Source organism: Camellia sinensis, chromosome 9 (genome assembly GCF_055761805.1).
Source record: "Camellia sinensis isolate YWXY chromosome 9, ASM5576180v1, whole genome shotgun sequence".
NCBI classification, from domain to species: Eukaryota; Viridiplantae; Streptophyta; class Magnoliopsida; order Ericales; family Theaceae; genus Camellia; species Camellia sinensis.
In genome coordinates, this window is record NC_138969.1 from 156,719,028 (window position 1) to 156,777,947 (window position 58,920).

At 37.6% G+C, this 58,920-nt stretch overlaps 2 protein-coding genes across 6 annotated transcripts; both read left to right on the plus strand.

Annotated features, from left to right (window-relative positions):
* The first annotated feature begins 14,649 nt into the window (after nucleotides 1–14,649).
* Nucleotides 14,650–20,361, plus strand: LOC114323958 (protein DETOXIFICATION 43-like). Of its 5 annotated transcripts, none has more exons than XM_082887843.1 (7): nucleotides 14,671–14,921; nucleotides 17,578–17,823; nucleotides 17,988–18,059; nucleotides 18,181–18,225; nucleotides 19,398–19,493; nucleotides 19,598–19,719; nucleotides 19,935–20,361. In XM_082887843.1, the coding sequence occupies exons 2-7, from the start codon at nucleotides 17,719–17,721 to the stop codon at nucleotides 19,939–19,941; spliced, it is 447 nt and encodes a 148-aa protein (XP_082743969.1). In that variant the 5' UTR covers nucleotides 14,671–14,921; nucleotides 17,578–17,718; the 3' UTR covers nucleotides 19,942–20,361. The 5 variants fall into 5 exon arrangements, with proteins under 5 accessions (XP_082743971.1, XP_082743973.1, XP_082743969.1 ...); XM_082887846.1 differs by having other exon boundaries at nucleotides 17,578–17,690; XM_082887845.1 differs by lacking the exon at nucleotides 18,181–18,225 and having other exon boundaries at nucleotides 14,650–14,921.
* A 4,704-nt stretch (nucleotides 20,362–25,065) lies between these two features.
* LOC114313564 (uncharacterized) lies at nucleotides 25,066–27,900 on the plus strand. Its single transcript, XM_028259935.2, has one exon. It carries the CDS (start codon nucleotides 25,066–25,068, stop codon nucleotides 27,898–27,900), a length of 2,835 nt encoding a protein of 944 aa, XP_028115736.2.
* Nucleotides 27,901–58,920: the final 31,020 nt, after the last annotated feature.

Consider the following 58,920-nt stretch of genomic DNA (forward strand, 5'->3'; position numbering starts at 1 on the left):
GCAGAGGGTTCTCGGCTGGATTGCCCGGCGGATTGAGTGGCAAGGGCGACCACGGCGCCACTGGATTGACCGGCGGCTGGCGACCGAGTTACTACGCTCGGCACCTCGGCGGATGTGGCGGTGAGCAGGTTCTTGATTCTGCTGCGCTTGGCCATTTCTTGTTCCTCGGTCAGGCGAATGAGGGGAATGTCAGGAAGGGAAGGATCTGGAGGCGGCGAAGGAGCGCGGAGGAAGTCAGTTACTCTACTCCGGCGCGGAGCAGAATACCTGTATGTCGGTGTGTAGCCAAGTAATTCGTTGCAATCTCGGCGAGGATACCTAAGCACGGTCCGAATTGCTTCGACGTTTGGGAATTGATAGTTGGCTTGCAAGGCTTGGATTGCTGCAAAAGAAACAGGAAAATCGGTTAGTTACAAAGTAAAGAGTTAAGCTAACCGAGCAAGTTTGAGTGGCTTACATGAAGAACCGAAGTCCTTGTTTATGAACCAACCCGGCACCTCGGCTGTTTCGTAATTTCCCGACACCCAGAAAAAATCGTCGTCGTGCAGATCTTTATCCGGGGTGCCAGTTATAATTTTTTCCTTGCCCGGTCTAATCTTCAAGTAATATGCTAGGCCGTCGCCGGTGTGGCCCATTGTGTATTGCCTTAATATCTCGGCAAGACCTAAGTGGGTGCCTAGCTGATTGTTCAATTCGTGAACGCCGTTGATTATTCTATAGGTATTGGTTGACACTTGTGTGGGTGCCAGCCCAGTGCGGCGAAGGAACTCGGTTATAAGAGGGTTGAGTGGGAAACGGAGTCCCCCTTCGACAATTGAGAGCACGGTGAAGGGGCATTGGTCAAGTCTGCCCCAAGGTGTGGTCTCCTCTTCAGCCAGTTCGAGACGAACATCGGCCGGGATGCCGTAATCTTCTCTGAAAGCAGCTAGCGCGGCCGGAGTATCCACTAGGAAGCGGAATTTCCCCATTTGTGGCCGGCTTAGTTTATCCCGGCTGAGGGGTTTGGCACTGGTTATTGGACGCTGCTCGGTCCTGAGAGCCTCAGGAATGACAGTGGTCCCCTTGGACTCTGCAGGAAAAGGATGGCAAGTGTTAAGTGTGAGCGCGGTTGCGCAAAAGGAGCTGGATTTTAGCTCGATCATTTAGAGTGCCAAACCACCTCGGTTGTCTAATTCTATCTAAGGAGCCCGGTCGCCCAAGCAGACCAGATGTTAGCCCGGTTGAACGACCAAGTCCTTTTGTTATCTCGGTTTTTGCTGGGGTCGAGACAAACTTGTTATTTGCTCAGTTGGACTGGTTTTTTGGATCAAAAGAGGACCAGGAGCCCGGTTCACCCCAGTTTTTCAGTGTTCTTCATGAAGATGAAGAACACCAAGAACAATGGGAGGTTAGGTGCGGATTCTACGACCTATGCCCTAATAGCTACGTTTTTGTGCCCTAATGTGTGTATTATGAAAGAAAACAGCAACTTAAGAAGGAATGAAGATCTTACCTGTGAAGGGCTCGAGCTGTCCTTCCAAGCACGAAGAATGGCAGTCGAGATAGAAGAGATGGCTTGAGCTTTGGATCATCAGGTAGTAGAAAGGCAGTAGGAAGAAATGGCGTTAGGAGGGTCGTGTATATGTAAGAACGAAAGGCAGCCAAAATTCAAAACTCTGGCACGGACGGCGGGTTGGCTGCCCGATGACCAATGGCAGCCCGCCACGTGTCCCTATTTATGGCAATATCAGTACTGAAGCGACGGGTTAAAAAGTCGAAGAGCCAACCGAGCTACTTCCGAAGAAGAGGGCGTCATTCGTGGCGGATAACCGGGCAAGTTTGCGGCCAGTTTGTTAACCAGTCTGGTTGCCTTCTGGCTTCTTGGAGACCGGAGAAGTGTTATCTCGGTCGAAGAGAATAATCCCAGTCATGCTTTCGCAGACGGAATTAAGGGGCAATTGAGAGGGTGATTTATGATCAGGAGTTGGGCCGAAGTAACGGCCGAGCAGATTGAGAGCCCAACGGTGCATGGGGCCGAGATGATTGGCCATCCGCCAAGAAGTGGGCTGCCAGAACTTGGGCCAAGTGTGAGTCACCCCGGCCCAAGACGGAGCTCGGCTAGATAGCGCCTGGTTGGACCGAGCTGCCTGATTAGGGGATGGCTGAAGCCAGACAAGCTGAGTGACCGGCGCCCGGAAAGGCGTGGTCAACCGAGGAGACTGTTTGACCGGCAGAAAGGCCGACCAAAGGAGGTACCCGGGCTAGGCATTGCCGGGACGCCGCCTAGCCGGGTCCTCCATGTGTTTATCCGGTTAGGCGCTTGGGTATGAAGCATGGCATGGCCGTGGTAGAGCAGCTCGGCTACCGAGCTCCAGCTGTGAAGTCAGGCAGTTGAGATTAGGTGATGATCGGCAAGGTTTACGCTGACAGATGGGATAGCAGAGCCACGTGTCAAGAGATGACTGGGAGTGGATATGGGGCTCAAAAGGTATATAAGCATGTCTGCGCCCCCCATACGCGACACACGAACATCTCTGTAAGGAATTCTTACACTCAAACACTCTCTCCCTTCTCTCTATCCATCCTAAGGTGTGTGCTAACTTGACTGTCGGAGGGTTTTTCCGGCCACACACCGCCGGGTAGCTCACCGTTGCTTGCTCGCAGGTGATCGAACATCGACGGAGCACGGAAGAAAAGAGTACGGGCTTGCCGGAATATTTGCTCCCCGTACACTGGGCATGACCAAAATGGGGCTGAGACATGATTTCCTCATCGTGTCGGGTTCCATCAATGCTCAAAATTCTTCAAGAGTTGGGTCGTGGCATGGAAGAACGAAAAGCAAAGTGGAGTATGGCTTAACAAAAAAAGCGCGTTTATGCCAAAACCTCATAAATTTACCTTTTCTGTGTCGTCTAAAGTAGCTATCCAATCTGTGATCTTCTCGGCAAGAAATATCTTTATTTGTGAAAGAAACAGCAGCAAAAATGAGGTTCTGGTGAGGAAATCACGAAGAAATACCTTTTGTAGAAGATAAGGCTGTGAGTGGAGGGCAACTGTCAGCTGTCTGGTGAATTCATCACAAGTGGCCGGCAATCCACTTCTTCTAACCGGTAACCCACTTCTTCTGGCATGCCGTCCACTTGTGGGTCTGGTAATTTTGGCAGTCTGATTTTGCCTTGGTCTTTGTGTTTTGAGGTCTTGTTTTGAGTCTTTTGGTTTTAGCAAATGTAAATATTTGTGTTTGAGTTATTTTTGTTTTGTTTATCGAGTTGTATTTTGTATTTTGGTCATTGGTCGACTCATTACCCAATTAAGAACATCGTACCAATACAAGTTTTTAGTTTTGGTTGCAAATTCAAACTCCATTTTCATTCCATGCAAATGTAGTGCTCATGATGCAAAAATAATAACTTTTTTCATAAAATTGCAGGGTTTTCCCCCGATCATAGTTTTTACAAAAGAGAGTACAAGTTTTCAAAAGCAAAAGTAAAAGCCTATCTGAAGCTATACATGTGCTGAACTACCAAAAAATAAAAATAAAAAAAAAACTAAGCAAAGAGTACAAAAATTGGCACCAGTCATCTCAATCTCGAGAGGCCCTCTTCGTCATCTTTCTTGGAGAGGACTCAGGGGCACTATCTCCGTCAACACCACTATCAGAATCAGACTCTGAGCCAAAGCGGATCTTATTATCTCCGCTTCCTGCCTCAGAGCCAGTATCGGCGTCATCTCCGCTCCCTAACCCGAACCAGCATCATCGTCTCTGCCCTCAAACTCAGAGCGTTGGCTCATTATCTCCTCAACCTCCTCAAGGGTCACTGGCCTCGATATCATCGCTACTCAATATAGGCTCATACTCGCTGCTTTGGCTCTAAACACCCCTGTCTCTGCCTCGACCTCAAAGCTCATATCGTGTCTACCTTTCTTCCCTGTCGCCAGAGGAGGTGCCACTGGTGCTGGTGTCCTTGGTACAGATGGGATCTGGAAAACAATTATTGACATATCAGACACAGTGTATGTATACGGAATGAGTGCAAAAGGTACAGTATGAGCACAGTGTGTCAATGCAGTATGGGGTGGTATGAATGTTACGATATGCATATCAGGGTACCAGTGGAAATGTGATAGTATGGTGCACAACAGTGTGAGGTAGTAGTGAAATGTATATGGAAAATAAGAAAGAACACCTGGATACCGTGGAGATCAAGCAACATCTCTCTCCTCTGTACCATGCCAATCAAAGAAACAATCAGCTGGAGTAGGCTCTTTGTATACTCAGTCGGTGCCTACAAGTGCATTTGAATGATTAATATCTGGAAAGGAAGAGTTCAGTTACAAGCTGTAAAGTGTAGTTCATACCTAAGGTGCGCCACGGGCTCTGACATACCCATGCCCTACCTCGGGTAGCTCTATCAGAATCTGATAGGCTGATCCAGTCAGCCGCTAACATGTGAGCGCGGTGGGAATCACTGGCCAACCAGCAACCTGCACAATAGGAGGGGCTCTCCCAATATTGGTCTCGGCCTCTTGAGCAGCCTCACCCGCAAATAGAGCACCTGTTGCATCGCCTGTGGAAACACCCGTCAGAGGGGGCATGAGATAAGTCTGGATAAAAGCCTCATAATCACCCTCTGGTCTGAAGTAGTCGGCATCCAGCCCCACCCTAAATTGGATAATAGCCCGGCTGAGAGGTTATCGGTTGTCCGCATGGATGTTGGGGGTGGCATAGGAACGACTAGGATGGGTGAGCCTAGAGTCTGGCGTATGAAATGCTCACCCAAGAACCAGGCTCGGCAAACTGGGCCCTCCAGTAAAGTCCAAAATCGAGATGTGGCCCAAGCCCCAATATACTGGTCCCTTACTCCAGTTACATCGTCGCCTAACGCTACCATGTGATTTGTAAATAGAGAATGTATAGATTGTTAGTTGCTATCAGTTGTCAAAATATAAGATAGAACAGTTGTAAAGCAAAAATGACTATGAGTTACAAATTACCTCGTCGGCAATTACCGTGTTAAAATATCGGCGGTAGAAGGCGAAGGTCATGTCATCGCGGTTCTGGCGCCAGCACCGGCCGTCATACCATCCCAAGTAAGGCATGATGGGAGGGATCTCATCTACTGGCTCTGGAGCCAAAGCCGGGAAATAGGTATAAACCCATAACTGTAAGAAAAGGTCAGCGGTGTTATCCACAATGTGTGAACAAATATAAAATAGAAAGTGCAAAGTAGAAAGCACAACGTGTGAACAAATATAAAACATAAAGTGCAAAGCAGAAAGCACAATATGTCAACGGAAAGTGAAAAGCAGAAAGGTGTGGTGCATACCTCCCAAGCTCTCCAGTAGCCTCCGACCCGCTCTCCTCTCATGCGGGAAGTGGAGCTCATATAGCCATAAAGTGTGGCGAGGCCAACTCCAGACCAGTCGTAGAACTAAAATCGAGGCAAGGTCATGAGGGCGCTCAGTAAGTATAGACCTACTGTGTTCCACCTATTCGCAAACAAGGTGGCACTGAGTAGGAACATCAAGAAGCCCCTGACATACTGCTCTACCTCCTCCGGTGTCTCGGGCTCACTCTCGCGAAAGTGCTCAGGGAACCCACTGTACCTCACCATCGCTAGCCTGTATAGCAGTGGGCGTGCTCCAAGCAGGTAGATCCAAGTTGTCTTCCACTGGCCCATATCTATGTCGAAGGGGATCGGATCACCCTTTACTCCTAGGCCGGTGATCATGGAGAAATCATAGGGAGTCATCATCATCTCCCCAACAAAAGAGAGATGGAAAGAGTTGGTGGTGTCCCATCACCTCGCCACCAACGCTCCAAGTAGAGCCCGGCTCACCATGTGTCGTGATAGTCCAGTGTAGAATAAGCCGAAGCCAGCCTCATCAACTAGTCGCGAACCTCGGGAGGGAGCTTATAATACTAGTCTTTCGCTGTCACTGCCCCATATTCCATGTAAGAACGGGAGTCTCCCTGTGGCAAAGAAAGAGTGAATTAGATGAAAGACAGTGATAAAGAGCATTCAGATGAAAGGGAGTGTAAGAAATGCAGTCAAATGAAAGACAGGAATGCATGTAAAATAAAGTTAGTACCTCAGTAGCGCCGAACGAAAAGTGGGAGTCTAGCTCCCTCAGCAGAAGATCATCCGACACGCCACCAATGAAATCATCAAAGCGCCTAATGCCTCCAGGCGGTATCATGTGGGCACAGGGGTGATAAGTCAAGGGATCAAAGGGTCGTATCCTCAGTGGTAGTGGCTTAGGCTCGAGTCCTGAAGCGAACTCTGCCTCAAAATCAGCCGCAATGCCCTCCGTTGCCTCACCGGCCTCGGCAACCACCGACTCCTCTATGGGTGATGGTGGAGGTGGAACCTTAGGAGGAGCACCATCATGTGGAACATCATCCACCATCTGAAAAGTGGGTGAAAAATGAAGAAAAATGCAGAAAATAAGGAAAACTTGGAAAAAGTCAACCCTAGGAGAGAGAAAATGGGAGAAAAAGTCAAAACCCAGGAAAATCCGTGAAACCCAAGAGAAACTCAAGGAAAACATGCCCAAAGTGGTGAAAATGCAAAAAAATCAACAAAAACAAAATCCGATCGGTTCAAAGTATAGAGGATCAAAAAGGTTTTACGAAAAAAGTTTGCATGAGGTGTTGGAAAACGCATATAAAGCATAAATCTAAAGAGATGAAGTACCTAGAGAGAGAGGGAAGGATTTCGAACTTGGGCTTGTGAGGAAATGAAGTGTGATGGTGTGTATATAAAGACCCATGCCAAAATGTCATTTCTGCCCCTGTTTTTACATTAGTGGCAAGCAAGCCTCATTGGTGGCCGGCAGGTGGCCGACATTCCTTATTAGTGGCCTAGTGCTATTTTGTGCCTCTTTTGCACGAGCAATGCATAAGAGGTTCTCTTTTGGGTCTAGATTGGTTTTTGAGGAGCTCGAAACCGTGCTCCAATTGCACCATTTCCAAAGACTCGTTGTATTCCGGTGCACAAATGTGCCCCACTTGCCAATATGAATGAGGTGTATCCTTTTTGAGCATCTTCGAGGGGTAAGTCGGAGGTTGTCGCCAAACATCACTTTTATTCGTTCTGACAAATCATATATTTGTTCTCTTTTGTTAGAATGTGCGTTTTCATACACTTATGTTGCACGCGTGTCCTGCATCATTCATGATTCATGCATAGAATATGCTTTCAATTTTTGCATAGAATATGCTTTTGTTTCTTGCATAGAGCATGCTTTCAATTAGTATCATATGTCGGTTGTCTATCATGCATGGAACATACGTTGTCACTGTATTAATTTGTAATCTTGTTGACTTTGTGCATCTATCGCACTTGTTCATTTTGTGCATCTATCGCACTTGTTCACTTTGTTCATCTATTGCACCTATTCACCTCGTGCATCTATCACACACTTTCATTGTATATTTATTGTACAATCTCATACATTTTGCCTTTATCTCAGGATACATGAAACGCGACCCTAAGCAGTTTTTCTCTGTCTCAAGATTCGTGAAACGGGACCCTAAGCGGTTCTTATCTCAGGATGCGTGAAACGCGACCCTAAGCAGTTTTTCTCTTATCTCAGGATGCGTGAAACGTGACCTTGAGCAATTTTTCTCCTCTTCTCACAATTTCAGCATGATTAGAGTTTCTCAGGATGCGTGAAATGGGCCCTTGAGCGGTCTTTATCTCAAGATGCGTGAAACGCGATCCTGAGTGGTTTTTTTCCTCTTCTCACGATTTTAGCGTGATTAGAGCATCTCAAGACGCGTGAAACGCGGCCTTGAGCAATTTTTCTCTCCTCTTTTCATGGCTTCGTCATTGTTAAAGTGTGCATTTTTAGTTCTTTTTCCCGTGTGGAACCTATTTCAATTTAAGCTTGAAGCTCATTCATTCATATGTTGATATCTTGCTTATTGCATTGTATCTTGTTATTGCTTATCGCATCTATTATTACTTATTGCATCATCTCGCATGATCATGAGTTTTCCAAATAGCCATCTTCGCGAAGCGGGTGAGTCCAGCTTTCAAAGTATTTTTCATACATATCATTTGCATCTTGTCCCAAAACTACGCTGGATTGATTCCTTGCAAAGGGATACGTATGCAGCTTGCGAGTTCAACCAATTTTATTTATGTCTTGATTGTTTGCCCAAGTCTTACGACCTTGTCACAATGGGTCATCTTCGGGCTTTGACATTCACTCATGTCATGTTATGACTTCGAGCTCTATCAAAGATGGGTAATTGTAGACACCCATTTTTTACGGCCCTTAAGACTTGGGCGCCACTGATTGATCACTCAATGATGAATGTATACGCTTGTCGAATGCTTGACTTCCTCAGCAGGAAACTTCAGTTTTGAACCTTCAAACCTTATGCCTTGTTTTGGACCAAAATAGTGGTTTTTTAGGCCTATGCCTTTAGTGACCTGCCGTCCACTAGTGTGGCTTGCCGCCCAATAATGTGGCCAGCCAGCCACTAGTATAAAAAAACCAGATATTTTCTGCTAACTGTCCCCCTATGTGCATGCATCATTCCAGCTGAATAGATACAGATATTTTCAAGATAGGCACATGGTTTTCTATATATAGATGACCTCCCCAATTGGTTTTCAAGGTTGGAAAAATTGAGGAGTGAGAAAATATTTTTGGAAGAGTAAAATTCTCTTTCTCTATAATTCTCTCTCTCCCTTGCAACTTACGTAGCCCTTGCTCAAACACTCTAAACCAAACCTAGAGAGTTCCTTGCTGAGGTGATTTGGGCTTGAATTTTAGCTCTTGAGGCACTTGTGTGTGACGCCCCAAAATCGAGAACATCAGAGAATATATTAACAATTAAATAGAAGATTTATCTAAGATTACGAGTTAGAGAATGTCACCAAAGAGTCCTTTGGTCAATAACCAAGTAAGATCCTAGGAAAGATTGGAGGAGTCAAACTAGCCTCCCTTCAAAGTCCAATCTCCTTAGATAGCAAAGATACCCTTTTGACAGATCTTAACAAAATATTAACACAAGGTCTACATGAGTCGATGAAACATAAGGGATGGGTAATATAAAAGATATGTATAGATATATAATAATTACAAAAACAAGTCTTAAATACAACACGGGATCTATCACTTACAATCTCAAAACACGTTTACAAACCAGTTTCTAATCTTCCTACGGTAGTCGTACGCCTCCAAATGCTTCAGCTTTCCCTTTAACCTGCGTAATAGTCTTTAATACTTGGCATGAAACACCATGAGCTTTGAATGTCCAGTAAACGCATAGACACTCCGTCTCTTTTTCCCAATCCAATACACCATCATATTTACAGCAAGCAAGTAGCGAAGCATGATATTTAAGTCAATAACAACAATTTTAATAATAAAGGAAAGGAACATGCCATTCAAATAGATAACAAAGGTTATAAAGTTAGTGGTTAGTATTCTAGAAATCCCTTAAAGAGATTTCATCCTCCCAATCACAAGAATTGGACACCAGACTATTCGAAACTCCCCCTTTTACTGCTTTGTTGCAGAACTAACCTCGGATGCCTACCAACGGCTATGTACCACGTAGCGCCAATCGCAGGGCCTCAAAAGGGACAGCAAAAAGAAAAGCTTTTATCACCCTGAATCCAACCTTATCCTTCCAAAAAAAAAAATTTATCCTCCTGAGTGTCCCATCTGGACCCAACCTTATCTCACCAATCAAACCATCGCAAGAGTCCGAATACATCTGTTCCATTCTAGGGTTCACACGACAACCGCTTGCGCAAGACTTAACCTTCAATTAGGGAGCACACCCCATCAATCCATACATAACACATTATCATCTCTTCATTATTCAAGTGATCGAAAACCCAATACCACCCCAATTAAGTTTCCTGTTGAGTTAAATATTTTAAGTCTAGTTAGAACAAACTTTTGAAACAACATCTATTGCACAAGTATGAACAACCACATAGCATGAATGGAAGGAAACAAAATTACAGCACATGAGATTAACATATCAAAATATGCACAAGTAGTTATAGGCATATTCATGAAGTTAAGGGGGTAATATCACACAAGAATGTACATTTCCAAATTAGTACCAATTAAAGATCAAAATCAAAAGGGCTATTTCAGATTTTTCCCGAACTTGGCCTTCCTATGGTTCGTAGAAAATTTTACCTAGTTTTCAGAACATATTTTTGAAGTTTTATAGCCTGCTTAGATTTTTAGTTATTTAAGAAACACTCCAGCGCTGTCCAGATTCGTCGACCGTTACAAAAATCAGATTTTCTCACAAACCACTCACTGTTTTTCAACGAAACCAATTTTTCTTGAAATCTAACTCCTTAAGGAAGATTTTGAAATAAAATGGAGGTCCAAAATATTTTTATATAGTTTTCTATAATTTTCACAAGTTGGCTATAAAATAGATTTTTCTGGCACAGTTTTTGAAAATAGAAATTTGGTGAGAAAAGAGGTCAACTAGGGGAAATTTTTCACTTATTTTGTGATGAAAACATACTAAATAATGTATCAATAACTCACATTTTTAGAGAGATGGTATGCCTTTGGAAATAATGTAAGACATGGGAAGAAAAAGGTAGTTTTGCATCTATTAAGAGAAAACATGAGTAGAAGAAAGATCAAAGCCCAATTCATCAACTTTGAATACATGAACACCATTACAACACATCTAAAAATATTATATAAAACCTCCAATAAAATGTATCTGAAAAAAGGAAAATAAAAGAGAGAGTTGTATTGTGACTTACTTAAATGCTTATGGAATTAGTTTTGCAAGACTTGCTCTCTTTCTCTTCTTTCTCCCTCCCACAAGCTCACTTTCCACTCCTCTCCCTCTCTCTATGACATGTGGGTGTGTGGGTGTGGTGTTTGATGTTCAAATAGATGGAGGATGGTGGTGTATTTATAGGAAAAATGGAGTGAATTGTCTAAAATGTCCTTTGGTTGAAATGTAATGGAATTGAGTTGTATTTGGTTCAAATGAAATGGGATAGTGGATAATTAGGACCTTAATTATGTATTTAATTATGATCTAGTTAGGCTTAAGTCTAATTTAAACCATTCTAGTTACAAGTACATTAGATATATACATGTATATATATAGAATTGGTACCAAAGTCATAATTATTCCATGATTCAAGAGATTTGTCTCTAAAGTACAGTGATTGTAGCCTAGGAGGTATGATCGCTAGCCATGTGCCCAAGATTTGGGGAATTTTCCTATTTATTTTGTGTACAAATTCCATAGATATTATGTACAAAAAGATTTGATGAATAAAAGGTACAAATATATATATATATATATATATATAGTGGTACTCACTTTGGGTCAACTAGTGATTTAATAAGAATATGAGGGCCAAAATCTTAATTTATGAATTTGAACGTTTAATTAAGTGTAGTATTTAATTTATTTAAGGTCTAGAAATTTAATTCGGATAAAGTTTCTCTGTTTTGAATTAAACGGCGAATTGTACTGAGAACCAGAAATCTAGGGTTTCTTGTATGGAAAATATACTTAGAAAATTAATTTAATTATTATTAGGGTTTTAGAAATGGTTCTTGAATTCCAGGTTCAATCAGGGTTTTCGAGTTTTCAGTTGGCGCACATGCTCGATTCTATAACTCGAATTGAAGACAAAAAATGATTTGAGGGTCTTTATTGAAATAATTCAAAAGTCAAGGACTTAATAGGTTTTACAAAGGTTAGGGGCCTCACATTGAGAGTGTGAAATTGGTGGTTTGTAACTCAAGCTTTCATTCCTCTTCAAGAGGTATACCTTTTGGTGCTTTTTGTACCATCCTTTTACTACTTGTTTTCTATCATTTCTTGTTGTTTTTGAGCTATTTATTACTTGTGTTTTTGGGCTGAAACTTGTAGTCTAAGGCTATTAAAGGCAGAGGGGTTGATAACCGTTCTTTTAACTTTGCTTCTAAGGCCTTTGCCCTTGTGTTTCCCACCTTCTCATCACCTTTTTTTGAGCTTTTTACCACTGATTTTCAGAGGTTTTTTAGAGGCAAAAATCATGTTTTGAAGTCCCAAAAGTGGAGGGGTTGCCTCCCCTCCTTGTGCTTATGCGCTAGTTTTAATTCCTCAATATTTTAGCTAGTTGTTGTAGTTATTTTTATCTGTCCAGCAATTGTTTTTGGCTGTTTTAGGACTATTTTTATGTGTTAGCTTTATTCATGCTTTGTATAGTATGCTTGTAGTGTAGTGGTCCTCATAGCCTTGGTGTTTTAGGTATTAGACACCAACCTATTTAAGTTGATAGTATTTATTTCAAACTTTCCATACTTGTGATAACGTCTAATCATCTCTACAACCTCCCTCCTTTCTTGGCTTTTTCTTTGTTTTGAAAGTTGTTTCAAACTAATTGCTTGTTTAAGCTTGAAATAGAGGTAGTGTGCTTAATGGTTTAATCCCTTTGGGGGTTCGTTACCAATTGCATGACACTTCTCTCATGCCTAAAACAACACTTAGTTTGGTGCTTCTTTCTATTAATGGACTTAAAGCTCATTATTGGACTCAATTGGTTAATGAATTGAAAGGTAATTAAAAGAGGTGTTAACTTGGACTAAAATGGAATAAGATAATAAAAGGTGTTGTGTTTAATCGGACGTTAATTGAACAAATCGAGACTTGGCCTATTTCATACTTGTTAGTGATGAAATGGTCCAAGTTTCCAAGGTCAACCACTTTCCTTGATCAATCCATGATAGGAAGGATGTTTTGTTGGTCTTTTGTTATGTATTTATTGAAATTGTGTCCCTTGATTCATAAGTCATCATGCAATGAAATTGCGTCGATTGATGATTTGGGAATCAAGCCTACCCCCCTTTGACCTGTTTGTTGATAAGGAGAGGCAGTGTGAACAAACATCCCTTGAAAATACTCTGGTTTCTGCTCTGTTTGTCCTCTTTTGCTGTAAGGAAGAACCAAAATCAGTGGCTGGCAGGCCACTTTTACTGAATGGCAACCCACTATTAGTGGCCTACCGGCCACTACTTCGAGGTTGCCAGCCACTTTTTCAGGCAGGCAGTGTCCTTTTTTCAGCAGAGCAGAGCAGAGGCTGAGGTGAAAAATAGTGCAATTTTCTAACTATGCAACAGAGGCATTCCTGTAGCAAAACGGAGAGCATTGTCGGGTGGAAATCCGCGTTCATGCATGAGCCATCCCTCAATCCTCCGGATTTGTGAAATGATGTTGTAATAGTAGTAGTGTTGTGCTTAAAGTAGCAAGTTTGTAACTAATTAGTTAGAAATAGCTAATTAGTTCTGTATTGTAATTATTTCATTTAATTAGGTAGAATAGTTAGTTAAATTTGTGTTGTAATAATTAGTTAATTACCTAGTGTAATTAATTTACTCATTTGGTTTATAATAGTTAGTTACTTCGCCGCTTAGCTAGCTCATTCATTTGGACCCTCCTGCGTGAGGTCCAATATGTAATATTTGTGTATGTCTTTTAACCCCACATCTTTCTCCCTTTTATTTACTAATGGATAGTTTAGAACATCATGTCTCATTTAGCATATTCTATGATTTGCATCCACTTGTCTTGCATTCATCGGGGCTCGGTTCATCATTCTAAACAAAGCATTATCGTTTATTACTTCGTTAAATACGTGTTAAACCATATACTATCAAATTGATTCACATGTCATAATTAGTAACCGAGCCTACACTACAACAAAACTAACTATTCACGGCATCATGTTTACGACATGCATTAATGTCGTAGTTAGTACATTCTACAGCATTTTTTTTTTTGCAAGCCGTTAATGTTTTGTCAATAACAGTATATATACCATGTAAGTCGTTGATTCATATATTTATAGCATGCAAAAGTATGCCGTAAAAAATGTATGTTTTTACGACTTGCAAAAATATGCCGTAAAATATTTGCACTTAAGACGACATACATTTCATGTTATAAAATATTATAACTTTACACGACATGCATTAACATGTCGTAAAAACTTTTGCAAAAAAAAAAAAATTCAATTCAAAATTTTTTTATGGTATGCAAAAGCATGCCGTAAAAAATGTATATTTTCACGATATATAAAAATATGTCATAAAATATTTGTACTTAATACGACATACATTTCATGTCGTAAAATATTATAACTTTATACGGCATGCATTAGCATGTCGTGAAAACTTTTATTAAAAAAAATTTCAATCCAAATTTTTTTTTTGATTTAAAAAAACTAACAATTTCTAACTAGGCTTCTCACATTACATTTTCCTAATTGAGGACAACATAAAAAACGTTATTTTATAATTTAGTGTCTTTGTTAAGGGATAATTGCACCCAGTGGGATTTTGAGAAAAAAAATTACATATTCATGAAAAAGTTTATAATTTTAATAATTAATATTTATATGATTTCTCGTTAATTTGTAATTATTTTTTTTAAAATTACTTTGATTTGATATTTTTCCTTCTTTTAGTAATTTATTTATTTTTTATTTTTAAAATGTGCCTAATCTAAATACAATTAAAAAATATAATATATGTGAAATGTATTAAATCTTATATTTTTTTTTTGAATTTAGTGATTTTTTAAAAAAATTAAAAAATATTTTTCTTTTAAGTATACGTAAATTATTTGAAGTTAAAAAGTAAAAAAATATATATATATTTAAAATATTTAAAAACTTACTCATAACATTGTCCCGTTACTCTCTCACTCACTCTCTGGGTTCTCTCTCTCTCTCAACCCTCTCTAAACCCTAATCTCTCTCAACCGATCGAATCAACCTTCTTCAGCCCCATTTGATCTAATCTCAGAGCGATTGGTGATTCATCTCAGATCCAATCTCACAGCAATTGGCAATTTCGATTTTGAGATTTCGAAGCTCTACCGCCTACACCATTTGCACCGACGAGGGGAGCAAGCACCATCATCTACTAAGGTGAGCACTACCGTCTCTCTCTCTCTCTCTCACCCTCTCTCTCTCTCATTCTTCGATTTTGGCTATCAATTCCAAAATGTAAGGCGATTTTCATATTCTGTTTTTTGTTTTGATAGATTTTATTGCGGTTTTTCTGAAAATTTGTTACACTTATCAGTGATTTGTGGCGAAATCACAATTTCTTTGCTCTTTATTCTCTCACTGTTGCTTACTGTGTCTTTTCTTGATTTCAATTTGCATCAATCTCCCAATTTTAGGATTCATAGATATCTCTTTTAGTCCGTATGAGAAATTTATTTTATCTGATTCAATAATCATCAGTCTTCGAAGCTCTTTGTCTTGATATCTCACAATCGATGGCTTTATTAGAATGTATAAAGCATTTGATTTAGTTGGGATGGGTTGAATCTTATGCCGGCGATTTGATTGCATATCTTGTGATGGATTATTCATACATAATTTTTTTTTTTTCAAAAAAGCTTTGACTCAATTAGAGGCTTAGATGGATGAATTAAGTGTAGAGTTTGTTGCTGATGGAGACAGAAGCAGCTATGGCTGGTTCAAGTTGAAGGAATGGTTAATTGTGATAACAATGAAACTGTTTCTGAATTATGTCCCAGATTAGATGTTGATGGCTTTAGAAAATAAACGACTTTTAGGAAGTGAGACAATTACCTTTTTTAAGTGCTGATAGACACAACAGTTTATAATATATGAGAGCAACAAAGCTGTTTTAGAATATGACTTTTGGGAAGCATGACAGTTATGAGTCATTTAGCTAAGCTTTATTATTGCTAACCAATCAGGAAACCATGTCTTTTAGGGACTCGAGACCAGGTTCACTAATAAATTGCTTGTCATTGATATCAAACAACTATGACTTTTCTATAATAAATCAACTTATATGTATCTTTGATTGTCTCCCACAAATGTATGAACTTGTGGTTGAGTGGTTGTAATATTGTGTGTAAAACTGGAAGATTGGTGGTAGGTGGTCTAGTTATTAGGTGCATTTGTTGTACACCAAAACGTACATAAATTTTGTTTCTATTTTGGGTGACTTCTTTTCATTATCCTTTGGCACCGATATGGAAGTAGCTCTCATGACATTGATTGCCTGACGGGCATACTCTCTCATAGTTGAGCACATCATCAACTAGCAAATTACAGTGTTAATGAGTAAATCATCTCCACTCCACTCCACCTACTATATTTATTGTATCAGTCATGACCTTATATGTGCCAACTATAAATTTATTAGAAATTTTTATAGATTTTTTTATTTTATTTTTATGTATCATAAGAACTCCATCTATTTAACTTTGTAAAAAAGTCACAATGCATAAAGTATGAGTGTCACGCATTATTTTGAGTTTGTTTCTTATTATTTTCCCTTTTTCTGTCTTTCTTTTGAGGAACATTTCATTCTCTCTTCTAATAGTGTTTCTTCACTAATTTACATGGAATAATTTTCTCCTCCATTTATTTATTTATTTATCTTTTACAGGGTAAAGTGTGAACATGTTTGAGTCCTAGAATGAGCTCCTACTTTTTAAGGGATTTATAGACAGCAACTTGGCTGGATTCAGTCATGTAAATATTAAGTCCGTGTGTTTACCATTATTCTTCAAAGGACACTGTAATGCAAAATAGTGATCATATAAATTTGCTTCCATTTAGCGCTTGTTGATGTTGAAATTATTTTAATGTCATGTTCAATGACCCCAAATATACCTAATACTTAAAGGCAACAAACAAATTAATCCTATTAAACAGAAAAATTATTAGTTTAACACCATACCTGGTTCTTAATGTCCGAATTCCCTGTATCATATCCAAAAGATTACCTGGGTCAAATTAACCCTTAATGTCAAAATTAAATACACAGTATGGTATAAAAGCATCAACTCTTACGAACTAAATTGGTATGCCCAACCAATAGTAGTGGCTAACATCAATTCCTAGTAGACATATGTATGGTTTATATAACTTAATTTATTTGTTTGGTTGACAAGAAATAGAATTGTAGTGCCCTTATTTTAAATTTAAGAGTGATTCATTGATCCTCTTGTGTAAATTGATGGCAAAAGTTGATCTCTTACCTCCAAGTGTCAAAGATTTGCAGTTCAATTGATTTTTTAAAAACGGCAAGGAGTTTAATGCTTCCACTGTCAGAAGTTCTTTGTTGTTAATTGCAACCTAGATGGAATAAATACACTGTCATATTAAGGAACAAGTCTCAAAAGGTTCATTGATGAAATATTCAGAACTCCATAGCCTTCTATGTTGTCTATGGCATTCAGTTTAAAAATTCAATTTTCTTACTTTTCCAATTGTCTCCAAAAATGGCACCTTTTGCATGTGATCGCTAATTAAAAAGGTTAAGCAGTGATATACTTCTTATGAGCAAAAATATCATCTCAACTATTGAATACTGTAAGTGAGAAAATGTCATAAAATTTACGAATGGTTTCTTATCCAAATTTATTTTTCTGAAATGAACATGTCTCTTTATAATAAGGATCCAACCTCCCTATTGACTCTGCTTCTTATTCTTTACTTGATGAATAATAATTCCTATGAGCTTCAAGTTTAGTTGTCTTTTAACTTCGTCTTCATTTTTTTTATTTTTTTATTTTGTTGTGCTTGTACACAGGTTTTCTATTATTGGCAAGGGTAATAGCTGTGACATTCTGTGTAACCTTAGCAACATCATTGGCTGCAAGACTCGGTGCAACACCTATGGCTGCATTTCAGATTTGCTTACAGGTCTGGATGACCTCGTCGCTTCTTTCTGATGGTTTGGCTATTGCTGGACAGTTATGGCCACGTGCTGTTCTTTTTAATTTTTCCCCTTTCGAATATTTGGGAGAAATTCTTCTATTTAATCAGGGAAGACAATGTGAGAAACTCTTTTTTGTGTGTGTGTCTCTCTCTCCAATTTCTGAGAACCAAAAAGAGCCTAACCAAACAAATAACAACGAAACTTCGTATTTTTGTTTTTTTTCCAATTGTAACATAAATTGATCAATCAATTTTTTTTTTTTCTCTATCTCATTCTTCCAGGCTATCATTGCTTGTGCGTTTGCTGAGAAGGATTATGAGAAAGCAAAAGTTGTTGCAGCGCGAGTGTTGCAGGTAAACCATTTTCCAATTCTTAGTGTACAAATCGTTCTCTCAACAAACGCAATTGTTTTGATACCCTCTTCAATTTTCATTATACAAAGCCTAAACATGTTTGAGAGGTTTTATTTTGCAGATGGGATCTATGTTACACGGACTCGAGTGCGGGTATTGGGTGCGGGTACGTATCTAGGGGTCGGGTACTTCAAAATTAAAAATTGAGGATACGTGGATACGGATCCAAACGAGGATACGGGTACGGGGATACGTTAAATATTTAATTTTTAAAATATATTTATTATATAAAGATAAGTTAAATAGTTATTTTTTAAATATATTTATTATTTTTATCTTATGTGTTACTTTTATTGATAACTTTTCTGATTTATCTATATAATTTTTTTTTACTTTTAATTGACATATATATTATAAATAACAAAAATATAATAAATAAGGAATAAATATTTTTTTTAATACATATTAATTATTTAATTTATTTTTTAAATAATGTGTTTTTATTAATTTTATTTTATTTTATATTATATATGTATTTTTTTATTAACTGTTATAAATATAAGTATTATATATTATTTATATATTATATATTATATATATTATAAGTAAGTATTATATATTATATATTATATATATTATAAGTATTATATCTTATATCTTCGTATTATATCTTATATCTTATATCTACTATTCTATACATATGTATAAGATAAGACAGAGGCGAAAAGGGGAGAGAGAGAGAGAAGAGAGAGAGCGAAGGCGAGAGACGCGATCTGGTCGAAGAGGCGATCGCGTGAGAGACGCGACTGGTTCGAAGGTCATCGACTGGTTCGACTGGTTTCGAAGGTCATCGAAGTCGACTGCTGCGACTGGTTCAAAGGTCATCGAAGTCGACTGGTTCGAAGTCGCCGATCAGGATCCTCTCGCCGACCAGGTTTCTTTCTCTTCTCCTTTACTCTACGTCTTCTCTCCCATGCCGTATCCACTTCTTCCATGCCGTATCCCGTCCGTATCCCGTACCCGTACCCGTGTCGTGTCGTATCGACACGGGTACTTCGCCAAAACTGACGAGTCCGTGTAACGTAGGATGGGCTTTGGGTCTGAGGCTCGCTGTAGTTGTTGGACTCCGTTTGCAATTTGGATCTAGAATATTTACAAAGGACAAAAATGTTGTTCACCTCATTAGTATAGGCATTCCGGTAATTCCATCTATTGGCAAAATAACTTCTTTTTTTTTTTGCTAAAAAAAAATTAAGCAAAAAAATATTTGTTTTCATATGTCAGTATTTTTACTTATTTCGTGAGTCTAAACTGAAATTTATGATATACTCCCATTAGTTTGTAGCAGCTACGCAACCAATCAATTCATTGGCCTTTGTTTTTGATGGTGTAAACTTTGGAGCATCAGATTTTATTTATTCTGCATACTCCATGGTAAGTATACTAGTGTTTCCTCTAGACAAAGAACAAAAACATTTTTTATTTTTATATTGTCTATATAAACTCCTTTTTAACTCATAATTTTATTGTATCATCAGGTTCTGGTATCTGTAGTGAGCATTGCGTCTTTATTCCTTCTCTGGAAAAGCCACGGTTTTGTTGGAATATGGTTTGGTTTAACCATTGTTATGGGTCTACGTGCATTTTCTGGGATTTTGAGGTAATTTCCTTTGTTAATTCTGTGGATAAATAGTCCTTTTCAAGCAATTTCCCAGTTCAAAGCTGATCAAATTTCAGAAGGAAACTATAAATTGGACCACTTTTCGTATTTGGCACATTTATACTCAAACCCGCCACTTTTCCTATTCTTGTTCCGTAATCATGTATTATGCTTATTTTCCATTAAGTTAGTGTTGTTGTCCCCAATTTTTGCAGAGTATAACTCAAAGCTGTTGCAGTCTACCAATTACATTACCAAAGCGACAAGCTGTCAAGTTAGGATGAAAGTTTGAGATTTTATTCGAAAATATGTAAATAATTAAAAATAATAATAATTAGACATCTCAATATTATCCTAGGGAATGCAATTTTGTCTCCGAAATTGCACCCTTCATGGATGATAGGGATTTGAATAGCTTGATGATGTATCACTTTCTTAGTTTGTATGTTTGAGGGTGTTATCAGCTTGTTTAAAGTTGTATTTTAGAGATTAGTGAATCTTATGATTTGGATACTTTTCTTGGTTTGTATGTTTGAGTTTGTTATCAGTTCGATATGATAGAAGTTGAGGGTGGAAGTTAGTATGCAAGTTATTTGATGTATGGATATTAGATTTTGTTACTTATTTCATAATTGTTGCTTCTGTTTGGTTTGTTCATAGGTTGTATTTTTTAAGCTACCGTTTGCATATTATTAGGCAAGGTATATATATAATATATGTATATATTATATTTTAAAAATAACCTTCTACGGTATATAAAATTATGTCATAAAAAGTGTAATGATTTATGACATGCAAGAAAATGTCGTAAAAGATTATATATGGCATACAAAGCATGTCATAAATATATTAAAAATGACTTTCTACAGCATACAAAATTATGTCGTAAAAAGTGATGATTTATGACATGCAAGAAAATGCTGTAAAATATTATATACAACATACAAAGTATGTCATAAATATATTCAAAATAACTTTCTACGGCATGCAAAATTATGCCATGGAAAATATAATGATTTATGGCATAAAAAAAATGTCGTAAAAAATTATATACGACATACAAAGTATATCCTTAATGTTTAATTTATTATTTTTTACAACTTTACCTGTATGTCGTAAATAACGCTCAACTTTCCACAGCATGTCATATAACAGCATTTGTATGCATGCCGAAAGAGTTTCTACGGCATGCATTGCGAGCCATAAAAATTCAATTTTGTTGTAGTGCTATTAGTTGCATGTCGCATGTGTTGTATTAGCCATGTTACATTAGTTAGGAGCATGCATGTTTTCTAACTCTTTTGTCTCTTTTGGTTCACCTCGGAGTACTAGGTAAGCTTTTTCTTGCTTTAGCATATTGCACAAGTGTGATTGTTGCTATGTCTAGCATGCTTGCCATGAGGCTAAGTGCTTAATTGATAAATTGCTTGAATGCCTGTGGATGAAGGCTAATTGCTTGAATTGGAATAATTTGAGTCATATCACTTTTTCAAGTGGTACATATTCGAAATAATTTTCAAAACAAACATGAATCAAAGTGTTTCAATTTTTTCAAATTAGTCTATACTCGTGTATTAAAAATCACATCATGATTAGTAGAGGCTAATCTTTGATCGGGCGAATGGGGTGCTCAATCCATGACCTTCCCCTCTCGTACCTAAGTTCTCGAACCGAGACAATCTTAGTGATGACGAACACGTGCCCTTTGGCATGATTCATGGGTTTCCTAAATTTTTCAAAAATATTTAGGTGGCGACTTTGTATCTGGAAAAACAGTCCATTTTTGGCATTTTAATTCAAAATCAATTTTTCAAAAGATTTTTTGGATTTGGACTCTTTGGTGTTTATCTATTTCACATTGTACTTGTGAGATTAAATTTAGAACCACGAGAGTCCAAACAGTAGGGCTAGTCGTATCTGAAAGGAGCACGAAAAGTCAAGCTACAACTGCTCGAGCGACCAAGTGTTGGCTCGAGCGCATATTAGACCCATCCAGAACTTTTGTAGACAGAGCAGTCTGTTTGAGCGACCAAAATGTGGCTTGAGCGGTCAGGCCATTTCCAACATATTTTAACAAATTCTTCTGTGTTCATATCTTCATTCTCATCTTCTCTGGAGCATTTCTAAGCATGATTTGTGACTCAATAAGGAACTAATAAGTGAGAACCAGCATGAATGATTGAATTAGAAAGAGAAGATGAATTATTCGATTCGAACAATGTGTTCCAATGTGTGTTTATGTGAAATGTGTAGGTTTGAACATTGTAGAGAGATATCAACCTACTTGAGGTGAGTAATATCTTAGTAAAGATATTTTCTCCTATTCTATTTTCTGACTATACAATGTGATAAGCTTTTCTATACTTACAAATTTGAAAGTATGAATGAGTTTTCTATCTGTACGCTCGATATGTTATCTGTAATATATATTTATGTTGGGCCTGAGGTCGTTCTGTGATATCCCAAATCTACACTAAGGGTTGTAGTAAAGGAAAAGTCACTAATGAGTCCTATGGCCAATAACCAAGTAAGATCCCAGATCGTCAGAAGAGTCAAATTAGCCTCCCTTCTAAGTCCAACTTTCTTAGGTAGCACACTACCCTTTTAACAAATCTTAAGAGGCATTGACACAAGGTCTCATAAGAAACTTCAGGAATTATATTGGTGTTGGAATATAAGTACATAATAATAAAATAATTATAAATATCCTTAATTACAAAAACTCGTTCCATCAACATTATATCCCAAAAGAAATTTAAAATTTTATATGGACTTTACAAAACAACAAAAGAAATTCCTAACTTTTCTAGGATAGCTAAATGTCCTCGAAGGTTTCCGTTTCGTCATCTTCTGCTGCAAGCTCCTCTTCGACACCTGGCATGATACGCCTTGAGCTTTGAATGTCCAGTAAACGCACACACACCCCATTCCTTTTTTCCAGTCTAATACACCATAACATTTACAAAAAATAGAAGAAAAGGGTCATGGCATTTAAGTTCATAGCACAGATTATATGGTTAGTTGTTAGTAGTCTAGAAATCTCCCAAAAAGATTTCGTCTACTCAACTCCAAGAATTGGACGCAGATTATTCGGTATGCCCCTTCTTTTGCTGCTTTGTTGCAGACCTTACCTCGGATGCCTACCAACGATTATATACCGCGTAGCACCAACCACAGGGCCTCAAAAGAGATGGTAATGATGAGCCTTGCCCAAATCCCTCTTTGCACCGAACTACCTAGAGTTCGAATACAACCGCTCCATTCAAGGGTTTCGCAACAACAACTTGCGCAAGATTTAACTCACCAAAGGGGATGCATCCCACCAACCAATAACTTCTTCTCATAATAATAATCGATTGATCAAAACCCCATTAGCCACCCCATTACGTTTCATGTTAGATTAATCGTTGTAATTAGTTAGTACAAGTGAGAAGGAAAATAAATTTACATAAATGTAAGCATCATCAAAGGACAAAAAAAATACATAACCATGACATGTATAATATCATACCAAGACAATATTATATATAAGTAAGCACATTCATAAAGTCAAAGTACAAAACTTCAATGTAAACAGAATTTCCAGATTTAGAGTCACTTAAAGATCAAGATTAAAAGAACTATTTTCGATTTTTTTCCAAATCCGGCCTCCCTATGGTTCATACAGAAATTTATCTAGTTTTCAAAACATCATTCGGAAATGGAATAGCATTTCCAGATTTTTAGTTATTTCAGAAATACTCCAGCTCTATCCAGAGTCGTCGACCGTTACGAAAATCGAATTTTCTCTCAAACCTAAGAGTGTGTTAATAAGGTCTTGTTTGTAAAGTTGGCTATTTATCTTTTAAACTATTTTAGTCTGACTAAAATAGTTATATTTGAAAAGTTAATTGACTTTTTTTACAATTGACCTAATAGTCATAAGAGAAAAATAAAATGATTATAAATTAAATGTACCATTTTATCTTATTAATTATTGTAACATATTTTGCCCTCGTTTGGCATAAGCTAAACATGGATTTTTTTTGCTAAAATAGTTACAAAAAGACAAATTAGGTTTTTTAGCCCAATAAAACAAAATATCACAGCCAAACCATAATCATTTCATTTTTTCTCTTACAAAGTCAAAAAAGCCAAAAAAAACCTATCATAACGAGACTTTTTAGCCCCAATATAAAATAGCCAAAAAATCAACCCACATTCCAAACGAATCTTTTATATTTTAGCAGTTTATTTTAGAGTAAATTACAAATACACTCCCTGATGTTTACTTAAAATACGAATTACCCCATGTAGTTTAGAAAATTACAAATATCTCCTTGTCAGATTTTTTATTTAACAGAATTAATTGAAAAAATAAAATTTCTAACTGTTCACCTATACAATAATAAAATTATCTGAATTATTAATTGAAATAAAATTTTAACATTATTAAAAATTGTTAATTAACTTGATAATTTATAATAAAATGACCTATTTGTTATGAAATTAGAAACCCGAGGCATAATATACTTTCTAGAACCACAAAAAGTAATTTGTAATTTAATACCCTTAATTTTAACTCAATCACCATCTCAAACAAGGCCAATTAAGAGATGCATGTCATGGACGGGGCGTTTGTCATGGACTGGGCGTTTGTTATCCTCCCGAGAAGCCAGCTCTATGAGTGGTACTGCATACCCCATGCATTATGCCCAAGGACCAACCCAAGAGATGCGATAGGGATCTATCCTGCCTGACTTGTTGCTCACAAACTAATGAGCTTACAAGGTGCTCAGTGTAGAACTCTCATCCCTAATGAGTCGATACGTAACAAGCTACCACTGTTAGTCCCTAATGCCCTCATTAGGGGGACATTATCCTGCCTGCCTTCATGCTTGTCAGTTCCCCTCCTTATGGGAACCCGCCCGTGCAGACACCACCCTTGGTAAGAACCCCACAATGAAGGTGCTTGGTATAAGTCTCATGTACCGTCCCCACCACAATATCCTAAGCTAGCTCTGATACCACTTGTCACAAATTAGACACTTATCATCCTCCCGAGAAGTCAACTCCACGACCCTTGTGCATTATGTCCAAGGACCAACCAGGAGATGCAATAAAAATCTACTATATCTATCTTACTGCTCACAAACTAATACACCTATAAGATGCTTAGCGTAGAACCGCATCCTAATGAATCAGCACGTGACAGGCAGCTTAAGAATCACGGACGGCTCCACCAGATCAGCCCAAGGCCGACAGTTTTAGAGGGAGAAGCAATTCTAGAGAGAGAGAGAGTGAGCGCTACATATATATTGTTAGATTGGTGATGATCCAACTTCATCTTCAGGCGTTGAACCATCAATGAAGATCCACTCTTCTCCACCTTCCTCTTCATTTTCAAACCCTAGGGTTAGGGCTAGCTTATTTCCAATAAACCCTTCACAAACCCATCAATCCGAATTCACTCCTCTCTCGATCTTCTTCTTCATCTTCTTCACCTTCTTCACTCTCATCGACCCCACAACAACTTCAATTCCATCACCGTCTGGCCAAATCCCCTATCCCAATTCCTGCAACGACCTCGTCCCCGAATCCACCCCAATCGGCTCCAACCTCATCGCCAATTTCTCTCTCCAATTTCACAACGCCTATTTCTCCGGCGGCGATACCATTCTGGGTTCCAAAACCCCCCAATCATCGGTCTCTTTTGAAACCCTAACCCTCCACCAAACCCAATCCAAAGGAGTTTTCAAAATTGAGGGTTTGATGACTTTTTGGGGCTCCAATTTTGTGGGTTTTTCTGGGAATTTGACTCACCGGAGATTGCGGTTAATCAATTACCGGGCGCCGAGGATTCCAGTTTCGAGTCGTATACATTATACGAGTTTTCGATTACATGGATTTTGGTCTGAGGCTTCAGGAAATCTTTGTATGGTTGGTTCAGGTTGGAATTACTTAAGCTCTATCAATGTTGTTTTTAAGCTTCATTATCCCAATGTTTCTACTCTTAACACTAGTTTGATTACTGGAATGTTGAAAAGTTTGGATACAAATGATAGTTTGGACAAATTTAAACCGATTTCAATATTGGGTTTATCAATGATGAATTATCAATACAATTTGGTAGATAGAGAAATTGAGAATGGAGGTTTTAGTGTATACGATAATATGGAGAATGCATCGATTGGTTTAGACTCGTCTGTCAATAGTGTCTGCGTGGCTTTCAGGTCAGCTGATAGGTTTAAATTGGAATATATGAATGATTGTGAGACTGTCAATTGTAATCCTCTTGACGGTGGTGGTAGAGCTTTGCCTAATTTTTTGTCTTTCAATGACATTGATTGTACGGGGAAATGGAAAGCGCGGTATTTGCTAGATTTTTCAAACTCGAGCTATAATGGACGTCGTTTACCTTTTGATCCGAATTCAATGCTAGTTGCTGAGGGGGTGTGGAATGGAAAGAAGAAGCACTTTGACTTGGTTGCTTGTCGAATATTCAATGTAATGGGTTCTGTGGCTAAGGCTTCACTTGGGGATTGTTCAATTAGGTTGAGCTTGAGGTTACCTGCATTCTTGTCATTGAGAAACAGGAGTGCTGTTGTTGGACAAATGTGGAGTAGAAAAAGTGTGAATGATTCGGGTTATTACTTTGGTAGACTTGCGTTTCATAGCCCTAGCAATGGAAAGGCGAGAGTTGAGGGTCTGAAATACGAGTATACTGAGATTGACAATGTGAGAACATCTTGTGCCAAAAAGATGGAAGATAAACGCAAAGGTGGGACATACCCAAACGGGTATTCCTCTGACATGAGATTCGACATGACGGTGAAAAATAGTAAAGGCCAAGTAGCTTGGGGTTATTCATCTCCGCTATCTGTGGGTGATTGGTTATATAAGCCCCATTCAGTGTCTGCAAGGGAAGCCGAGTCGGCAGTTCAAGTGAATAACAGCCAAAGAGGTGTGCTTAATATTAGCTACATTTTAAGCTTCACACCTCCACCTAATTTCAAGCTAGGTGGTGAACTATCATCAACAAAGTCAGTTGAGATTTCGGCTGAAGGGGTATACGATGCCAAAACTGGATTGCTTTGCATGATAGGCTGTCGGCACCTTGAATCACTTAATAAAAGATTTGCAAAAAACAGACCACTAGACTGTGAAATACTTATCAGTATCCAGTACCCTCCATTGAATGCAAAGGATGGAGTTCATGTCAAAGGAACCATTGAAAGCAATCGAACAAAGTCGGACTCTTTATACTTTGAACAGCTTGAGTTGTCCGCAAGTTCCATTTTCACAAGCCAAGCCATAGATACAATTCGGAGAATGGACCTAGAGATCACCATGGTCCTAATTTCCAACACACTTGCATGTATCTTTGTGGTTTTGCAGCTATTTTACGTGAAAAAGTACCCGGATGTGCTTCCTTTCATATCTGTTGTGATGTTGACTGTTCTTACTCTAGCGCACATGATTCCTTTAGTACTAAATTTTGAAGCCTTGTTTTTGGCAAACCGTAACCGACAGAATGTTTTTCTTGGGAGCGGTGGATGGCTTGAAGTAAACGAGGTATTGGTAAGGGTCATAACAATGATAGCTTTTCTTTTGCAGTTCCGTCTTCTCCAACAGACATGGTCTGCAAGAGTCAGTGATGAAAGATCAAAGAGCCTTTGGGTTTCCGATAAAAAGGTTTTCTACTTGTCTTTACCGTTGTACATAGCTGGTGGGTTGATTGCTTGGTTTGTGCATCAGTGGTTTTCTTACAAGACCCCATTGTTACAGTTACGCCATTTCGGTTACCAACAGCAATCTTTCTGGCGAGACTTGAAATCTTATGCCGGTTTAATCTTGGATGGTTTTCTGCTTCCTCAGATAGTGTTCAACATGTTCTGTAATTCCAAAGAGAAGGCTCTTGTCCCTTCCTTTTATGTTGGGACTACCATTGTTCGCTTGTTGCCTCATGCGTATGATCTTTGCAGGGCTCATGGTTCTTCTACATGGTACTTTGGTGCTATATATGCAAACCCTAGAATGGATTACTATTCGACAACCTGGGATATCATTATATCTTGTAGCGGTCTGCTGTTCATTGTTGTCATTTACTTGCAACAGCGGTTTGGTGGTCGTTGCTTTCTTCCCAAGAGATTTAGAGAGAGTTCTGTGTATGAGAAGGTGCCTATAGTTAGTAGCGAGTAATCACCACAAGGCTTAAATTTTGGTTGGTTTACTACTGCAAACACATCCGAGGCAAGCCTAATGTTGAGCTTCATAGTAGGTGGTGATTTATTCATTTGTTGAGGTGCAAAACTGATTGTTTTGAGTTGATTGGAACTTTGTGACGAGTTTGGTGGTTTGTGGACGTCTCTTGGTCTTTGTTAGCAATTGCATGGAAACATTTATGAGCTTTTTCTTGTGGAAAATATCTCAAAAATGGTAATACCTCTCTATAAACAGCATTTGTTATTTCACTTTCTATCAACCAATATATATATATATATATTATTTTCTACTCAAATCCCTCAATTGAAGAAACTAGAAAAATAAGGAGAAATTACCTTTCAGGGAGGTGTTTAAAAATTATTATGCATTAGTGAAAAAGTTTATATAATATATATGTGTATATAAATATTTTATTAGTTTTAATAATTTATTTGTATTATTTACTTTCTATTTCTGTACTATTACTAAATTTTCTATTTAGTTTTTGAACTATCAATCAACTCAACCAAATCCCCAAAGTAAGTAAATATATAAAGAGGTTGTTTGAGATGAACTATATAAATGTATTTTTTAATTTTTTAGTTAAAAAAGTAGAGAAAAAAAAATATGATTGTTTGGATAATTTTCTAACTTTTTACGAAAAAATATATATTAAAATATTATATAAAATACTAAAATTATCATATTACCCCTATCAGTACTAACATGCGTACAATGCATGTCAGTACGGTTGCCTTTTTTTCCTTTACAGAACTGTGGTGAGCAGCCGGGTTTGTTTAACTTTTCTTTTTCTTATTTTTTTATTTTTTATTTTCCTTTTTCCTTGTTTCCAACGAAGGACATTTATGTCTTTTTGCCCTTTGTCTAATTCCAATCATGTGAATAATGGGGAGCTTCTATTTACACACACATAACTCTCTCTATGCACATCATTCTCAGTACACACACATAAAAAAATTAAACTTAATTTGTTTTACTCACTGCACACACTTATTTTCCAAATATACCCTCAAAGCCAAATTGTGCGCACACACACACACATTGTGCACACACACATAGACATTGCAGCGGCTCCCCATTCCGTCTCTCTCACACACACCCATCTCTCACTCTCACAGTGTGTACCGTCCGTCCCCCACCTCCATTGAAGACCTCCTCATTGAAGAAGTGCCATTGAAGAGCAGTGAAGAAAACTCTCTGTCCATTACTGTCCCTCACATTTGGAGATTTAGGTTAGTTTATTGATCTTAAAATCCTCATTTGTATGTCATTTGTACTTTGGGGTTTGTTTGAACCATTTTCCGATCGAAGAAATAGCCCACTGTCATGGATGATTTTGTGCTTCATTCGGAACTGGTTTTCTGAAATGTATTGTTTTTGCCGGAAATCAAGCTTCGAAATATGCCCAATAAATCGACAGTCAACTGTCGAAATTTTGAAGTTCATTCGGCATACAACTTCCGAACAGTCAACTGCCGAAATTTTGAAGTTCATTCGGCATACAACTTCCGAAATATGTTAACTAGTTCGATCCTGGTTTTCCGAACGATGCTGGGAAAAAAAATGGAGCAAAACTCACCTTTCCTTGGTTACCTTTCTCATAAACAGTTAGCTGCTTCTCAAAATCTGAATTTTCAGAAGGTAAATCTTCCATAACAATGAGTGAGGATGAGATTTAGTGTGTAAACTAATGAAAAATGGAATGAAGAATGAGGAAGGAAGAATGAGGAAGACAGCTTGTGGAAGGAGTGTGGAGCTTGTGAAAGGAGTGTACACTAATGAAGAATGGAGTAACTTTGGAGCTCTGGTATGGAGTAACGTGTGTGTGTGTGGATCATTTAGCAAAATGAGGAAGCAGAGGCATTGCAACGTGTGTGTGTGTATTGAGAGGATGTGTGTTTATTTGAATTGTGTGAGATGTCTATAATGGTAATTTTATTTAGGGATAAAATTGTAATAAAAATAAAATTCATTAAGTGTGTGCAAAGAGTGGAATTGGTGTGTGCAAATAGAGACTCCCGTGAATAATGTTAACGTTTTGACTTTTTCATTTTTTATTTTTTTGTAGGGTACTCCAAACACCCACTAAATCTATTTAGTTTCTAAACTATCATTTAGATCTATTAAGTCATTAAAATATTTAATTCGAACATAAAAATAAAATAAAAGTTTAGAAGTTTTATAAATTAGGAGAATACTTTAACCTTATGATTTTATTTTAATTTAATCTAATTGATTGTATTTGTTAACACTTTTTATATTTTATGAAAATGCGCACGTCATTTTTTTGGTATAAATTTATAAATTCTATTAATTCAGTGAGTGCAATTCGGTGATTTTTTTTTTTTTTTATTATCAGAAACTCTAATTGATGTTATCAATTGTATCAAATTCATACAAAATTCAAGCTAATTAAAAATATACTGACCTCAATTTGGCCTCTATATATTTCACAACTAATAAGCAAGGTTTATGGCTAACTTAGTTGCCCATCGTAAGTTTCTTAATGGCTTAGTCCTAGAAGAAGGTTATTGATATAACTCTCCTTAGAAGGGAATAGAATTAGGAGGCAAGCATTTCGTGTTTTACAAGAGTTTAGAGACTAATTCCCATAAATATTAATCTAACAACTAACAATTGATTTTTGCCAATTAAAAAAATAAAATAAAATAAGCAAGGTTGTTAAAATCAAAATCTTAGATAGAATTGTTGGGAGGTACTTGTAGATCATATGGTAGAATCAGATCAAGGATTTTATATTTTACTTTTAATGTAAAATAAAACGAGAAATTATTCATGATGATAATATATCTTAAATAATTTTAAAATCATTAAAGAAAAATAACAAATTTGATATAATGAAATTTTATGTTAGCATATATTAGAGAAAAAGTTTATAGTCAAATTTCTTATATAAATCTACACGTACACATACATATATAAGAAATAAATGACAAAAAAATTATTTTAGTAGGATCAGGATCGTAGTAGAATTAGTATCGTGTGCTTCTATATAATTTTGTGCTTCTATATAATTTTATGACTAAAGTTGTAATTATTTTAAGATCCTAAAACAATCCAAAAAGTTTAGCTCAACTAGAGTGATCTAAGAGTAATTCTATTTTCACATATCATTTACCCTATGTGCATATTTTTCTCAATGCACACATGTAATAAAATTATTTAATTTTGTTTTACTCATTTTATACATAAAATGTTCTAAATATGCTCATTAACATATCAACACAAAACTCCAACGCATTATGTACACATACCACACAAAAACATAAACTTACACTGCACCCTAAACCTAAACCTAAACCTAAATCGTGTCCAACACATTTTTTTACTCTCTTCAGCAGTACTTCGATGATAACCACTAAGGTATACAATTTATTTTTTAAAATTAATAATTTTTCGTTATTGTTTTACTATTATTCTACAAAAAAATTAATGTTCTGTTTGATTTTGAGTTTTCAAAAATATATATTTTTTAATTTTAAAATCTTATTCCTTATTTTTAGTAAATTTTTTAAATATTTTAATCAACCTATTACTTCTTAGGAAAATTTAGAGAAAAGAATTGTTTGAGAAATTTGTTTACTGACATTTACCAATCAGAGTCCTTAAAAAGTCCTAAGCAATTTCTTATAGCCATATAAGTCCTATTTGGCTTCGTTTGGAAAGTGCATTGACTTTTTATTTTTATTTTTTTATTTTTTGACTATTTTAGTTTAGAACTCAAAAGTTTCATTTAGGTTGGACTTTTTGATTTTTTTGACTTTGTAAGAGAAAAAAGTAACATAATTATTGTTTTGATGTAACAATTTATCTTATAGACTTTTTAGCTTATTTTATTTTTTTATGACTATTTTAACCTTTTAGCCCCTAAAGTTAACAAGGCCTTTATGTATGAAGTTATTCCATAAGATCCTTTTTTTGAAAATCTACACTTCGTTTAGTTTCAGTTTTCAAAATTCATTTTTTAAAACATTTTACATTTTCATTTTTCGTTTTTTTTTTGTTTTCACTTTTTTTTTAATATTTTAAGCAATTTTTTTTTTAATTTTTAGAAGCACCTAATATAAATACACTTAAAAAGTATAATATTTGTAAAAAAAAAAATTTAAAAAAATCACTAAATACCAAAATTACACAAAAAAAAATAGAAAAATTCAGTACATTTTTCATATTTTTGTATATTTATTAATTTTTTAAAATATTTTTCATAAATATCTTACTATTTAGATACATCTAAGTAAGTTGCATCTAAAAAAATATTTTAAAAAATTGTTTAAAATTTTAAAAATATTCACTAAACACACACACACACACACACAAACCCAAAAAACAAACAATTTAATTTTCAAAAAATTAAATTCAGAAAAGTGAAACCAAACACAATGTGATTTTCTCTAACTTTTATTGCCCTTTTTTTCTTGTTATTACATGACATAAGATTATATTGTTTCCTTATATAAGTTTTTTTACATATGTATTTATTTTGGTGGGCTACATATTTTTATTTTGAAAGGTTAAATATCTAACTTGCTTTTTTGCAATTTTCTATTGCAATTTGAAGGAAATTTTATTTTTCCCTCCAAATTATACTCCTCTAATTAATTGTACATTGAACTTTTTAATATTGTCAATTTACTCTCTGACCTATTTAAATCATAATCAATTTACCTTCTACTATCACATTTGAATGGAAAAAAGTTTTATAAAATTATAATTCTCAAATTTCAAATTATAAATCCAAGTCCATCTATTCTCTTCTCCTCTCTCACCCAAACCACCCTCTCTTCTCTATTAACCAAACAACCTCACCACTACCACTACCATTGTCACGTCAGTTTACTGACCTTTCCACCACTAACTAGGGGTGTAATTCGGGCAAGTTTGGTCAGATTGGAAGGTTGTCTAAGCCCAACTCAAGTTGTGTTGAGACTTGCCCAGGCCCGAATTGTAACTCAAGATTGCTTGCCCAAGCCTGACCCGAGTTAATTCCAAATTGTCTGAGTTACCCGAATTATAAATGAATTTCAATTTTTTTTTTACAACTACATTATTAAATTATTAAAATTTGGCTCTATTTACATTTTTTTTATATAGAAAATCATTAATACTATGAAAACAAATAATTTATATAATGTAAGAGAAATGTAGCTATAGTAGTCTTTACAATTAATGAGTGAAAATAAAAAAAGTAAGATTTTATGTTATTTGCATATATAATATATATTCAATATAATTTAATAATTTAAATTACTTTAATATCATGTAATGACTAATAATTTATACGTATATTTTATATTTTATATATTTATATATGTATAATTCGGGTTTTGGGTTGCTTAGGTTGTTTGACGTCTTTGTCCAAACCTGTCCAAATTTAATTCGCGCTTCTGAATTTTTGTTCAAACCCGTACCGAATTTAAAAATATCTTGTTCAACCCTAAAAAAATTCAAACTGGGTTTGGGTTACTCGGATTGAGTCCACACAAGTTGCACCCCTGCCACTAACCATCGTAAAAGCTAAGAAAATTCATCAAAGAGAACATATACTCCGATTCACAAGCAATTATACATAATAAGGAAACCCACTAATTTAGATTCAATAAATCCAAACAGACTAATTCAATTCAATTAATTGTTAAATCTATTTAATTGATACATATATATACATATGTGAACAAATTGTTTTTTCTATATATATATCAAAAATGTCTAAGACCCCCTTTTTTTCCCACCCCCTTTGACCCCCTCTCTCTCTCTCATTGGTTGGATTTTTTTTTTTTTGTTTCCCTTGTCCTCCAATCACCACTTGCCACATGTGTGTGTGGGGGGGGGGGGTGGTGGGGATGGTGATTGAAGGGGGTCTCCATCACTCCTCTATATATATACTAGGAATGACCCGTGCCTGAAGGCACTACCAACAATTTTTTTGGTGTCACATGCTACGAAACTCAATGATAATAAATCAATTCCAAATGGTAATGTTACTCCGACTTAAAACTTCACATATAAGAAATTGAAATTGTTTCTGCACACTGAATTAGCGAAAGCATTTATAAATTTCAAATAGCAAATTTCAAAATTAAAATCCAAAAAATGAATTATGTATTTGAATGTAGCATATGCAAAGAATCTAGAAATATTTGCTAAACTTAAAAGTCTAAATAGCAAATTTTAGATTTTTATCCACGTCAAAATGACACACCTATACACTATAGCAAGTTAGAATGTGATAACCTTCGATAAAAGAATGCTATTGAATTAGTATTATAACTGGTAACCCTATCGCTTCATCAGGTTTAAATTCCTTCAAATAAAGGTCAATGAATATTATGATACAAAAGAATCATCCTAGCTAACCCAAAAATAAATAAATAAATAATTTAACATGAGAGAGCCAACCAACGACACACTGGTAGAAGCAACGTAACCCAATGTTTCTAATATGGATCAATGACCTACAACAAAATCACTCGCTTAAATTCGCTTCAAAAAATCAATAGCTATGAAAAATCACATCAAAATGCATATGAGAAATCGGAAGAAATTGTAATGAAGAATAATTGCATCAAAAGAAACTGTAACATGAAAAATCGCATCAAAATACATATGAAAAATAGGAAAATCAATAGCTATGAATTAAGAAGAATTGAACATAACTATTATGGTCAATTGAATTATGTATGCATTACTAAAGTAAACAAATGAGAATAGACAATTGTATGCATTACTAAAGTAAACAAATGAATAGAAAAGCAAATAATAGTATAGAATGATCAATTGAGAATGCCGATAAATCATACAAACCTCCAAATAGAATTAAACTCAAATTTTGTAAGGGGAGCGAATAATTTTCTTTATTAAGACTAAGAGAGTCTTGTTAAGAGGAAGAAGAATTTTTGAAGGTTGTAAAACCAAACAAAATTAAAATTTTAAACAATTAAAGCTTACCTTGTGCGAAGTATCCATTTTTGGATGCCATGCTCCTTTGAGTTTCCATCCATGTGATAATGCATAACTCATTTTCTAGTTGAAGCATTATGTATAACAATTAGTAGGCAACAAAAAAAGAATCAAACTTGAAATTAATGTTAATGGGCTAATCTAACTAAAATTAAACCCAAGGTTAATTAAATAAAATTAACTGTACTATTTTTTTAAACATAGATTACAACCAAATACTTGTGCTAGTTCATTTATTATTTTAATATTTTTTGAATCAAAACCATTCAGAAACACATTTAAATCTAACCCATTTTTTTAAAAAAAAATCATTACATGAAGATAGGTTTCTAAAATCTAAACTATTTCAAAAAATTATTACATGAAATTCACATTTTTTCCTCACCTCATACCCAACACCACATTTGCCTCAAACCAATCAATTGACCTGCCTACTAAAAAAAAAAGGGATTGCATACTTTTCACTTTCTAGGTGATTGATAACATGTTGTATACTCCAAATCAATCATCAAGAATTTGCCCACAACATTTAAGAGAGCACTTCACCAACATTAAGGGTTGAAAGTGAAACCACCTTCTTCTTCACTTATGAGGTACCATTATGCATAATCCTCCAATTAAAAGTATAAAGTATGTTTAAACTACTTCAAGCATAAAGCAAGTTAATGCCATCACTCATTACCCCAGGATGACTAACTAATAACATAGATGGTCTACTAAATTTATTTAGTTCCAAAACCAAATATTTGAAGAAAAAAAGAAACAACCAATTGGCTTAAAACTGGCTTTTATTAATCTAGACCTCTTTACTATTTTTCTTTTACAAATTCTTTATAGACCTCATTGAACCAATCTCAGCATTGTTTATAGAGTCTTACAAAATAACTGGCAAAGCTGAAAGTATAATTTTTTTGGGTAAATTACAAATACACCCCTAAGGTTTGCTTGAAATACGAATTGTTCCCTGTGGTTTGAAAAATTACAAATACCTCCCTGTCAGAATTTTTTATTTAACAAAAATAATTGAAAAAGTGAAATTTCTAACTATTCACCTATACAATAATCAAATTATCTGAATTATTAATTGAAATAAAATTTTAACATTATTAAAAATTGTTAATTAACTTGATGATTTATTAATAAAATGACATTTATTATGAAATTAGAAACCTTAGAGGACATAATGTAATTTCTAGAACCACAGGGGGTAATTTGTAATTTAAGTAAATCTCAAGGGGTGTGTTTGTAATTTACCCTTTATTTATTTATTTTTTTTCAACTTACAATCCTCACTCTGAAAATAAAATAAAAAATGAGAGGAGAAGAAGAAGAAGAAAGAAATAAAGAAAGAAAGAAAAAAAAAAAAAAAAAAGGAAAGAACAAGCGCAACTCTTGTACAAAATAACAGATGATTTTCACCCAATAAAACTAAAATATATTGAGTTAAGAGTCACAGGGGTAAAGGGAAGAAGAAAAAAAAATTGACTCTAACCCATCCAATCAAAATTTTAATTTATTATAATCATATTTGTTTGTCACATCTATTTTAAAATGAATATACAATTGTGTCTACAGTGTTTAAATTTTAAAATGAAAATTTTAATTGATTATAAGCACTGGTAAAGTTATAGGGTGTGGAAAAAGTAGTAGGCAAAGTTATTCTATTGAATCAACCTGATCTAAATTTCTTTTCCACCCCCAAAATCACCTATATCAAGAAGAAAAATTACAATAAAAAGAAACTCCATAAATACACTTCTAGTTCCCCAAACAAAGATATAAAATTGTGAAGAAAAACAAAGGCTCACTTGTTTAATGGGCCGTTGTGCCATTGCTCTCCATTTCTTGAAAAATTCACTAATAGACCCACACAACACTTCCATTCATTGTATAACCTGAATTTTTCAAGTCTAATCAAAACAAAGCAAAATCAAACATAAAGGCATTCTAAACCATGCTAATTTTCAAAATTATAGTAAAAATTATCACAATGATTATCATCAAAATTGTATGAAATTCAAAAATTAAAATAGAAGGCCCAAGTTATCACCATAAAAAAATCAAGTACTCGCTCTTCGTAGTTCTGAACCTAGCTAATAATCCAAAAGATAGCAACATGTAAATAAAGTCTATCTAATAAAAATTTCAGATTCTTAATTTTCACAACATGTAAAATGCAGCCAAGTTGAACAATAGATAAGCAACAAATTATTGACAAATCCATCAATTGAAGGCAGACCAATTACCTAATCAACTAATGTAGCAAACAAAGTCATAACAACTTTTTATCAAAACTTACAATTCTCACTCTAAAAGTAAAATAAAAAATGAGAGGAAAAAAAAAAGAAGAAAGAAAGAAAGGAAAGAATAAGCTCAGCTCCTGTAAAAAATAACAAACGGTTTTCACCCAATGAAACAAAAATATATTGAGTTAAGAGTCACAGGAGTAAAGGGAAGAAGAAGAAAAAAATTGACTCTAACCCATCCAATCAAAAATTTAATTTATTATAACCACATTTTTTTGTCACATCTATTTTAAAATGAATATACAATTGTGCCTACAGTGTCTAAGTTTTAAAATTAAAATTTTAATTGATTATAAGTAGTGGTAGAGTTATAGGGTGTGAAAAAAATAATAGGCAAAGTTATTCTGTTGAATCAATATAATCTAAATTTCTCTTCCAACCCCAAAATCACCTATCAAAAAGGCTTACTTGTTAAATGGGCCGTTGTGCCATTGCTCCCCATTTCTTGAAACATTCACTAATAGAACCACACAACACTTCTATTCATTGTCTAACTTGAATTTTTCAAGTCTAATCAAAACAAACTAAAACATCTTGTTTTTGAAAAACAATAAAATCAAACATAAAGGCATTCTAAACAATGCTAATTTTTAAAATTACAGTAAAAATTATCACAATGATTATTATCAAAATAGTATGAAATTCAAAAATTAAAATAGAAGACCCAAATTATTAGCATAAAAAAATCAAGTACTCGCTCTTCTTGGTTCTTGCTTCTCTACCGTCTCTGAACAAAAAACATAAACTGCATGTAGCTAATAATCCAGAAGATAGCCAACATATAAAATGAAGCCTAGCTAGTAAAAATTTAAGATTCTTAATTTTCACATGTAAAATGAAGCCAAGTTAAACAATAGATAAACAACAAATTATTGACAAATCTATCAATGGAAGGCAAACCAATTACCTAATCAACCATTTTAGCAAGCAAAGCCATAACAACTTTTTTATGAGCTCTAATCAAACACACCTTCAAGCCAAGGTTAAAAAATTATTTACTATTAATCATGGTTAAGGTGGCAAACCCATAGGACTTCTAAATGAGTTAATGGTCATAATAGAACATACAATTGATCCTATGTTTGAATCTTATAGTCTGTCAGATAATTCCAATACTCATACTTAAGGACAAAATTAAGGGAAGCATATATATATATATATATATCCTTTTTATAGTTGGTTAAGTCTGTTTGCTACTGCCTTACTTTTAGAAGCATTTTTTTGAAAGGAATAACCTTTCATAATCATGTAAGTAAACCATCAAAGAAACAAACAGAGAGATAAAGCAAATTTACATGGTTTAATAACCATATGAAAACACAAATTTGCATGGAATTAGGTAGATGATTGAATCAAATTATCAACTATGCAATGAAATGCGCTGTTACCAACTAAGCAATGAATTAGTAGTGGAATTCACCAAATTATAGAAAGGAAATACGAATCGTAATCAGAAAATTTTAACTAATTCAGAAAAGACAAAAATCGAGGAAATCTCGATATCATAACAATAGAGAGTTGAGTGAGTATACACATATTGACATGAATATTATTTCAAATAAAAGCTTAAATTTAAACCATGAACAGTGACCAACCTTAAGAAAAATTAGCGCAAAGTTTGAAGTTTTCAGATTGAATTTCCTGATTTGGAGCCGCAAAAGGTCCCAAAAGGTCTAGACCTTTCACTCACTCACTCACTCACACACACACACACACACACACACACATACACACACACAGTATTGATGGTTTTCTCTCTCTAGAAGTTGAACCAACCAACCAACTCTTGGTAGAGAGAGAGAGAGAGAGGTTTTTTTTTTTTTGTCTAGCTTGGTTCACAGCTTTTGCTGCTTTATATATACAGAGACTCTGTCAACAAATGTGAAGCTCTTCTCATTTGAAAAAAAAAAATTATTAGGATGATTCCCATTTCTCCACAAAATCAAACCGAAAACAAAAATATGAGAGAGGATACCATCAACTGGATTTGTTGTGTGTAAATTCCATTGAAACATTTTATCAAACACTTAATAAGCAAGGAATATAGAATGGTTAATGGGTAACTCAATAGAATGGTTAATGGTACAACAACCATTCAATAGAGTAACTCAATATAATAGTTGCACAAATTCCTATTAAAGAAAAATCAATACAATATAGAATGGTTTCGTGTGTATATATTATCTGTATAAGAAAAATCAACAAAACCCATAAAAGTGTACCCAAAATTAAAGAAAAACAATACTCACAGTTTGATTTTGGGAATCGTTCTTTCTCTACTCCACTAATGATACTCTTCCTCATTATTAATTCCAATACTCATACTTAAGGACAAAATTAAGGGAAGCATATATATATCCTTTTTATAGTTGGTTAAGTTTGTTTGCTACTGCCTTACTTTTAGAAGCATTTTTTTGAAAGGAATAACCTTTCATAATCATGTAAGTAAACCATCCAAGAAACAAATAGAGAGATAAAGCAAATTTACATACATTAATAACCATATGATAACACAAATTTGTATCACATGCATGGAATTAGGTAGATGATTGAATCAAATTATCAACTAAGCAATGAAATGCACTGTTATCAACTAAGCAATGAATTAGTAGTGGAATTCACCAAATTATAGAAAGGAAATACGAATCGTAATCAGAAAATTTTAACTAATTCAGAAAAGACAAACATCGAGGAAATCTCAATATCATAACAATAGAGAGTTGAGTGAGTATACACATATTGACATGAATATTATTTCAAATAAAAGCTTAAATTTAAACCATGAACAGTGACCAACCTCAAGAAAAATTAGCGCAAAGTTTGAAGTTTTCGGATTGAATTTCTTGATTTGGAGCCGCAAAAGGTCCCAAAAGGTCTAGACCTTTCACTCACACATACACACACAGAGTATTGATGGTTCTCTCTCTAGAAGTTGAACCAACCAACCAACTCTTGGCAGAAACATTTCCTAATTCAAGAAACATTTTTTTTCCCCTTAAGAAAAAGCATTCAATCAACTAAATCAACAAAAAGATAGAAATTCTTCTTACATGAAATAGCAGAACCCCAGAACACTATATGCCAGGGGCAAAGCAGACTCCACAAATGGGAATAAAATCTGCAATGAATAATCTACTCTATAAAAAGGATTTGATAAATGAAAAGGAGGGCATAACTACTTTTAATACAATAATGTCCAAGTGTAAAAGCAATCAGTAATACCTGAGATGTCCAAGTGTAAAAGCAATTAGTAATACCTGAGATGCAATTCCTAGCTCCAACGAGGAACCAATAGTGGGAACCAATTCATTTCCTGCAGATTTCATTCTCATCATCCTAAATTAGATATAACTTTCAAATCAAACACACTAATTAACCAAAAAAACACAAACTATGAGAAATAGAGAAAAAAAATCTCACCCTTGATGAAATAGAAGCCTTGGACTCGTCCGAATCAAAATTGTCGCTGCTCTGTGCTCTCTCTTCCGCCTCGTCTCTCGATGTCATTGACCTTTTTGAATGAACTCTTCAATATATACACACAAAGGGATGATATCTGTGGCTTCAATATAGTGATGAACAAATATAGTGAACCTCACTGATTTGTTACTGCGATGATGCCGATTGGGACCTACCGATCTAGCAAGGCTACCGAAGTCACCGATCTGCTCTTAAATGAGAGAGAGAGAGAGAGAGAGATATGGAAGGAAAGAAGAGGTCTGCTCTTGAATGTGAGAGAGAGAGAGAGAGAGAGAGAGAGATGGAAGGGAAGAAGAGATCTGCTCTTGAATGAAAGAGATGGAAGGGAATAAGATCTCAAAATAAAGAAACTCTTTTCTTGAAACCGTAGGATTGAATCACCATTGTAAATCCACCATTGAAATATAAATGTCTCCTGGACATTTCTCAGCTGTTGGATTGATTCAATCTAACGATTCACATTTTGACACAGGGACAACAATCCCATCAAAATTCAAAAACCTATATAGATATCAAATTTTTATTTTGCTTTCTAAAAATAAAAACACAAAAATACAAAAACAAAAAACCAACTTAGAGCCATTTTGTAAGAGTGATACTAAAATATTTGAACAAACACCGTTAAATGGTATTTTTGGACTGGAGACTTGAAGTACTCATCTCTACCTTGGTTGATGGTTTTGATGATCTTTGTGTAGGGAATTGTAGTTGTAGATAAGGGAGAGTTAGAGAAGATGATGCCATTTGAGTGTATGAGGGGTTTGACTTTTTATTATTTATTTATTAAAAAAAATTTATGCCTAGAGCACCCAAGACAAGACCTTTAGAATTCACCCTTATAAGTCAAACGAGAAGAAGCTAGCCGATCCACTTAAATCGTCGGATATCTACTTAAATAGTAGGGGATTTAAACCCTAATCAATAAGAAGATGAGCAAACACCATTACCAACGAGATGACCCCTTCCTGGTAGGGTTTGACTATTGTTGATGTTGCAGATTGGGGGATAGATAAGAGATAAAAGGGGAAACGTAAATGAGCTGTGTGGGTAAGTGATGATGTTAATGTGAAGAACAATGGATATTCATACACATTTATATAGGGTTTGTCCACTATTTTTTTTGATCGCAGGGCTTGTCTCCTTGTTGATTCAATTTCAATATCAGGAGGTATTAATTTTAGAAAATAACTCTACGAAGTCAAATATTTTAGTTGAATTGGATTTTCATTCTTTGTTAAAAATCAAAATGAAAATTTGCCATATGTATAGAAAGAAAAAAAATGTTGGCATATGTATATACTATTGATTGATATACGTGTATGCAAGTTAAATAAATAAAAATAAAATAAAATATGTAATATATATTGGTTATCTATATAATAAGGGAGGAAGCTTTTTGAAAATGTATAAAATGTGTGTGAGATACATTTAGGTTTAAAGGCTCAAATCAATCCTACAAATATATCAAGGGTGCAGATCAATTTGATTCCCGCTCAAACCTTCTTTGCTCTCTCTCTCTCCCACGTCTGCCCAAACACGTCTCTACAACTGCCTCCCTCTCTCCTGCAACTGTCCCTCTTATCTCTCTCTCACTCTTTGTTCTTCTGCTTTAACAGACCCTCTTCCTCCTCAAACGATAGGCGAAAGAGAGAGAGCAGCAGTAGCAGAAGCAGAGTCTCAGTGGCCTATGATTCCCAGCAACATGAAAGTTGAATCGAAAGCTAATCCGACGGCCGCACCATATGAGAAAAGTTTGGTCCCAATCCTCTCTCTCTCCAAAACCCTTGCCATACCCGAAAGTAAAACCTCTCTCTCTCTCTCTCTCTCTCTCTCTCTCTGTTTTGTGGATTGGATTATCATATTATATAACTCTCCCTGCAACCGATTAAGTTTTTTGGGTTTGTAACAGAAGATTCAGATCTTGCTGCTGAAAAGAAATCAGGTGACCCAACTGACAAAGGTAATCTCTCCCCCGCTTAAATTCGATCACTTTCTCCCTCTACTTCTCTGTCTCTCTCTGTTTCTGTATTTCAAAACCCTAGATCTGGATTTCTAGCGATGAATAATGAACAACGCAAGTCAAAAAAAATGTAATTGGCTTCGGAATCGAAATTGGCAGGGCTGCACGAAGTTCCTCATCATCATCATCATCATCGGGTAAGGAGGGGAAGTCTGAGGAGAAGTTATTTGGTGATACTAGGACATGGTCGGGTGGTATCACAAAAGTGTTGTAATTAGTGGAGGGAGATGGCCATGATTTGGTAATGGGTGATTGGAAAGAAGAAGAGATTTGGTATTTGGTAATTGGTAAGAGTATTGTCACGTAATGTCCCAAGACCAGCTAATAACTTTTCAAGAGTAAGAGAGGAGATAGAGTTCATTGTAAAATCAGATGAGTGGTTGATGTAATTCATCATTGTATTTAACATGCAATTGGAAAGGCTTTTCCCTACTTTTTTTCCCCCCATGGAATGGATCTAATAAAAATCCTGTCATTCCTTTTTGTTTAAGAGCAATAAATAGTAGTTTAATACACGTGCCAACTGGAGGATAAATAGAATCTTCGTTGGAAGAAAAATGGTGGCTTTCTAACTTTTTCTTGATCCATTTATAACAACATACTAAAGAAAAAAAGAAAGAAAAATTTAATGTTAATTTTCATAATTTTTCTGAAATATAGTTTTTCCTCATGATTATTATTCAAAATTTTTTTAAATTTTATTTTAAATATCTACTGTTTATATTAATTTGATTTTGAAATTTTAATTATATTGCATTGATTTAGACCCAGAAACAATACCTATACCTGCATAATTGTAGTCGGTAACACAATACAACTAGAATAAATGAGTTTACAAGAGTTTCATTTTTCATTGTAATTTTACAAGAGTTTCCTGATCAATCATGTTTCATATGGATTCATTTCAAATGCTGCACGTATCTGCCAAAGATCATATGACCAGGATTTTTCTTTGGATATCGTCTCCAGGACAATGAGCATACTTTCACAGTAGTGCTCTTGACTTCAATGCAAATATTATGAAAGCTTTAATCTTTTTAATGATTTCAATTATTTCCTTTTCATTTTAATGATGATGTTTACTGCAACTGTGAACAGATTGACCTGCTCTTAATAGGATACAATTTATAGTAGATTGGTTAATCTGATGCTTTAGTTTACAAACACTTCAAATGACTTTCTATTTTGAAAATGGTCCCCTTGCAGAATGGTGTTAGAGGTTTGATGCTCGATATGTACGACTTCCACAATGGCATCTGGTTATGTCACTCCTTTGGTGGCATATGCTTCAACAACACAGCTTTTGTAAGTATGTTAGCACTTTCAGAAATTGCACGAGACTGACTTCATTCTATTTATAGTCTTTATATATAGAATTTGAAACAGGTTTATATTGGTCATTTCAGGATTTTACAAAATTATTTGTTTATTTATTTTCTGTTTACCTTCTTGCGATTACTCTATAAGTTGGTAAGTGTCATTTCAACAACACGGCTTTGTGCGATTAACTGTATGCCAACTAGAGTAATTGGTTGGTACCATTCACATCCTCACATCACCGTTCTTCCTTCCCATGTTGGTAAGTGTCAATTAACAACGTAATGTTTTATGCGAATATCTAAATGTTTCTAAATATAAAATGTGTTGGTTGAACATTTCAATGCTTTCATTCATTCTTCATGTTTAGGGCTTGATTTGAAACCTTTTCTTTTTAATTTTCTGCCTGTAGTTCTATTATTGGCTACTTAAATAAGATCTGCTAAATCTTTATGTCTTCTTTAGATGTGTAGACGCAAGCCATGTATCAATTTCTAGATTCTAGGTTCATTGGACTGATATTTTCATGTTTTAGTGAAGATGTGCATAAGGTTTGTGGTAGTTACTGACAAGTCAAAAGGAAATGTTATAAAAATACGTGGAAGCATGGTTATTTTTAAAACATTCTGGGATTTTCAAGTTAGAAGAATCCAAGTTATTGCTTTCCAGTCCTTGGATGGCAAGCATAATCATATGTTGAGAGCACTTCCTCTCGCACTTACAAAGAGAAGTGCAGTTATAGATCTTGAGTCATCATTGAGTTCCTCAGAAAATGCACTCACAAGGACAGAAAGTCTTGAACAAGATACTGGCGATTCGAGAGCAACTGCTGGGGCTTTTAAGGTATAGAATCGGTGGTCGTCACAAATCTAAGAAGTGCAACTCTACCATTTGGCATTGCATTACACCACTATGCCTTTTCCCAATTTAACCACTCAGGTTCGTTTTATTTTATCTACTATATTGTGCCATCTTTTATATGTTTTGAATCCTTCAATGGTTTACTCTCTGTTTCACCTGTTTTGTACATTGTAAGAGATAGAGGTTTATTTATTTTTTATTTTTTATTAATTAAGGTGTGAATTGTTTTGTTAATGTAATGTAAATAGAAATGAGGGTTTCTTAAGTCAGAGATTGTCATTTCTTTTTGGTAATGAATGAGGGTATACTGAGTGATCCCAAGCGGGTCAAATGCTTCATGTGTTCTGTTTTGTTGATATCAAAATGTAATTATAGATAGAGAAAGCAGGTGAGAGAGAGAGTTTGTCAATAGATTATAATGTTTTATTGATTTTGCAATGAAAATTTGAGGAGAAACAAATTGTAATGATAGAAGAGATGATTTTTTTAAAGGAGAGTTTTCTTTTTCAATGATTTACTATTTGATTGGTTTTGAAGAATATACATTAGGAAATGACAGTTTCAAAATAGACTGAAGGGTTGGGATTATAATTATATTAAATTGATAATTGACTAAATAGTGTTGGGATTATGATTATATAATCCCAACATTATTTACACCGTGGCTTCAGGCACGGGTATACGCTAGTAATCTCACATGATAAGAGTCTTCCTTGTTAACTTTGTGGTCTTAAGATCAAGTCTTGTCCCATTATGTTATCTAACCCTTTTTTTCTTTTTCTTTTTTTCTTTTTTTCTTTTTTTCTTTTTTTGGTTAGGTTGAACATTTGACATAAAGAGAGACAAAGTTTCAAGACACCAATCTAAGTGCTCACATATATAATAGTTATAGATAGATAGATATGTATCAATTGAATATATTTGAAAATTAATTTAATTGAATTAGTTTGTATGGATTTACTGAATTTAAATTAATGGGTTTAATTATTATGTATGATTGTTTGTGAATCGAATTATGTCTTCTCTTTGAGTAATTTTCTTAGTTTTTAGGATGGTTGGTAGTGGCAGGGGTGGTACATCGATGTGGCAATGATACTGGTGGTGGTGGTGGTGGTGACAGTTGTTTGGTTGATAGAGGAAAGAGGATGGTTTGGGTGATAGGGGAGAAGAGAATGGGTAAATTTAGATCTATAATTTGAAATTTAGAATTAAAATGTGTTTTTTTTAATTTTTTCCATTTAAATATAACGGTAAGGGACAAATTGATAACGATTTAAATAGGTGAGAGAGTAAATTGACAATATCAAAAGTTCGGATGTGAAATTGATTAGAGATTTTGGGTAAAAAATGAAATTTCTTCTTTTCCATTCTCTAATACAATTCCATAAATAGTTTAATTTTTTCTCGTATATGTTCAAAAAGATATAACCCCTCATTCCAAATATATTTATTCATTTATTTTTTAACTTGAACAAATGCACACTAAAAGACAATCAATTATAAAGAAATAAAATAACACGAATCCATAACTGAGAGGGTAATTTTTGGGAAAAGTTGGGCCGAGCTGTGAGTTGGGCTCTGTGGCCCAAAGTGTGAAGGACTCGGTAAAAGGCCGTAATGTTATTTCGGCCCAGTAGAGGTATAGTTACTCCGACCCAGTAGAGGTATAATTATTTCGGTTCAAGAAGATGTATAGCTACTCCGGTCCGGTCGTGATGTCTCCTGAATAGGTCGGTCTGGCGGTACCTTTGAGTTAGACCAACCTAGGAGTCATACCGGTCGCAATTTGTTAAGTCTGGTCCAACCGTGCCATGGGATTGACAGGAGAGAGCCGAGGTAAGGAGGAGTAAAAGCAGAACCGAACTAAGGTATTTCGGCCTGCTTTGTGGCTCAGCATAGCCAGCTTTACTTCGGTCAAAAATGATAGTTCGGCCATGTTGAAAACCATCCCACTTGGTTTAAGCAGTGGGGGGCGTAAAAGGATAAGCATTATCCTTAGGAGTATGAATCCTAGGAGGACTCTGCATGGAGGAATCCAAGTCCAACTAGGATTGTGCCACTCGAAACCTATAAAAGCTCACAAACATCACCTTGGAGGAGGTAACACAATTTTTTTCTGAGAACATAGAGCTTTGTCTATTTGTCAAGTTTTCTGACTTAGGCATCGGAGAGGTTTCCGGCACACACCCGCCGGCTAGCTCACGTTTGTGTTTACAGGTGAGAAAGCGACGTCGTACGGAGGAGCGTGGACTTGGTCAACAGGATTATACGAGAAGGCGTATTTCTTTCCCGTACAATTGGCGCCGTCTGTGGAAAAAACAGACAAGAACAAAAAACCTCTTGACTAAGCTTCTCCTTTTCTCAATCAATGGCACACATTGAAGAACTACAGCAATCCGCCGTCGACGGGCTAACTCCAGAAGGGGGCGCAAGACGTGAAGGATTACCTTCTGTCCCTCCCATGGAGGACTTGGAGCCCCAAAGACATACCTCCAGGAGGGATGCTAGGGGGAGACGGACTCACAGCCCTCGTCAGTCCCATTCTCAAAGTCCCGACAGACAAAGACGGAGGATTGACCCTCAAGCTCTGGAAGATCGCGTAAAAGAACAAGATGAATTGATAAAGAAGATGGCGGCGGACATGGAAGCCTTGAAGCGCCAGATGAAGAAAAAAGAAGTGGCGACAGGAGAGGGGCGCAAAAACAAAACGCCCCCTCGCCACTCGGAAAATCGTAGTAGGAATACTACACCTTCGCAAGGAGAAAACAGAAGCCTCAGGACAGGTGACACTCAATCCTGGTCTCCCAGAACTCGTCACTCCAGGTCTGAGAGGACGAGATCTGAAAGGTCATACACTGAAGGAAGCACATATTGGCCCTCACATTCACACCAAACCAGATCTAGACAGACAGAATTACCCAGATCATCCGACTTACGAACCGTGCTCGAAGAAAAAGTACGATGCAAGGAGGATGCCAGGGCAAGGGATCCACATAGAGTTTCAGCCTTACAGCGGTTGGCTCCTCGGACGCATGGAAGCGTCGAGGTTGGAATGCCAATACCGCGACCGGCCTACGAACCAACGGACAAAGCATTGGCAAGACTACAGACTTCGCCGTTTGTTCCAGCAATTGAAAACGCGCCCTTACCATCAGGCTTCCTTCAACCGAAATTCACTACATATGAAGGAAAGACGGACCCGTATTCACACTTGAGCCACTTTCGCCAAGTCATGGCCGTATACAGGCGAAACGAGGCCTTAATGTGCATACTCTTCCCATCAAGCCTTGGCGACCTCGGCTTGACTTGGTTCGAGAAGCTCCCAGAGGGCAGCATAGCCTCCTGGGCTCAACTGGCAGAAGCATTTGTAACAAGGTTTCGAACAAACACTAAAACACCGGTGGAGATAGACCAGTTACTCTCCATCGACATGGGGGATAAAGAGACCCTTAGATCCTACAACAGTCGCTACTGGGAAACATTCAATCAGATTGGGGACTGCCCCACCAATCTTGCCATTGCGCAGTATAAAAGAGGCCTTCCAGTAGGGAACAGACTAAGGGATTCGATCACCATGACACCACCCCTCACCATGGAGGCCCTGATGGAAAGAGTGCATCAGCACATCAAGGTATAAGAGGATCGCGCACGTGCCAAAGCAAAATCTAGTGCAACCGCAGTACCAAAAAAGAAGACCTCAGCAAAGGTCAATGCAGTAGATCGGCAGAATAAAAACGGGCGTAGCAGACGAGATAACGGAGAAGACCCAGACAAAAGATGGTTGAGAATCCGCATGGCCATAACAACGGTGTTCAAAAAACCAATATATCGGATTCTGAGCGAAATAAGAGATGAGCCTTTTGTCAAGTGGCCAGCCAAGCTAGGGGAAGCTCAGAAAGACTACGACGACAGATCACGGTGCACCTTCCACAAAGAAAAGGGGCACCGAACTGAGAATTGCACACCGTTAAGACAACACTTGGAAGAGTTGGTGGCAGCAGGCCACTTGGACAAATATATTGAAGGAGGGACGCAACCAGCCCTCCAAGATCATAATAACCATCCCAACGGAATGCCAATCGATGCACCGCCTCAAGGTATTATCAATGTCATACATGGAGTTTTTGAACCTGAGCGCGTATGCGAGCTTAGAGGGTCAATCAAAAAGGCTGAGCACTTTAGAGAAGTGCTAGGTGCCCAACCTACCACCAAGAAAGGGAAGACAGAGGCCACAAACGTCCTGTCTTTTTCGGATAAAGACCTGGATCGAATATACTGTCCTCACAATGATGCTCTGGTTGTCACTCTCCGAGTCAAAGATTTTGACGTCAAGCGGATTCTGATCGACCAGGGTAGTTCATGTGAGATCATGTACTACGAAACATTCAAACAATTGAAGCTGCAAGACAAAGACTTGGCGCCTGCAGTTTCTCTCCTAATTGGATTCAACTCCATGCCAGAATGGCCCGTCGGCAAAATAATTCTTCCGGTCAGAGCAGGAAGCGTAACAAAACAAGTGGAGTTCTGGGTATTGAAGGTCCCCTCCACTTACAACATCATCTTGGGCAGAACATGGCTGCATGCCATGCGTTCGGTAGCGTCATCATACCATCAGGTAATGAGGTTCCCCAACGACACCGGTATAATTGAAGAAGTCTATGGAGATCAGATCATGTCAAAATAATGTTTCGCCACGGTGAATGGCAGCCGCGGTGCCAAAGGATATGTTCATTCGGTGGAAGAACCAGAAAGTAATGAACTATTCGCGGACGTCGGTAAAGAAGCTGATCAGAAAGCGGTGGAGGACTTGGTGGAGGTAAAAATAGATGAGAAGAACCCGGATAAGTTCTTCTTGCTTGGCTCATCATTGTCCAGCACTGAGAGATTAGAGGTCTTGGAATTCTTGACCTCTAACATCGAAGTGTTTGCCTGGACGCCCTACGACATGCCAGGTATTGATCCAAACTTCATCAGTCACCAACTCAATGTCCACCCATCCGCCAGACCAGTCATTCAACGCACACGCAGATCGGCACTCCACCACGCCGAAATAGTGGCAGAAGAGGTAGGCAACCTGCTGGAGGCAGGAGCAATAAGAGAAGTGCACTACCCAAGATGGATCTCCAACACAGTCGTAGTGCCAAAAAAGAATGGTAAATGGCGTGTCTGCGTCGACTACAAAACGGTCAACAAGGCGTGCCCAAAAGACAGCTTTCCTCTACCAAGGATAGATCAACTGGTGGACCTAACGGCAGGGCATAACCGACTTAGCTTTCTGGATGCATACAGAGGCTACCACCAGATCGCCATGCATGAACCAGACCAAGAGGTCACATCCTTCATAACACCAAGGGGATTATATTGCTACAAGGTCATGCCCTTTGGCCTAAAGAACGCAGGGGCGACATTCCAACGGATGGTCACCAAGATGTTCGAACCATTGGTAGGCAGAACAATGGAGGCTTACATCGACGACATGGTGGTCAAAAGCAAGGATGAAAATGACCATCTTAAAGACCTAGGCGAGATGTTCCAGATCTTGAAGAAACACAAGTTGCGCCTCAATGCGTCCAAATGCGCATTCGGAGTTGGATCTGGCAAATTTTTGGGCTTCCTTGTGACCAACCGGGGCATAGAAGTAGACCCCTCTCAGATTAAAGCAATCCAGGAGTTGGAGAGACCAAACTCAGTCAAAGAAGTGCAGCATCTCACTGGTATGGCGGCTGCGCTCAACCGGTTCATAAGCAGGTCATCAGACAGACTACGACCATTCTTCCAAGCTTTAAAAGCCAAGTTTGAGTGGGATGAAGAATGCGACCAAGCTCTGGAAAGCTTGAAGGAGTACATGTCTTCCCCACCACTACTCGTTACTCCAGTACCTGGTGAAGAACTCTTTTTATACCTGGCAATCTCTCAGCACGCAGTTAGCGCAGTGTTGGTTCGTGCAGAAGGAATACAACACTTGCCCATCTTTTATGTCAGCAAGACATTGTTGGGAGCCGAAACAAGGTACTTGCCCTTAGAGAAACTAGCATTAGCATTGATGATGGCATCCAGAAAATTGGCACACTACTTTCATGCCCACACCATAGTCGTCCTCACAGCTTTTCCACTAAAAGCTTTGTTTGAAAGGGCGAACTTTTCTGGGCGAATCTTAAAGTGGGCAGTAGAGTTGGGACAATTCGACATCAAGTTCCAACCCAAGACCGCAATAAAAGCCCAATCTTTGGCAGACTTCGTCGCAGAGTTTACTCCTGGAAGTCATCATATCTGCCCAGTCGACCTAACTGACACAACCGAACTAGGGACGGAAGTTGGCGCCGGAATAGCGCAACCCCTAGTAGAGGGTAGTCAATCAAGCACCAAGGCAGACCATACTAAGGACAACAAGGAAGAGACAAACAAAGGCTCACCAACAGTTCAATCAGATGGCGAGGGGCAGACTGCAAGCATGGACATGGAAGAAAACACCACTCTTGACCCCACAACATCATCTGATGCTTCCACTTGCTGGAAGTTGTTCATTGGAGAGATGTGGAAGCTCTTTGTGGATGGAGCATCCAACCGGCATGGTGCAGGACTTGGCATAGTCCTCATCTGTCCAGACGGCCTGGTTGTAGAGCAAGCAATCAACCTTGGCTTCCCAGCATCCAACAACGAAGCAGAGTATGAAGTGCTTCTGGCAGGACTCAAATCAGCATACTACATGAAGGCCACCGAACTAATGGTATACAGCGACTCTCTGCTGATAGTAAACCAAATTTCTGGCGATTACGAAGCAAAGGATGACAGAATGGCCAAATACCAAGAGCTGGTCAGAACAGAGATCAAGAAATTCGATGTAGTAAGGATAGAACAAATTGGCAGGGAGGAAAACAGCAGAGCAGACGAACTAGCAGGCTTTGCCTCGATGGCAGATGCATCTACCCCTCATCCATTGCTCATCGACTACTTACCAAGACCAAGCATAGAAGACCCCGAAGCAGAAGAGGTATGTTGCGCAGAACTAGGCCCCTCTTGGATGGATCCCATCATCCTGTTCCTAAAAGACGGCATCCTACCAGAAGAGAAAAAAGAGGCTAACAGAATAAGGGCAAAGTCGCAGCGATTTTGGCTATCTCCATCTTGGGCATTATACAAGAAGTCATTCTTAGGGCCTTACCTAAAGTGCATTCATCCCAGCAAAGTAGAAGCGTTCTTGTTCGAAATACACGAAGGAGTATGCGGAAGCCATCAAGGGGGAAGGTCGTTAGCTTACAGGGCCATTTCATAAGGTTATTGGTGGCCATACATGCAGGCAGACTCAGAGAAATATGTGAAGAAGTGTGAAAAATGCCAGAAATTCGCACATCAAATACATCAACCAGCCAGAGAACTCCTACCATTGACTAGCCCATGGCCTTTCGCAATGTGGGGCTTGGACATAGTAGGACCACTTCCAACAGCACCTGGTGGCAGGAAGTTCTTTATCGCAGCAACAGACTACTTCACCAAATGGGTGGAAGCGGAAGCATTGGCATCAATCAAAGAAAAAGATGTGAAGAAATTCGTTTGGCAAAATATTATCACTCGGTTTGGCATACCAAAAGCACTGATCTCAGACAATGGTACTCAGTTCGACGGCAGAATCTTCAGAAGCTTTTGTGAAGAGTACAAGATAGAGTTCTACAATTCTACACCGGCATATCCTCAAGCAAAAGCATCAAATAAAGTCGTCCTGGATGGACTAAAGAAAAGGCTAGAAAAGGCAAAAGGCAAGTGGGCGGATGAACTTCCTCATGTTTTATGGGCTTACCGCACCACACCTCGGCGATCAACAGGAGAAACACCATTTTTCTTAGCCTACGGAATGGAAGCAGTAATCCCACTAGAAGTTGGCCTCCCCACAATTCGAAGCGAAAATTTTGATCCTGACTTAAATGGCGAAGCCATAGCTTTAGAACTCGACCTTGCAGAAGAAAGAAGAGAAAGAGCACTGGTTCACATCGCCACATACCAACGAGAGTTAATCAAAAAATACAACAAAAAGGTACATCCAAGGCAATTCAAGATCGGCGATTGGGTACTGTGCAAAGTGATGGGAAACACCTTAATCCCAGGAGATGGAAAGTTAGGGCCAAACTGGGAAGGTCCTTACAAGGTGGTTGGGTTAGCAGGCAAAGGGGCATACCACCTAGAAGACAAGGATGGCAAGGCAATCCCTAGGCCATGGAATACGGCCAACCTCAAGTTATTTTACTTTTAGCTTTTCTTTTTCAAGCATATGTAATTTTTTCTTTCTTCAATAAAACAAGCAATTCTTTTCAGCACAAGTTGTTCTTTGTAAAAGTTAGCTTTAGTAAAGATTAGGTATATTGATAGCATTCTATTCTAAGTTGGCTGGATGAAACCAACACCCTTCCTAAGCCCAGGATAAGGATCCAGGCTGCAGGACGTTTGGTCAAAATAACCAAACATTGTTCTAAGTTAGCGGGAAAAACTAACTTAGAGGTTGGCTGGATTAAACCAACACCCTTCCTAAGCCCAGGATAAGGATCCAGGCTGCAGGACGTTTTGGTCGGAATAACCAAACATTATTCTAAGTTAGCTGGAAAAACTAACTTAGAGGTTGGCTGGATTAAACCAACACCCATCCTAAGCCCACGATAAGGATCCAGGCTGCAGGACGTTTTGGTCGGAATAACCAAACATTATTCTAAGTTAGCTGGAAAAACTAACTTAGAGGTTGGCTGGATTAAACCAACACCCATCCTAAGCCCAGGATAAGGATCCAGGCTACAGGACGTTTTGGTCGGAATAACCAAACATTGTTCTAAGTTATCTGGAAAAGCTAACTTAGAGGTTGGCTGGAATGAACCAACTCTTGTTACTCTTCAGCCGAAGTAAGGGTATGGCTGAAGAGTGGTTGGCTGGAATGAACCAACTCTTGTTACTCTTCAGCCGAAGTAAGGGTATGGATGAAGAGTGGTTGGCTGGAATAAACTAACACTTGTTACTCTCCAGCCGAAGTAAAGGAATGGCTAAAGAATGGTTGGCTGGAATAAACCAACTCTTTTCACTCTCCAGCCGAAGTAAAGGTATGGCTGCAGAGTGGTTGGCTGGAATAAACCAACACTTGTTACTCTTCAGCCGAAGTAAGGGAATCGCTGAAGAATGGTTGGCTGGAATAAACCAACTCTTTTCACTCTCCAGCCGAAGTAAGGGTATGGCTACAGAGTGGTTGGCTGGAATAAACCAACACTTGTTACCCTTCAGCCGACGTAAGGTTACGGCTGAAGAATGGTTGGCTAGAATAAAACCAGCTCTTATTACTCTTCAGCCGAAGTAAGGGTATGACTGAAGAAGTGGTTGGCTGGATTAACCAAAAATCTGTGTACTCCTCAGCCGCAGTAATTATGTCGGCTAAGGAGTGGTTGGCTGGTAAGCATAGTTTAACAAGTAAAAACCGAAATAGAAGTTGGAGTATTAGAAGGCATTACGAAGTACAGGCATACATATCAGAACCGGAATAAGAGTCCAACAAAATTTTCATTCATTGAAAAGCAACTACAAGAGGAACATAGCCCGGTTACAAAGAAAAGGTAACAAAAAAGGAGAAAAAATCAGGAAAAAAGTTCTTCAATTTCGGCGTCAAAAGCCGCATCACCATCAACTTGGAGACCGGTTTCAAGAGGAAGTTCGCTCTCGGTTGCCAGGATGGTTTCGGTTGGAACCACGGTGTCACTTGGCTGATCAATAGGTAGGTCCTCTGCCATGGGCTCCAACCGAAGTGATGGGTCTGCACTAACAACCGGAATGTCTTCAGAAGCAGAGGAGTCATCAGAATCTGAGTCTTCCAGAAATCCTTGTTGCAAGGCATCCGCATACTCCGCAAGGGACTTCGGTATAAAGTAAGCTGGAGGGTTGAAGACCTCGGTCTGTTGATCATGACCGAGCTTCTCAACAGCCACCCTCCAGCCGCACTTGAAGAACAGCTCCTTGGCAGCGTCGCACTGTTTGACATAGGCGTCTTCTGCCTTCTTGTAACCCTGCTTGTACCCCTCCTTTTCGGCTCCCTCCGCGCTCTTTTTTAGTTGAGTTATTTCGGTGTCTTTTCTCTTCTCAAGCTTCACCAACTCCCGCATATACTTGTCTTTCATAGCGATGGCAGCTTTCTGCTTCTCCGCTTCAGCCCAATTAACCAGATCGGCAAGTCGGCCATTCTCTGCTTGCATCTCGGCCAGTTTCTTTTCAGCTTCTTCTAGCTCGGCCACCTTTGCCTCGGCTTCCGCCATTGCCTGCCTTGTGGTTTTTCTAAGTTCTTGGACTTTCTTGTAAGTAATGTTGTTCTTCTGTAAGGCCTGACAAAACGAAGACTTCTCTTGAGCCGAAGTAAAAGTTGGAAAATTTAGACAGAAAAAACGGGCAGAGCTACTTACCAAAATCATAGACTTCGATGTAGACCGAATTGACTTCATTTCGGTGTTCAATTGCTTTAGGTGGTGCTCCATGTCCTTGGGGAGGCACACACTTTTTGCCAGGTTAAAGGCCAATTGATGATCTTTTTGAGCAACAACCGAATCAGAATCTTCGATATCTCGGTCGTTGAAGGTTAACTTCGGAGCCCATTTGGAAGATTCTGCTCGGTCAGTTTGCTCTGGTTGGGTAGGTTGAGGACTTTGGGGGATGGATTAAACCTCATCGACAAGTTGCTGTTCGGTCGATGTAGATCGGGCGCGTTTAGAAGGCCGAGATGAAGAAGGTTGCTGAGAGGAAAGGGCCACAACAGCAGGCTGTGTTTGTATGGATGGCTGCACTTCGGCTCTGGTTGTTGCGGTCAGAAGGGCCCTAACTCTGCTTTTCTTTGCCATCTCCTCTTCAGCAGTTAATGGGACAAGTCGTATTTCGGGCAAGGTTGGGTCCGGTTCTGGTGCTTCCTCAAGAAGGAAATCGGTCACTCGGGCCTTTCGACGACCGCTATATCTATAGGTCGGTTCAAAGTTTAGAAGCTTGGCCCAACTTCTTTCTTTAATCCGTAGTGCGGCTCGGAGTGTGTTCAGATTTGGGTAACTATAATAGGAAGCAAGATGGGCTGAGTCTGCAAAAAAATATACAACTGTTAGATCGGTCATGACGCCAGAAACCGAAGTAAAGAAAGAAATGCATAAAACCGAAGTAAACTCTACCAGGTTTTCCTTTCTTCCAGTTAATACTTCGGCCTGGGATTTGGGCTTGCTGATCTTCAAAATTGCCCGATACCCAGAAAAAGTCATCATCATTGACGTCCTTATCCGGCGTGTCTTGTATTATCTTTTCTCTACGGCGGCGTATCCTAAGATAGTAAACCCAGTCATCTTCTTTGGAACCTATAGAATACTGGTGGAAGATTTCGGCTAAACCGAGGTTCAGGCCTGCTTGGCGGTTTAGCTCGGCTATACCCATTATTATCCGATATGTATTAGTGGACAGCTGGGTTGGGCATAGTCTGGTTTGCCTAAGAAATTCACAAATTAAAGGTTGGACTGGGAACCGTAGTCCGGTCTCTATTATTGAAAGCAAGGTAAAGGGCACAAAGCCTGCCTCACCCCAGGGTATGATATCCTTCTTGGCTAGGGTAAGGTGTACATCGTCTGGAATGCCATAATCCCTTCGGAATTCGGCCATGCCACCAGGGGTCTCTACCAAATACCTATACTTACCCATTTGTGGTATAAATTATTAATAAGTTAGTTCGGTCGGAAGATTGGACTCAAGTAGCTCGGTTGAGCACAAGAAGGAATGCCTGGGCAACCTAAGTCTGCAAAGTAGAAAACAAAGGGGTTAAGCACAGATCATAGGACCGTGCTACAAATTAAAAACAAGGTAAAAACGCCCTATTTCGGCTTTAAGGGCAGGTGATATCTCGGTTTGGCAAAAGGTTTGGTAAGCTCGGTTTGAGCAAATTGCTTATTAGACCGGTTCGCCATCTAGGGGCGGCTTTCTTAGTTCGGTCTAAAAACTAAGAGAGCTGGCTTAGCCCCAGGGCCTAAATCGGTTGAACTATGTGTTTTGTTACTTCGGTTGAGCCTCTAGGGGCAGCTTTCGGAGTTTGATATAGAAACCGAGAAAGCTGGCTTAGCCCCAAAGGCTTAGCTCGGTTAATGACTGAGGTTCCTAGTTTATTGAATTCATACTTCGTTCGGTGATCTTATTTCGGCTAAGTTGAATCGGAAATTTATTTTTCAAGGCTGCTGTCATCTTACAAGTTCTAGTTCGGTTAATTGTCTAAGGTGATCTACCGCTGTAGCACAAAAACAGTATCCTAGTTCGGTTGGGGCAAGATTTTGGATCAGAGACTAATTTTCTACAACATAGTCCATACGCGCATGGGTTCTATTGATTTTCTCATGAGAGTACAGAAGCAAAAACTAAAATGTGCGAACATGTTTCGTAAAAACGTAGAAAGCAGTAAGAAGAAAAGCAAAAACAAGTTTTTAGGGACTTACCAGAGGAAGAAGAAAGCTGAAGAGAGGAGAAACAGCACCAGCAAAGAAACACCAAGCTCAGGGATCTCAGGGGTTGGAGAAGCAGAGGCACAAAGAGAAGAAGATGAACAGAAAAGGTGAATGAACTCAGGAAATAGAGGGAATGTTTTATGAAAAGGACGAGAGAAAAAGGGCGGGACTATTCAAAAATTTCGTGGTACGAGGGCGGCGTGACAGCTGCCCCCAGCCTATCAGAGCCCGCCACGTGGCATTGGAAAGGGAAGCGTTACAGTCGTGATTGAAGAGATGTTTTGACCGGATAAAACAGAGCTCGGAGTAAAATTAGCTCGGCTGGATACGCTAAAGGGTTTTTGGCTCAGCTGGAAAGGCTTGCAGAACTTCAGCTCGGTTGGAGGACTTGTAATTTCAATCATGCTGTGCAGATGAAATTAAGGGGCAATTGAGAGGGTAATTTTTGGGAAAAGTTGGGCCGAGCTGTGAGTTGGGCTCTGTGGCCCAAAGTGTGAAGGACTCGGTAAAAGGCCGTAATGTTATTTCGGCCCAGTAGAGGTATAGTTACTCCGACCCAGTAGAGGTATAATTATTTCGGTTCAAGAAGATGTATAGCTACTCCGGTCCGGTCGTGATGTCTCCTGAATAGGTCGGTCTGGCGGTACCTTTGAGTTAGACCAACCTAGGAGTCATACCGGTCGCAATTTGTTAAGTCTGGTCCAACCGTGCCATGGGATTGACAGGAGAGAGCCGAGGTAAGGAGGAGTAAAAGCAGAACCGAACTAAGGTATTTCGGCCTGCTTTGTGGCTCAGCATAGCCAGCTTTACTTCGGTCAAAAATGATAGTTCGGCCATGTTGAAAACCATCCCACTTGGTTTAAGCAGTGGGGGGCGTAAAAGGATAAGCATTATCCTTAGGAGTATGAATCCTAGGAGGACTCTGCATGGAGGAATCCAAGTCCAACTAGGATTGTGCCACTCGAAACCTATAAAAGCTCACAAACATCACCTTGGAGGAGGTAACACAATTTTTTTCTGAGAACATAGAGCTTTGTCTATTTGTCAAGTTTTCTGACTTAGGCATCGGAAAGGTTTCCGGCACACACCCGCCGGCTAGCTCACGTTTGTGTTTACAGGTGAGAAAGCGACGTCGTACGGAGGAGCGTGGACTTGGTCAACAGGATTATACGAGAAGGCGTATTTCTTTCCCGTACAATAACCACACTATGTTAGATAATGTAATTGATGGAATATAATAAATTCTCAAATATTTGTAACTCATGAACTCCATAAATTTAGATCTCACAATTGAAAAATTAAATCAACCAATAAAATGTCTATCATGAATTTTATTAAGAGAAAATTATTGATAAATCCAATCTAAGGAGTGTATAAGGCGTGAGGTCTAAGAATATGTTATGGACTCCAATAAGTGGGATACAATTATTTGAAAGAGAATTTCCTAATAAATTTTTTCTGCAAAAAAAAATAATAATAAATTCAAATCCCAACTATACAGAAAGATTGCTGTCAGGTTTACAATAATTAACCTCAATACAAAACGTTATTTATGACC

Bases quoted from the DNA above. Each gene is read 5' to 3' on its own strand.
- LOC114323958 (XM_082887842.1), top strand. From the start codon at position 18,760: ATGTATAAGATAAGACAGAGGCGAAAAGGGGAGAGAGAGAGAGAAGAG. The intron at 18,994-19,397 runs GTTTCTTTCTCT...TACTCCCATTAG, and splicing joins AGGATCCTCTCGCCGACCAG to TTTGTAGCAGCTACGCAACC. The intron at 19,494-19,597 runs GTAAGTATACTA...TTGTATCATCAG, and splicing joins TTTATTCTGCATACTCCATG to GTTCTGGTATCTGTAGTGAG.
- LOC114313564 (XM_028259935.2), top strand. From the start codon at position 25,066: ATGAAGATCCACTCTTCTCCACCTTCCTCTTCATTTTCAAACCCTAGG.